General features: G+C 40.0%; 2 protein-coding genes across 5 annotated transcripts in view; one reads left to right on the top strand and one right to left on the bottom strand.

Moving 5' to 3' along the window:
• The window catches only part of Cisd2 (CDGSH iron sulfur domain 2), a 21,440-nt gene extending 20,655 nt beyond the window's left edge, over positions 1 to 785 (bottom strand). The window contains exon 1 of one of the 2 annotated variants that reach the window (XR_004945168.1): positions 576 to 785. Coding sequence is in view for 1 of the 2 variants with exons in the window: in XM_036189502.1 (XP_036045395.1) it covers positions 576 to 678 (103 nt within the window). In the remaining variant the exon portion in view is untranslated. The remainder of the gene's footprint in view (positions 1 to 575) is intronic. The other variant, XM_036189502.1, reaches the window with a different exon arrangement.
• Positions 786 to 17,585: 16,800 nt separating this feature from the next.
• Positions 17,586 to 46,492, top strand: Ube2d3 (ubiquitin conjugating enzyme E2 D3). 3 transcript variants are annotated; one of them, XM_036189826.1, is made up of 8 exons: positions 17,586 to 17,704; positions 19,175 to 19,327; positions 35,016 to 35,079; positions 35,182 to 35,213; positions 39,657 to 39,734; positions 40,754 to 40,859; positions 43,455 to 43,548; positions 45,240 to 46,492. In XM_036189826.1, the coding sequence occupies exons 2-8, from the start codon at positions 19,304 to 19,306 to the stop codon at positions 45,283 to 45,285; spliced, it is 444 nt and encodes a 147-aa protein (XP_036045719.1). In that variant the 5' UTR covers positions 17,586 to 17,704; positions 19,175 to 19,303; the 3' UTR covers positions 45,286 to 46,492. The 3 variants fall into 3 exon arrangements, with proteins under 3 accessions (XP_036045719.1, XP_036045718.1, XP_036045717.1); XM_036189825.1 differs by lacking the exon at positions 17,586 to 17,704 and adding an exon at positions 17,781 to 18,068; XM_036189824.1 differs by lacking the exon at positions 17,586 to 17,704 and adding an exon at positions 18,139 to 18,299.
• Positions 46,493 to 63,000: the final 16,508 nt, after the last annotated feature.

Raw genomic sequence — 63,000 nt, forward strand, 5'->3', positions numbered from 1 at the left:
TGCGAAGTACTGAGTTGTGGGAACCTTTTCATATAGACGGGACCTTAATTCACTAAATTTCATGTTCTGAAATCATACCAGCCTTGGACTACTTCCTGGCTACTTTCTCTCCCCCTCAACTTGCTCCAGAAACTGTAGTTCTGGAGATGACCTCAAATGCCTCCATAGGTGACCTCACGGCTCCACCGGCCACCGAGAACAGAGGTCACTTCTGATTGCCTTTATAAAAGCATCATCCGCGCCTTGCGTGGCGAATGTACTTCTCCCGGGCGCACAGGGCGCCCCGGGACGGGGACATCCAGTGCTTTGCCGTATGCACGCGGCAGTGAGCCTAGGAATGAGACCCGCCGCTCCTAACTCCGCACCTTCTCTTCTGCATTAGCCTGCGGGGCCGCCGGGAACAGCCACCCCTCCCCACGCCCCGGCCGCCCAGCGCCGCACAGGCGCACACGGGACGCGGGTCACGTGCCAGGGCCCGGCGCCCCGTCCCGTCCCGTCCCGCCCCGCGCCGGCTTCTCCCGGCCCCCCAGCCCACGGGGCGGCGCGCGAGCACGGGGCCGGGGCGGGAGGGTTACCTGTGAGGCGGGCGAAGCCCGTAATGCTCTCGGGGACCGGGAGCTGCTTGAGGTAGGCGGGCAGCTGCACCTTCACGATGCGGGCCACGCTGTCCAGAACCATGGTGCCGGCGCCCTCCGCTCGCTGCCCGGCTGCTGCGCTTGCGTGGGAGCGGAAGCGGCCGGCGGGCTCGCGGGCTCGGGCGGGCGGTGGCCAGGCAGGCCGCGATTGGCGCGCGGCGAGTGACGTGCGCGCTGCGGAGCGCCTGCCGAGCCCGGCCTGGCCTCCGCGCACCGCGCCGGCAGGGGCGAGGGGCCCGGCTCGCTCCCCGGAAGGCGCCTTTCCCGAGCGAGCGTCTCCCGGCTGCTCTGCTGCTTGCGGACCCCGCCCCGGCCCCAGCGATGCAAGCTCCGAGAGCACCGCAACCCTGCAGTGCCCAGGCCCGCTGCTTTTAAAGGAAACCCAAAACGAGAACTACCGAGTAATTTTTTTTTTTCTCCGCAACTTTAGTCAGTCCTGCTCAAGTATCCTGACGCTTTTCCCCCGCCACTTTCGGCTGCCGTGACGAGCTATTATAGTCCGTGGTTAGATTTCGTTTTTCAGTTCCTTCTGAGGGTGAGTTAACCAGAACGCTTCAGGGAAGTGTTTTGTTTAAAGGAAGATGAGAGTTTACCTTTTGTTTTGTTTTTGAGACAGGCACGGAACCCAGGCTGACTTCAAGGAAGCTGATTATCTAGAGCTTCCAAATGCTGGGATTCCCGCGCCTGTCTTGTGGAGTTTCTTTGTTACAAGGACTTGCATCTTCTAAAATGAAAAAGTATTTGTGAAGTTTTACTTTTTTCGGCTGAAGTCAGAATAACGAAAGTAATGCATTTGTTGTGAGGTTAAGGGATCCTTTGGATCAAGAAGACTACTGTTGGGTAAACTATAGTTAGACCAGCAGGCTTGAAGGGCACTGAAGATGGACCCCACATTCAATCTGCCCCTTACAATACTAGCAACTGAAACTGCAACTCTGATTTCTGATCACAGAGTGGGATCTGAATCACATCTCTGTCCTTGGTGAAAACATGACATTCTAAACTGACCTACAGATCTTATGTTTGCTACCTGATGCTGAGGTGGAGGGCTTTCTTCTAAGAACAAAGACATAACCATTGTTCCCCTCCCTTAAGAGTCCGTCCAGATGAACTGTCAGGAAAGTAACCCCTAGGAAACTGTTCAAGAAACTTAGAAACTTAAATAGTCCAAAGCCTACTTTTAAAACATGTTGCAGCGCCATAGTTTCTTTAGCTATTGCCCACTGTCACCTCTTGAAAATGTTCCCTTTGGTCGCTGTCCACTTTCACCCTTTGTAAGTGCCCTACTTTACCATTCAATAAAATCTCTCTTCCCCACTACCCTGTGTCTTGTCTAAATTTTTTCAGCTTATCATAAGGACTAGGGAGCTGAGAGACTAGAGCGAGTATCAGAACTTTAGTGTTCTACAGCATTCAGTATTTGGTATGCCAATGAAACATCAGGTAATCAATATTTTATTTTTATTGGTATTTTAAAGTGGGAAATAATAAACTGCCCTTTGAACTGTTTAAGTTTAATCTCTGATCATCTTTCACCAAAATACTAAAAAGTAGCAGGTAATGAAAACCTTGTAAAAAAAAAATGACTTCTGATCATTTTTAACCAGATTAGATTATCCAAGTATAATGGAAATTGCAGGTGTTTGGATATAGATAAGTGTTCATGAGCTATGGTATAGCAATATAAATGATACACAAAAAAGTGATGATTTAAAAAGCCAGTGCATTTTCTTTATTATATTGTCTGAAGGAAAAAAAGGACCGTAAGTTGTTTGTCTTAGAAGGGTGGAATTTAAGCATTCTTGCCCTCTGAACCGTCTATTATTATCTTGACCCTCTGTTGATCAGGTGTACCATCCTTGTGGAAATGATTGAGGTATTGGGTTGAGTTGGAAGTAGAGAGCTAGCCATGTTACTTGTAGCAGTTGTACATTTATTTCACTGTTACTGTTACATATTATTCTATCAATATATCACAATTTATCCATTTTGTTGTTAATGGTTTTTGGATATATTTCCACTATTTGGTTAAGACACGCTGTTAGGAATATTCTTGTACGTATTTTTTAGTGTGCGCCTATGTGCATTTTATCGGTGATTCTGTTAGACCTAATTAACTCACTGGTAGAACTTTTAGGTTCCTGTGACTTTGGAGGTCACTATGAAAGTAGGTCAAATATGAAACGGAGGAATGCTTCCCAGGAAGCATGGCTTCAATGAATGAGACAGATACAACTGTAGTTAGAGTTTTCCTGCCTGGCCCAGTCAGGACAAATCTCTCTCACCCGCCAGTCCCACAGTCGCTCAGACCCAACCAAGAAAGCACACAGAAATTTACATTGTTTACAAACTGTATGGCCGTGGCAGGCTTCTTGTTATCTGCTTCTTCTATCTTAAATTAACCCATTTCTGTTAGTCTATACTTTGCCACATGGCTCGTGGCTTACCAGTGTCTTTACATGTTGCTTCTCATGGCGGCGGTAGGCGGTGTCTCCTCCAGCCTTCTACTTCCCAGAATTCTCTTCTCTCTTGTCCTGCCTATACTTCCTGCCTGGCCACTGGCCAATCAGAACTTTATTTACACAGAGCGATATCCACAGCACTTCCCCTTTTCTTTTTTTTAAAGGAAGGTTTTAACTTTTACACAGTACAATTACATATAACAAAACAATTATCAAGCAAGAATTACAGTTACAATATTAAAGAAGATATCCTATCTATCTTATATTTGTGAGTCTAAGGTTTTATATCTAACTTACCTTGTATCATAACTGAGGAAATTATAACTATCTAGTCTTCAACCACATCAAAGACCTCAGAAGGATATAATATTACCTGAGAACCGGGAGAAGGATGTAAGCATTTTTCAGGAGTCTTGCAAGAGTAGACAGAGACAGCTGGCAGCCTGGACAGTCACCTAATGTTCCTTTGTAAAGTTGGGGCATTTGTCTTCAGCCCACCGGGCTAGGTCTCTCGGTCATTTTTCTCAGTGTCCTGTAGAATGTCTGGCAGTTTCCTCTGTGAAGCAGGAACCTGAAGGACCATTTTGTCAAGCAAGTTCAGTGGTCACCTTTCTATGGGTCCTGCATGTCCAGTCGATCAAGCAGTCCAGGCAAGAACAGTTTGTTGCCAAAATGGCTATTTTTGACAAGGTGAAGATAAGATATGAAGTTGTCTTTAATGCCCATCCTCGTCTCTGAAGTAAATCGGTGTTACCAGGAGCAGACATGTCTCATTGTCCAGAAAGTCTAAATTTTAAAAATATTTTAAATGCCATATTCTGAAGGTCTTTGAAGTATTTGAAGATTACCTATCTATCTGAAATATCTCTATGTATACCTAGAAGACTTAACTAACATGGCTATGAGTATGATTATCACAGATGATTAATTAATCTATTTTTAATTATCCATTACAATTTTAAATGAGCTATATAAACACAATACCTTAAACACGAGTAGAAATATATACATAGTATAACAAAATTAACTTTAAGTTTGTATCAATAGACTAAAATCTATAACAATGTAAAACATTTTAAACAAGTTGTTGCTCTTTAGAAGTAAGTTCCTTTCTTAATCTATCCTTTCATCCTATTATATCTATATTGTATCCCCTTTTCTTTTTTAGAAAGAGATCGCATTTATAATCAACCTGTTTTAAAGAAAAATATTGTTTTTTTCTCTGTCCCACACCAGAGGGCTCTTTTGATTTGGGACATAAGAATCTCTTAACCTTTTCTTTTAGCAATATGTCTGGGTTTAGAGAAGGAGTGAGCCAATTTCATCTCCAAAGCCAGCTTGATAATTTTGGGAATGTGGGCATAGTTTTTTTTACTACTTCCTGCTGGAGGGGGGCGCTGTATCTTATAGGGACACAAAGAAAATTTTAGGATTATAGAGTAGTCCATTAAGGTGAACCTCTGAACCAGTTGCCTTGAAACCATTCTGGATGTCAGATCATCTGGGCCATGGTGTCATCGGAGACCTTTTAGGTGGTCTTGGCTGATCAAAACTGATGTATCTTAATCTGGAACAAATCCATATCCTCTGGCTTTCTGTAGAAACAAAAGCAGAGACTCCTTTCCAAAGCAACATATCCTTATATCCAAATTTTGAAGTCAAGGTACCTTTAAAATTTACATAGTTTAACTCAACAGCTTTTATGATCAAATCTTTTTCTGCAGTTAAAAATCCCAAAGACAAGACAAACCAGATTCTCTGTGTAATATCCATCTTTGTAAGACTGAAACGCTGCTGTGGCTGCTGGCTCCGCCCACCTCTGCTTCCCAACATGGCGGCAGTTACAGTACTGCCAGCTCTGGGTCTGGAGCCATGTGTACCATCAGCTATCAGAAGCAGTTCTATCAAAGTAGTGCATAGCCCAGAAACTTTTTTTTCTTTTTTTAAACTAGCAAAGGCTAAATCTACCACGCAGCAGAGTAAAGTGCCGCTTGTAGACTCCTCATTCCTGCCACACTGCAGGTCAGACGCACACGCCAGGAACCCGCCATAGTAGCTCAAACCGGCAGGCTGCCACTAACTTGAGAGAGACAATTAGGAAGCTGTTTTTAGCTTCGTCTTAGAACCTTTTTTTTCAGGTTTTAGGTGGAAATTCTTGCCAACACGTTGGGCACCATTTGTAGTTAGAGTTTTCCTACCTGGCCCAGAGTCAGGACAAATCTCTCTTACCCGCCAGTCCCACAGTCGCTCAGACCCAACCAAGAAAGCACACAGAGACTTACATTGTTTAGAAACTGTATGGCTGTGGCAGGCTGCTTGTTATCTACTTCTTCTATCTTAAATTAACCCATTTCTGTTAGTCTATACTTTGCCACATGGCTCGTGGCTTACCAGTGTCTTTACATGTTGCTTCTCATGGCGGCGTATTGGTGAAATTATTAAGGCCACTCCTTGTAGTTAAAAGGGAGGTTTATTTTGTGGGGTACTTACAAATGAGGGGGTAGGTTACAGGGTCTGGCAAGGGTATAGCACAATCTGGCGTTGTTCTCTGGAGAACTCTGCTCGGTCTACCTCCAGCGTCCAGAGTCCGGGAACCAAGAGAGTGAGTTCTTCCCGATCCTTCATCTTCAGCTTCCTCCTCTGCCCCGCCTTGTGGGCGTGACCATTACCAAAGCCTCAGAGGGGGTTGGAACTTCCAGGCCAATGCTGGGATGTCTCCCCAGCCTTCTACTTCCCAGAATTCTCTACTCTCTTGTCCTGCCTATACTTCCTGCCTGGCCACTGGCCAATCAGAACTTTATTTACACAGAGCAATATCCATAGCATACAACTTACTGGCAACTTTGGCCTCTGTGTGTGTTGTGTATACATGTTCCTGTGAATATGCATGCATGCATGGGTGTGTATGACAGTGTGTGACATGTAGAGGATAGAGGTCAACTTTGGGTGTCTCCCCTGATTCCTCTTCATTCTATTTTTGAGATAGTCTCTCACTGAACCTAGGGCTCATGGATTTGGATAGGCTGGCTGGGCAATGAGCTTTAGAAATCTGTCTCACACTCTCAGCTCTGGGATTACAGACACATATCCCACACCAGGCTTTTTATGTGGGTCTTTATCAGCTGAGCCATCTCGCCAGTCTCAAGTTTGGGCTTCTTACAACATGAAACCAAAAGGTAGAGAAAGGGAGCATTCTCCTGGTAGGAGTAAGGGATCCCAGTTCACAGAAGGAATTTGGATTGCTGCATTTCGATGGGATAAATAGTATTAGAACATAGGATTTTTCATTGATTCCTCTCTGTGTCCTCTGGCATGGGCTACTAGTCCACTAATATATAGGTGTGTATATGGGTGGGTGGGGGGTGAGAAATGGAGTAATATAAGGGTCTTGGCTAGGACTCAGATCTTACAGCAACACATTTCAGTCACCCTACCTTAGTAAAGAATTCTATTCAACTTACTTGTTAGCAGAGTGAGAGAATTCTAGCATGTGCAGTAAACAAAAGCTGCTATGCCCGGGAATCTAGAAAATATGATCAGCTGAAAAATGGCATCTAGAAAATGGATTATTTTATTTTTCTTCTCTACCATGTGTGAGGCTAGACTAAGGCCATTAGCACACTGAGCCCACCAGAATTTAGTTGGGGCCTAAAATGATTCAAGCTCTACAAATTCTGATCTATTTTTATATCACTTGGGTTCTTAGATTACGTATACAAACTGAAAGCTTGAAGTTGATGAACTCTGAATTTCACATACATACCACTTCTTACTCAGTCCTGTGAACTTGTGGCAAGCTCTCTTTTGTTTTCCAGTTGCTTGTGGAAGAGCCAGATGGCTTTCTGGAAAAAGCTTCAATTATTGGGGCTTAGTTCTGATTCTTCCTGTTTGTAATATGTGAATAGACTCTTGCAGTCTTCACTAATTTGGTAGCTTCCCAATGCCATTAAAACAGGTATGCTTGTTTTATTTTGCCTTAGCTTTTCTCCTTGTTTGCAACAAAAGTACGAGCAGAAAAGTACTATCAGAAGTAGAACCTAAAGAATCCCACCTGTTTTCTGTCTGTCTCTGTCTCTCTCTCTCTCTCTCTCTCACACACACACACACACACACACACACACAGTCTCACTCTAGGTAGCTCGGATTGGCCTCAAACTACAGCACTCCTGCCCCTGCCTCTGGAGTAGTACTGCCATTACACACCATGCTGGTCTCTGATTATTTTCTATACAATAACACAACATTGAACATGCCATTGTACAACACTGTAATGAAAGCAAGCTTTATATGGTGGTGATATGCACAAACAGACGTGAGAAGGAAGAGTAGAGACAGAAGCCCAAGGGGCAGCTGTAGTAATGGATCAAATGAGTTGATGAGAGTCACCACAGAGCATGCAAAGAATGCTGAAGTTGGAGTCACAGGACTGGTCATTACACGGATCCTGTCACCTCTGCTAAGTCATTTAACCTGGCCAATGCTGCTTCCTTATTTACAACTAGTCACCTCATAGGTCCTAAACTATTTGGATGAAACATTAACCACTTCTGTTTAACCTGTGGAATTGTCCTTAGTGGTGAAAAATACATTATAAAATTTAAAATGCAGTGTTCACTGGAGATGAAGGAAAATATGAAAGAGATTAATATGTTGAGTCTTAATGACTAGAAAGATATTCACCCTAAGCAGGTCAGTCAGGATAGGAAATGATTTTTGAAAACCAAGACTAGGGTTAAATAAACAGTGGTTTAATTGAAGAAATGTCCAGCAGGCAGTTAGTTAACAATACATTAGTATATTCTTTGGTATTTTCAATGTGAGATTATCTACTCTCCACAAATTTTTAAAATTCTTAAAAAGATGCTACCTTCAAGAGGATCTATATTCTCTCACTTAAAAACAACAAAAATCCACACACACACTTGACTTACTCTGGCCTACCTCTTCTGTAGAAGTGAACATTTGCCAGGAAAAGATCATGAAGGTGAGGAGGAGATGTGTTGGGGTGTGCATCAACTTACATGCAGGAGTTGTTGAGAAAAAAGATACTCTGGGTCCCTCCCTAGCTGCTATTCTTCATATGTACCATGTTGGCTGTCACCACTATTAGCTTAGGGTGTCTAGAGCTCAGCAGCTGGATCTGGAATTTAGGTGGGGCTCACATGATGACTTCTGTTCTTTGTGTCATTGTTTGAAGCGCTCTAGTGGTACTCAGTGATAGCCTAGGCCTGAGACCCCAAGATGGCTTCATTCACCTGTGTGGTGTGTCAGAAGAGTAATTGCTCCAACATGGTGACACTCCCCTGGCCTTAGTAGGGGCTCATAGCTCTTTAATGTCTGGCCATAGGCATTACAGAGTTTATCCCAACTCAAGGGAAAGACCCCATGAGAACAGAAAAAAAACAAAAACCCTTTTCTTTCATTTTGAGGGAAAGGGCTTCGGAATATCATTGTTTCAACTCGTGTAACTACTTAATGAGGGTGTAACTGTACTCCTGCCTGTAGTGTGACCATGTTCCACCTATGACCTTGAAGCCCCGCCCCCCAGGGTGTGGCCTCGGGACTAGCTTAAACTGATGGGCTTGGAGTGGTCCCTTCTCTCCTGAAGGGGCTTGGATGGTGTACACTGACTCAAGTGACAGCAGCGTGGGACAGGACATCAGCCTTCCAGAACTCTACCACAACTTTGCCTTATCCTGTGTAGTGAGATGTTTCCCCCAATAGAATTTCTAAATAAAATAGTTTATCAGTACCTATGGATTATCTGCAATACTTGCCATCCATGGCTTCTAGGCATAAAGGATCTCCTGAAGGCCAGACCCTGCTTATCTGCATGTTACCTGCTTATTCCCTAGAATCACAACACATAAAGTGTGGGTTCTCTGTGCCTACACATTTGAATGTCTCCAAAGTTCTTATATTGTAAACAATCCCCAATGCAGCAGTCATTGAAAGACAGGGTCTAATGAGACGGTTAGGCTGAGATTTTTGCCTTCAGGAATAGATTAATAGCACCCAGTGAGTGTGTTGGTTCTCAAAAGAGAGGATTTGTAAGTTTGTACTACTCTGGCTTTGTCTCCTGGTCTTACATGTGCTTGCTGGTCTTTCCACCACGTAATGATAAAAAGGAAGATCTTTCACCAGATGTGTCCCATCGATCTTGCATTCCTAGCTTTAGGCATGAACTAAATAAAGTTTATAATTTAAAAAAGTCATATGTACAATGTGTTTCTATTAAATGTCTATGCCTTTAATTGTAGATGAATTGCTAAACGGTCTTATTAAATAAAAGATACAGAGCCAGAAATCGGGGTTAGAATCTGAGAGATCAGAGGAATAGGGAAAGCCACAGCTAACCTCACCTCACCAACTCTGTAGCTTCCAAAGAGAGAGACCTGCTTCCTGTATATCTATGCTTATATTCCTTTGTTCTGTTCTATTGGCTCTCAGCCCAGCTACATCACTTCCTCTTCCTGCCCAGCTCTGTCATTTCCTGTCTGTCTGTACAGACCTCTATGGTTAGTGCTGGGATTAAAGTCGTGTTACCACGCTTGGCTGTGTTCCCCAGTGTGGCCTTGAACTCATAGAGATCCAGACAGATCTCTGCCTCCCAAGTGATAGGATTAAAGGCATGTGCTACCACTGCCTGACTTCTATGTTAATATAGTGGCTAGCTTTTTCCTCTGATCCTCAGGTAAATTTTATTGGGAGACACAGTATATTGGGGAACACAATACATCACCGCATTTCATTTAGACACAGAATGTAAGATAGTTCCTGTTGATCTTTAAAAATTTAGTTTCTCTTGGTGTAGTTCTATCTTTACACTAAGTCTGTGGTTATGTCTAGGCTGGCATAGCATCTCACTAACTGGTCAGTGGTAACTGGGTAGCAGCACTTCATCCATTAAAAAGCAGGCTTGGGGGGGGGGGGATTAGCTCAGTGGTAGAGCGCTTGCCTAGCAAGCGCAAGGCCCTGGGTTCTATCCTCAGCTAAAAAAAAAAAAAAAAAAAAGCAGGATTGGGGGTTGGAACAAACTTGCCTTGTGTATCTTCTGCCTCTTACCATGTGAGTTTGAGATCTCTTGGAGTCCAGGCTAGCTTCAAAGTATGTACCAAAACTAGCTTTGAATTCCTGACCCTCTTTCCTCCACCTCCTAAGTGCTGGGATTGCAGTTATGCATTACCAGGCCTAGCTTAGTCCCTGCCATTTTACTCTAACTCCTCTTAAATGACCTGACTTGTGGTTGTACAGAATTCTGGTTATACAGAGATATTTTATTGGCCTATTTTGTTTTCATGCCCAGCAATAGTTTACAAATAACATCCTTTCTAGTTCTACCTTAAATAAAAGTCTTACGCTTTTACTTGAGTTCCTAGAAATGAGTTAACATTTCCTCTTATCTAGCAGTAAGACATGAGTTTCTCAACCTTAGGGAACCTTGAGATGAGAAGTAAAAGTTGATATTGGAAACTTTATTCTGTAGTAAAAAGTTTTATGAAGTTGAATTCTCCAGTAATTGCAGCTTTAGTTGTTCCTAATAGACATTAAGTCAGTGAAGTTTGGAGGGCTCTGTCATCATGTAAAGCTCAAAACTACACTATGTGAAAAAAGCCAGAAAAGAGGATACACTGTGTACCTCAAAATTCTAGAAAATGCAAAGTAGGCATAACAAGATGACTCAGCAGGTAAAAGTGATGTCACCAAGTCTGACAACCTAAACTCAATCTCCAGGGCCTTACCATGGTAAAGAGAACTGACTCCCAAAAACTTTCCTCTGACCGTGGCACACGTGCCAACAGGCACGAAATAAGTATTTTAAGGCATGAAATAAAATTTTTTTGGTTTTTGTTTTTTTGTTCTTGTTTTTTTTTTTTTTTTGGGGGGGGGGAGACAGGGTTTCTCTGTGTAGCTTTTGTGCCGTTCCTAGAACTCACTCTGTAGCCCAGGCTGGCCTCAAACTCACAGAGATCTGCCTGCCTCTGCCTCCCAAGTGCTGGGATTAAAGGCATTCGGCCACCACTGCCCAGCGACATGAAAGAAATTAAAAAAAAAAAAAGCAAACTAATCTACAGAAAAAAAAAAAGAAAACAGGTCAGTGGCTTCCTTTGAAAGGGAAATGAGAAATAACTTACACACACAAGCACAAAGTAACTTGTGTCAATGCTCATTTTATTTGGTGGTACTTTCATTGGTATATAAAAATATGTTATTAAATTCTATGCGTTAAACATAATGATTTGTACATGTCAGTTGTGTTTCTTTAAAGCTATTAAAAATATAATACTCTAGCTGTGGCCCATTTGGGGAGATAAGGGAAAGGCAATTCCTTTATTCTGAACTAAGTACTTTTTAAAAGATGTTTCCCCTTACTAGAACCTATCAAAGTTTCATTTCTGTTGCTTTAATAAATACCTAGAGAAAAAACAACTTAAAGAAGAAAGTGTTCCTTTGGCTTACAAACCCAGGTTATGTTTAACATTATAAACATAATCCCAGCACTCAGGAGGCAGAGGCAGGTAGATCTCTGAGTTCGAGGACAGCCTGATCTACAAACTAAGTTCTGGGACAGCTGGGCCTGTTACATAGAGAAACCTTGTCTCCAAAAACATAACAAAACAAAGTACTCCTAAGAAAATCACACCTGAAAGCATGGGTGTGGGCTTCTCAAAGTCTCTTCCACCACACTTTGATATATCCTCCACACGGCTATCATAGTGATTTTTTTGAGAATGAAATCCAATCAAGCCTTTTTATGTAAACAATATTCCATCCCATCTACTTCAGAATAAAAGGATGTCAAGATTTAGTCATCTATTTCAATCTTATCTCAGTGGTGCATATACATGTGTGCATGTAAGGGCACACACACAGCCAAAGTACGTGTCGCTTCCCAAAGTTCAATGTTTTTTTCTATTGCCTATGAAGTTTCCTTTTCCCAGCTCTGCCTCACTTTTTCACTTACACTGCTCTGGTTAGAAGACAAATTATTGGGGTTGGGGATTTAACTCAGTGGTAGAGCGCTTGCCTAGCAAGTACAAGGCCCTGGGTTCAGTCCTCAGCTCTGAAAAAAAAAAAAAAAAAGACAACGACGACAAATTATTCTATCAACAGATTTGTACTACGTTAACATTTGGTTTAAGCTAGGCATGGTGATGCATCCCTGCAATCTCAGCATTCCAGAAGCTGAGGCAGAAGAATCACAGCTTTTAGGCCAGCCTGGTTATATGAGTTTAGTTTGAGGTCAGTCTTGAATTATAAGTGGATTCGTGGTGGTGTTTTGTTGTTGGTGGTGGTGGTGGTTTTTAGTGTATATGGGTATTTTCCCTACATGTATATCTAGGTACTACATGCATTCTGGTGCTTGTGGTGATCAGAAGAGGACATTTGATCTCCTGGGTTATATCTGGGGTCACAGATGGTTGTGAGCCACAATGTGGGTGCTGGGAAGAGAACCCAGATCTCTGGAAGAGAGGCCAGTGCTCTTAACTGCTGAACCATTTCTCAAGCATCTGAGCTTGTTTTTAAAAACTGTTACTTGTAAGTAAATGTTTACTGAAAGGCAGAATGCCTTTGAAACATGGAAGAGTTACAGTGACTATTTCAAGCTAACAAACACAAAAAAGCTAACTAAGTTTTGTGAAACTAAGTGACTATAGTAGTATTAAACTAAATTTCTGTGTTCTAAGGCAAAAGCTTCAGCAAAGAGGAATGTATTAATTAGGGTTTCCCAAAGAAACATTGGAATTGGCTCTGACACTATCATGAAGGCCACAAAGTCCCAAAATATGCCATTTTTATATAATGATGAACAAGTAAAGTTAGTGATCTAGTTTAGTCCAAGTATGAAGACCTGGAGGCTAGAGAGGAGAATGCTATAAAAGCTTCATTGTAAATCCAAAGGTCAGAAAACCAGTAGTATTGATACCTATCTGGGGCCAGAGAAGATGGATATAAGCAAGAAGCAAATTTAATTTTATTCAAAATCTCAATGGATTGAAAAATTCTTGTTTGCCTTGAGGGCAGTCTTTGGTCTCAGTCTACTGATTGAAAGGTAATCTCTTCCAATAACATCCCATGGATACAGCAGGAAAAATGTTTTACCAACTATTTGGGCATCCCTCTATCCAGGAAAGCTGACACATAACATGTCAAAGTTAGCCATCACAAGTACTTTCATATAGTTGGGACACTGTCCTTTCCCCAGAAGAGAATGATGTTTTTGAATGATGTTGACTTTTCTTCTAACTTAAATATTATGATATAAAATAGTATTTAAAATACTGATAAAGTATTAATACATATTGTACAATCTGATAGAGTAAGAAAGGTAATTGCTTAATATTTGTGTTTGTAAATATATAAAAAGTATATATGCACACACACATGAATTCATAAAAAATAATTCATGCCAAGCAAAGAAAAAAGCTTTCCTGCTTACTTTTAGTTTATTGGCTTATAACATTTTCCTTCCCACTTATTTCTGCCATACCTCATTTAGCCTGGCCTAGAACTCAGTAGTAGCCCAGGCTGACCTTAACTCATGATCTTCCTGCTTTGCTTCCTAGGTGCTGGGATTACAGGTGTGTGCCACCAGATGCCAGCATTCTGCTCTGTTTAGTGCAATTTTGCTCCACAGATATATGACTGAAATCAACCATTAAGTATCTGGGTTATTTGAGTATCTTGACTAACAGGTACTATGAACATTTGTGTGTATGCTTTCTGCAGGAAAAACAACACCACCACCACACTAATTCTTTTTTACCTCAAAGATTTGTGAATGGCTCATTATAGCCCAAACCCTACCAATTTAAGGTCAAAATGTGTTTTCAACATGAAAACACAGCTTTTATTTCAAAATAGTGTCATTATGTAACCCAGGTTGGCCTCCAATTAATTGGATTTTTTTTGTTTTAAGATTTATTTATTTACCATGTATACAGTATTCCTGTACACCAGAAGGCACCAGATCACATTATATATGGTTGTGAGCCCTCATGTGGATGCTGGGAATTGAACTCAGGACCTCTGGAAGAACAGCCAGTGCTCTTAACCCCCGAGCCATCTCTCCAGCTCCAAATTAATTAGATTTTTATGCAAGTAATATATTTGTTTCACTTGAGCTCCAAATCATGTATTTGCAGAATATGCAAATGAGCTTTGAATATAAAATCTTATACTTTATTGTGTATATGATATGTATTACCTGAGGGCACTTTTAAGACAGGGATGTGGGGGGGTGTCTCATGTTTTAACTCATTCTTGCCCTAAACTTCAAAAAGATGTGCTGGGTGGTGGTAGTGGTAGTGGTGGTGGTGGTGGTGGTGGTGCTGCTGCTGCTGCTGCACACCTTTAATCCCAGCACTCTGGAGGCAGAGGCAGGCAGATTTCTGTGAGTTCCATGAAAGGAGCAAAGCTACAAAGAAACCCTGTTACGAAAAACCAAAAAAAAAAAAAAAAAAAAGTATGAGTGTTTTTGCCTCCATGTATTTATATATTACTTGCATTCCTGGTACCCATGGAGGCCAGAAGGCAACAAATCCACTGGAACTGGAGTACGGATGGTTGTGAGCCACCATGAAGATCTCTGTATTGAACTTGGTCCTCTGGTGAATACCTTTTTTTTTTGAGCTGAGGATCGAACCCAGGGCCTTGTGCTTGCCAGGCAAGTGCTTCTACCACTGAGCTAAATCTCCAACCCGAACTTGGTCCTCTAGAACAGCAACAAGAGCTCTTAACTTCTGACCAATCTCTCCAGCCTCTAGCATCAAACTCTTCATGTAACTGAGTATGACCACAAATTCCTGATCCTTCTGCCTCTACCTCCCAAGGCTGGGATTATAGGCCTTCAATACCATGTCCAGCTAAAACATATCTTTTTCTTAACTAATCAGTAAAGAAAAATTTTGCATTTCTTCAACTAATGATGTAGGAGATAAACACCATAGTGTTGGCCAAACCTACTTTTCAATGTGTGTAACTTTGTATCACCACATTATAATTCTAACAAATACTGGCAGTATCATTCTCTTTATCATTGTTTCAAAGTTTAGTTCTTTATTAACCTATTAGATCCTACTGTATTTATTTTTATTTCTTTTGGGTTAAAAATCTTACATATCCCAAGCAGACCTTGCACTTGATACAAGGTGAGGATAAACTCCACACATCCACTCCTGTTCCAACCCCAAGTGCTGGGTTACAGGAATGCTGCTACCATCCAGTTTATAGGTGCTAGGGAGTTGAACCTAGAGCTCCATGACTGCTAGACACACACTGTACCAACTGTGTGTGTCCCTAGTCCTGTCTTACTGTGTCCATAAAACTTACTCATGTTTGCTTTCTCTTTAAAACTGCTAACTGTACTTCAAATGTCTTTACAGTATGAATTTCAATATATGTATATTTAAATATGTGTACTTACATATGAAACATTATTTTGAGAAGGGTCCACAGCGTTACTGAACCGCCCACACATTTTTAGACACAAGATCTCTGACCTCATATTTGTTCCAGTATGCTGTGCTTTGTTGCACAGCAGTGAAGTTTCAGTGCACTTTTATGTTGAAACTTGTTAGATTAGGGCACAGGAATTGCTTTCTTTGAAACTTCTTCATTGCCCTCCCTATATGTTGAGAGTCCCTGACTGGTAAGTTCCACTGTTTCCCACCAATCATTGCACCTTGGCTTCTGAAAGTACAAAACAAATGGAAGAAAGTCAGTTTCAGATGTCAATTAAAAACACAAATATAAAACATCTTGTTCTATAAAACTGCATTCAGCAAATACTCTGCAGTTCAACACCTGCATTCACATTCCACTTCCACCACTCAATCGTCTGTCCCCTTGGTATAACAACAATCTGTGTGTGTCCTAGTTTCTCCATTTGTAATAAAGTGATTATTTTTGAAAATAATAGTCCCTGGTACATAATTTTCTAAGTATTAAGCTCTCTATATATTTATATTATTACTTCAATATAATTCATATTCACAGTCACTGATTAGTCCAGTTAAATGTCTGAGCTGTGGCTGATAACAGGGAGGAGTAGCAGTGTGTGTAGGGGTAACAAGAACAAAGTCTGACATATATGTATGTGACACTGTCACAGGGAGACCCATTATTTGTATGCTATCATAAAAGAGTAAACACTGATATAACCTGTACAGTGTCCTTTCACATTATGACATTTGAAACACAGCAGGTCTGAGAGAGGGCAGGCATTACTCATCTAGATTGGCGGTGAAGAAACAAAGCTGTAAGATGTGGAACCAGACCAGTATCCTAAATAGAAAAAAGCAGTCAGCAAGAACTCCCATCTGGGTTTCTCCCTCCACCTCCACACGTAATGCTTTGCTTCTACTTTAACTGGTTAGCCTGAAGAGAGAACAATGGGTTGTTTTCAGAGAGGAGGAAGTGTCAGAGGTGGCCAGGAGAGCATGAAGTAAGTACTCAGAAATGGTTCAAATAATCTCTATCACTTGGGAGCTTGTTGTAAATGTATCATCTCGGGCTCCTACTCGGCTTACTAAATCAAAATCAACATTTTAAATTAAACTACAGGTGATTCCTATGGGCACTATTTGAAGCAGCTGTATCCCACTAATTCCTCGTGACATATATATGTGTATATATACACACGATATATACCCTCATTCTTAGATCCTTCATCACTTTTTATCATTTTAATTAGGGACTATTGTCTGCAACAGGTTTTTAAAATTCAACTTTTTTCCATGTAGTCCTTAAGGATTTCCACTTTAAGTGGGGTTATTCATGGGTGTTAGAAAACCCTAAACCGGGTTTATCCGTTCTGCCTTTAAATGCCTTTCAAAAACTTAAAGTCTTAGTTTTTAACCAAAGGATACAGTAGATGACAAACGGCCCTCTACACCTTAAGCACGACAGATTAACAACACTTAGAGCTCTCACCCAGCGAATTTAATCCAGACTCATTCCCTAATGTTTTGCCACTTTGGGGTTCAAAAACTGGGCCAGCAGCGGGAGATAGAAGACTTTGCCTGACGTCGGGGGACCTATGCAATCCGATCACAATTAAGCTGCATTGTTAAGGCTATGCCAACGCGGGCCCCGAGGGTTTGCAACGCACAGCACCCCGCACGTGGCGGTGCTATCGGCACTCAGCCTGGGTCTGTTTTAAATTACCGTTCCTAATTTGAGGGGAGCCTCCTCCCGCTGCTTAAGCCCCTCGGTGGAGCACCGGACGAAATCTCCATCACCTGGGCCACCGGAAACCAGGAACCCGCTCCAGCCGGCGGCCCCTCCCACAGCGCATTCCCGATTGGACGCCCGCCCGAGAGAGGGCAGTGTCGGCGCGCGCCGGGCGGCCTGGGGCATTCCACTTCCTCTCCCGCCCACCAGCACAAGCACTCAGGGGCGGTGCTTTCCGCCCCAAGACCCGCCCAGCGAGAACCTGGGGTGGGTGGGTGGGGGTGGTTCCCGGCGCATCTCGCGATACCTTGCCGATTTGGGGGCGGGCCCCAGCCAGGAAGAGAGCACAAAACTGCCCTGAAGTCATTGCAGACCCGGAGCTCCGGTTAGCCTGCCACGAGGTTCTCGCGAGATCCGCCGCCTCCATCCCAAGTGAGGAAAACCGGGGGCCACTGCGGGGAGGGGCGTGGGGGCCTCCACCGCGCAGCTGCCGCTTCCATTACCTTCCTCCTAAGGTCTCCTTCCGGTTCTCGATGCTTCTCTGAGTCTCAGGGTTTCCGCCACTCGTCTACCCTTCCCCACCCCCCCCACCTCGGCCCATGACCCGCCTCCGTCCCCCGCCCTCCCGGTCCGACCTCCGATCGGTTTAGTAAGACGGTGCTGTTCCGACCCGAGGGGGACGGCGGGGAGGGTGGCGCGTCCGCTCGGCCTGGACCAGGGCAGCAAACCGCTCCCGTCCAACCCCTCGGCTCGCCCCGCGCTCGCGACGGCGGCGTTGGCGGACGGATACGCGGCGGTGAATAGGCGGGCGGGCGGGCGGGCGCGGGGGTAGTGGGGGGGGGGGGGGGGGGGGGGGGGGGGGGGGGGGGGGGGGGGGGGGCGGAGCGTGGCAGCTGGCAGTAGTTCCGTCAGAGCGGACATCTTGTGGCTGTGCCGTGCGCGTGAGCCCCGTCAGGGCCGGGGAGGCACCAGCTGCCGCGCGGGGAGGAGGCCGAGGCCGCAGCTCGAGGGAGGCCCCGGCCCCTCTGTACGCGTGGGTGTGGACAGCTCGGGGAAGGGGAGGGAGGGCGGCCGCCCGCCGGGCCGGGCCGGGGCAGGCCGGGCAAGCCGGGGCCGGGCGGGGGCCAGCGCGGCGCCCCCGGGGGCTGGGGGCGGCCCGAGTGGGCAGCCCTCGGGGCTGGGCTGGGCGGGGTGGGGTGGGGAGGCCGGCGAGGCCGGGGCCCGGCTGGAGGAGGGGGCCGGGGTGGGGTGGGGGGGACATGGGCGCGTCCTCGCGCGGGAGCCCGAGCTCCGCGGCCGCCGGGCGCGTGGTGGAGCGGCGGCCGCGGGAGGAGGAGGAGGAGGAGGCTGGGCGCGCGCACGTAGCAGCGCGCTGCGAGGCGGAGAGGAAGGTGGTGTCCGGGGCGACCCAGCTCCAGCCCCAGCCGCGGGGGACGGCGGCACCCACCGGCCCCGCTCGCCTTCCGCCGGCCCGCCGACCTTTGGAGCAGAAGCCGAGAGGAGCCCGGCGGCGGCCCGGGGCCTCCCTCCCCTCCCCCTCCGCCTTTCTTTGCCCGAGTGACGCCGGCCTAGCGCCGACTAGGCCCCGGCTCCTCCTCTGCCCGGCTCTGGACCCTGCCCCGCACCCACCCCTTTCTCCTCCGCCTCTTCCTCTCCCACCCGGGGCCCTCTTCCTTTCAAGAGGCCGGGAAGTTAAGCGGGTGGCCGCCTCCTCTCGGCTCTTCCCGTCACCCTCGCCCTCTCCGAGAGGGCGACCCGCGGAGAGGAGGAGGAGGAGGAGTTGGTGCGGCTTGGCTACCCCGCCCTGGCCGGATCGCGACGGTTTTTCCGGGCGCTGGAATCGGCAGGGCTTCTCGCCGAGGCCGGGGCGAGTGGCTGACCCTGCCCCGTTCTTTGCACAAGGCGCCTGTGTCTGGCAGAGCCGGTGTGAGAAGAGACAATCCTTCCTCGCCGCCGGGCTGAGCAGGACTTTTGGCCGGACCTTTGGAGTGCACATCGGGAGAGTGAGGAGCCCGGCGAGCAGCACAGACTATGGCGCTGAAACGGATTAATAAGGTAAACGGCTGGGGCTGGATGGTATGGACGGGGTCATGGGAAGAAAGGAGGGCTCCCGGCCCCAGAGAAAAGTGTGGGAGTGGGACACAATTCTGAAGATAGCATTTCTCGGGCTGCCTGCAACGCGGGGTGTTATTTATGAAATGAGCTTTAAGTTGGGGGAACTGAGTGCTTTTGGCAAGCGAAATGTTGGGTTGAATTTTACTAGAATCTGCAGATTATGGGCGAGGGAGCGTGGCTTCTAGGCGCCTCGGTTTTCGGCCTCACGAAGAGTTAGTCCGGTTTGGGAAGTGGAATTGTGTAGAGGCCCTCGGGCAGGTGTCATAGTACTGCTTCCTAGTCTTGGTTCTTCAAAACTTGTTTAGCTGTACTGTGGCTATAGACCTTCTAGGAAGAAAGGAACGAAACAGATGAGAAAGAAAGCGTTTTGTTCCGAACTCTACTGAGGGTCAGGGTATTATAAACAGAACTCGGTTTGCTAAAAGGTAGTGACGAAGTCTGCCCAGAAGTCTAACCCAATCTGGGCAGTTACACAAGACCAAGTGGGGTTGGGAGGAGGTGGCACTGTTGCCACTTCCTGTGTTGTGTGGTCGCAGCAGCTCTCACCCGAAGCTATTTATCTGAAGCACCGGGAACTGATGTAAATGCCTTCAGAAAGATCCCTGGGGCGTGGGGGTGTTTGACAGTGCAGGAAGACAGTGCTTTGCTTAGAACCCTTCCTTACGGAGGCCTGTTCAGGTCAGTATAATTTGATAAGTTGTTGGTTTAAGTTGGGAAGAAGCTAGGGTTTTTCAGAGGTATAGTGTGAGCAGAACCACCACCTTGGGTGGTTTAGTCTCATTTTCTTGCTCTAACTTCTATCCCGCATTTTAAGATGGCGGCTGCTTGAACTGGTTCGAGTTCTTTCTGGCATCTCCTTTTCTATTAATACGAAAATGTTCTCTGTTAAGTGTTAACCGTTTATCTGGTTGTAGGGAGTTCTAAGATCCTATGCCTACAAGGCTTAACCTAAATTGAAACTCTCAGACTGAATTTCTTTCCTTAATTTGTGCCTGTGTGGGGTGTATTTGGTTCTTGCACAATCGAGAGGGTGGAGTATTTACAGCTAACTTGAAAAAAATGTGCAATAAACTCTGTCTTAATAGAAGACAAAATAGGAAGGTTTGGTGTTAGAAACTTGGGCTCTTGTAGGATAGTTTTTAGACTCTGGAAAGAACATCCCGGATCTGGATTGACTACAGTAGATCTATCTGGTGCTACTTTATTTCTAGTTACTTAATATGGATAACTTGCTAGGCTTAATTGGCAAGGCTAGAGTTTCGTGAAAGTTAAAATCTTACCTGAATATACTGATGCTGAAATCTTGGGATTTTTAGGACGTCATGCAAAACTCTAACTGAACTGTGTGTATTCTTGATGATAATGCAAAGGAGAGAAAACCTTAGGACTCAAGACTTTGCATAGATAACTTTAGAATAATCACTTAACTGACAATTTTGGGGAGTGAATCTCACATTAGAGGTGCATAATTGTTCTTTGCAGCATACTTAATACGGAAGACCATAACATTCAGTACTAATGAAAATAATTCAGACCCATAGATTTTTTTTTTTTTTTATAAATGTAAAACACTTTAATGGAAGGCCTTACAGGTTTTTTTTGTTGTTGTTGTTTTACAGGTGATGCCCAGCTGCTCTGGCACCATTTTAATGACTTAAAAGTTCTAGAGGCAGTAGGTTAAGTTGTAAACATTTGTAGTGAAAACACTTGAGTTAGAATCAAGAAGTTTAGCTATGTGCCTGATTGATGCCAGGGATTTTTCTAGATACTGGAATAACAAGAGAACACACATCTTTTAAGTTTGAAGAATGTTGATACTGGATATATAAACTTTCTACATTAGAGAACTATTTGTATGCCACATCACTGATTCAACCTAAAGAATATTTCTAACTTACCTGTTAGATTCCCCCCCAAAACATTGTCAGAATCGTGAGACTTCTTCTAAAATGTCACTCAGATGCAGCCATAGTTTTTGAAAGTTCAGAAAGAGGATGCTTTTTTTTCCCCTTAAGGCATCATTTCTCTAAAATTAAGGAGCCAGTTAGTTAGCCATTATCTTGAGTTTTTATTGCTCCCTGTTTTGAATTCTTGTGATTTCCTCCAACAAGTGTTAACATGCCTGTAGTTCTCTGTATTTTATTAAATTTTGTATACCACTGTAAGCTTTAGTGATCAATTGGAGCAAGTTGTTGTTTTTAATTTTCCATAGATAATTATTAATGTTTTTTAGTCCAGATAACCTTACACTTACTCTCGTGTTGTATTTGTTATTTGAACCAAATTCTACTGTGGTCCTGTTATTCACAGGCATTTTAAAAGCTGAATTCCAAATCTGTTCTGGGAGCTTTAAGAAATTCTACTACTCTAAAAGCAAAAATAACTGTTAGATATTTGGGGAACTTGAGAACTTATATTAAAGATCTAAACATAATCCAAGCCAAAAATTTTGTTTTATAGTATTTGCACTGTTTCATAACTTTTAAACAATAATTTGTAAGTAATTTTTTTTTGCAACAAATGTGGAAAATTAGCTGCAGTTGACATCTTCATTATGAAGTAAGAATTAAGTCACTGTTAAATTTAAAAAAGAAACAAAAACTTCATCCAGCTGTTGATGTAGCAGAGTTGAGACTAGAACCCAGGCCTTCTAATTCTAGATTGCTCTGGTAACCACTGCATTTTTATACCATTCAGGTTTCTGTGGTAGCTAAGACCTAGCATGGGGTCTCTTGTGTAGTAGACCTCAAAACAGCCATGTGAGATACTCACTCCATTTTGTGGATGAGGTAACAGGCACAGAAGTTGACTTTTGACTTGTTCAGTCACACAACTAGTGAGTAATGGGTTTCTAATAAGGTATTTCATCTCCAAAAACACTAAAAAAAGACGTATCTTTTGGACCATTTCAATTCTTACTAAACGAATGGTTTTTTTTTTCCTGAAATATGCTGATTTCTACCTCATAGAAATAATGAGGATTTAGTCTGATTTTTATGTTAAAGCTAATTTGTAAATTAAGACTGGAATGTATTTAATTCTTAAGTAGTTTCCATTATGGGCTAGAAACTGCTGTGTGTTGGTGGTTAAGTGCTGGAATTGTCTTAAAGTACACAAATTACTGGGTCAAGCTTTGAAGGCCGATAGGTTTGATTCCATTTTTGTTATGCTCATAAAGGTTAAGTTGAATTATTCTTCAAAGCACTGGAGAAAGCTAGCTATCTGTGTAACTACATTGTCAATCAAGCTTTACATTTTTGTTGCTTCCTGGGTTCAAGTGCCTGTTAACATTCAAATCAGTTTTCAGGTTTTTCTTTTTGTTGGTTGGTTGGTTGGTTTGCTTTTAATTGAGTTCTTGGGATGCTATTGGTAAGGGGGAGCACTTGGTATGGTGTGGAAGTCATAAGTACTTCTGGGGTTACCTCCCACCTTTACCATGGGTTCTGGAGATTGAACTCAGATTGTTTGCATTCTAAGCAAGCGCCTTTATGCGCTGTGAGCCATCTTAACCAGCCTCAGCTTCCTGATGTTGATTAAAAATGTTTCAGCTTAAATTTTGAGACAGGATGTCACACAAAGGTTGGTCTGGAATAAGGAAGGCACTTCCGTCTCAGCCTTCTGAGTGCTGGATTATGATGATTAGAGGACTGGGCCAGTATGCCCAGTTTTTTGATTGATTGTGCAAATTTTATTCGTGTTTTTATTTTTACATTTTGAAGTTGAGTTTGACTTACAGCTATTGTGTAGGTAGGTTTTGACAGGACATTTTTATTTCAGAAAATCCTGGCCTTTTTGGTTTTTCGAGACAGGGTTTCTCTGTAGCTTTGGAGCCTGTCCTGGACTAGTTTTGTAGACCAGGCTAGCCTGGAACTCAGAGATCCACCTGCCTCTGCCTCCCGAGTGCTGGGACTAAAGGCATGTGCCACTACTGCCAGGCAAATTCTGGCTTTTTTAAGAATACCCCAGTGTGAGATCTTACTAAATCAACTTTTAGAAAGATATAATTTTGAAAACATTAAGGGATTCTAAACTTGCTCTTAGTTAGAAACCTCTGGGGGTTAATTTCATCAGTGCTTCATTGGGGTTGTAATTGTATAATGTGTTACCAGAGGATAAAAACTCAGGAAGGCCATCATCATTCATGAGAATCCGCTTTGGTTGGGGGGGGGGGGAGCATTAAACACATTCATGTGTTTATCTCCTTTGTATAACTTATTTTCCAAGGTTTATCAAAATTCTTTACTATTCTGTATCATAATGGGGGTTTTAGGAGCTTGCTACTATGACAGTGATCTTAATTCAAACTTCAGTAATGTTGAGTACATTTAATATCTTGGTTTATAACCAGTTTGCCTTGAAACATGTATTCTTAAAATTCCTCGGGCAGCTAAGGTAGTACATGCCTGTAGTCTACATTCTGGGGACTAAAGTATTGGCAATCAATACAAATTGGAGGTGGCTTTGGCAATGTAGCTATAAATCCTGTCTCAATACAAAACAAATGGTCCTCAGGCTTGTTATGTGGGATGGGGAAGGGGAAAATTTTGTATTTTTATACCTTGTTTATCTTCTAGGGACCTTTTGGGTAACTTTGTGGCGGTTTTGTTCTATTTAAGTTCTCAGTTGTGATTCAGTACTTTTGGTTAGATGTTTCAGGATGGAAATGCTTATTCACATTAACTTTAATCCTAACCACTAAGTATTTACTACCGCTGGGTTGCTGCTAACTTTATTTTTCATATCTGCAAAATGCCTGATTTGCTTTCATGGATAAAAGCTTTCTTTTGGTGTACTCCAATACTACTTAGAAAAAGATTTTTCTCTTTCTGAGATAGAGCCTTACTAGGGCTACATTTGCGTGTAGCCTGGGCCTAGCTTTGAATAATCTTAAGTGACTTACCTTCAAGGATGATCTAAGGAAGGAAAATTGTAGTATTATTCACTCAAGCCATTCTTAGTACCTTGTCTAATAAACAAGCATACTTGTGCCACCTATAATTAGAACTAAACAGGAAGCTAATTCCTTGTTAGTGATGTAAGGCAGCATAGTGTACAGAACCCACCTTGTAATCCCCACCTTGTAATCCTTAGGATAAAGGAAACTAAGATTCCTTGGGAAAGGTTACAAACCTGAGTTTAAAAGGGGTGGGTTTTGTTGTGGTGCTTTGAGTTTGGGCTTTTTGAAATAGTCTGATGTGTCTGGGCTTTCTCAAACTTCATCCTCCTACCTGAACTATGCCAGCTAAATTGATGATTCCTTTTGATTCTTTATGTCTACAGTTCTGTGAAGTTTGTTCAGATCATAATCTTTTGCCAAGTATCTTCTGGAAATAATTGTAGTAACCATAAATTTCTGAGAATCTTGTTTCTTTGACATTTTTTGTTAAATAAGAAATTGAAGTTGCAGCAGTTGTTGTAATGAGCAGTTGGGATAAGATTTTTAATCTCAACACTTTAGAGGTTTTTCTATTCCTGCTTCCTGCCTTGTATCATCTCAGAAATGTTATTCAGAATAGGTGTGCAGCAAGGGCTATTTTGATTCCATTGTAAGTCAAGTCAGATTGAGTTTTGGAAAAGTGGGCTCCCAAGTAAAATACAGGAAATTAACTTTGAAAAATAGTAAAAATTCTGATAGGAAATCTGTTACTACCTTTTGTTATGTACTAAAATACAAGAGAGTCAGATTAGGACAACTGATACTATCACCTGGAGGTGTAGTAGTAATGTACTGTATTTAGGGATGTAATTCATGAACTTGGCCTTGCCTCTGTATTGAATAAAAATTTGACAGGCCTTTCAGATTATAACAGAACTCTGCAAAGTTGAATGGGTTTATGGAGTTAGGCCTTAATATTAGAGTTAATAGTAGAAACTTGACTTTCATAGTACTGTGTTGATGTGACAGGTAATGTTTCTCGTGAAAAATAAGTTAATAGGTCTGAGGTAAACTATGATAGAGACATATATTATTATTCACAATCTCTTTTTGAGCTGAGGATCGAACCCAGGGCCTTGCGCTTGCTAGGCAAGCACTCTACCACTGAGCTAAATCCCCAACCCCATTGTTCACAATCTTATATTTCCATGGTTTTTTCCCAGTATTGTTTCTTTAGGTCTTTGAGCGTTTTTAATACATTTGCCATCTACTAGTGTAGTCTTTTGTTACTTTACTACTGTAAAGTACAGTAGTAAAGCCCATTACCAGCCAAAATAGACAATAGAGGTACAAACGTGCCCCCCCCCCCAAAAAAATAACCCACAATATTACAATATTGTTTAGGTGTAGGTCTTGCTGTCAGCCATTTTAAGTTTTCAGTAGCGAACTGTCAGAGATCCTCCATCCCATAATTGTTGGAGTAAGGATCCTCTTAAACTCTGTGGGCTTTCTCTTAGCAATATCTCAGAAATTTACCAGAATAAAAACTTGGGGACTGGAGAGATGGATCAGCACTTAAGAACACTGGCTGCTCTTTAGAAGAAGAGGATTCAGTTCCCGGCACCCACAAGGCAGCTCCTAACTCTCTTTAGCACCAGTTCCAGGGTATCCGATCTCCTCTTCTGGCTTCCTTGGATAAACATATGCATGTGCATTCAGGCAAACACTCATACACAAAAACTAAAAATAATTTTAAAAAATGTATTGGTCATGCCTGTTGCCCTCCCCAGTTTTCTAACCACTGGTTGCTAGGATTTTGCTTAGTGTACAAATAATTTTGCTGCCTAAAAAGACTTCAGGAAATAGGTTGGGTATGTGGTGTTTATTGCAGTCCTTCTGTGAGATTTTAACCTAATGAAGTGAACTAGACCTTGTGAGAGCTTTCAGGATCTTTTCTGGATTAGAAAAAGGTAGAGTGGCCTCTTCAGCTTCTTAGATCTTCCAGGTTTTTAAAGAAAAATAGCTTGTCAGTAGGAAATGGGTTTAGCTCTCCCTGTTAACACATGTGTGCGCCAAGTTTCAAGAGAAGCATTTCAGGGGAAGGTAATTCTTTCTAAATAGGTAGTACAGCTTCTTACTGATATTTTATGTTCTTATTTGCCCTTCAAGGAACGTGGAGCCTTTATTTAGCAACTCCTAATATCGGCCAGTCTCTTCAATAGCTGTCTTCTGATTTCATTAGTCTACATAATAACTGGCAAAAAACACAAGGGGAATGTTCCCCTTGGCATAAAACAAGTCATTGTCTCAATTAGCTTTCACTTAAGACCATGTAGGTTAGGACATGTAGGCATGTCTGTTCTTGGAGAGGATTGAGCTCCCAGTATCCATATAGTGGCATCCTAGTACCAGGCACACATGCAATACAGACATACGTGGAGGCAAAAACATACAAATAAAACCTTTTTAAAGAAGACCATATAACTTCAAAAAGATTTATCCCTATACTCAGTAAATTCACAGTCAGGTGTGATGTAGACTTAACAGTGAATAGCTTCAGGGAACTGATCTTGTGAACATTGTTGTCTATATTTTGTTTGATCTATAGTAAAAAAAAATATCAGTTTGTAGATCAAACTAATGCACATGATTAAGACTATCACTTCTAATACTGTACTTCCAGTGTATTTCAACAAATCCAGATTTAGTTCATTGTGCTTAAAAACTCCAGTATCTTAATACTTTTGGGATATGTTTCTTAAAGCATAATCAACTTTTTTCTTACCTGATCCTTTGTTCTATCAAACTATATTTTAGTACTAGGTTTTCTAGGAAACTTTCTAAGCTGTGTACTTTGACAACCCCTACCATTACGTGGGTTTTTCTGTTTAATAACTACCTGGCAAACATAATGATTGCCTTTTCAAGATGTATAGGACATTTGAATACCTTTCAATTTAAGATTAAATGATTTGTGGTGTTGTTGGGGTTTTTGTTTTGTTTAGTTTTTTTGTCTGTCTTGTGCCTACTTGTGCTTAGTTTTATTTTTCTTAGCATTTTGAGATCTAGCATATTTGGTAGCTTGCAAAGTCAGCTCTGGTTTTACTGCCCTATGTGTTCCTTCTGGTCTGCTCATTCTTTGTTCCTGTCATGAACACAATTTGTTAATTTAAAAGCATTATTTGATTTTCATTGGTTGAATACTACATAAAACTCTGAGTGGAAAGATTATTTGAGGCATATATCCCAGAATGAATGTAGTCCTCCAGTCTCTGCCTCCCAAATGCTAGAACTAGAGACATGCTGCTGCTTTTCTTTGTTATTATTAAAACCCTTGACCTAAATTTGTGTTGACTATAGAGTAAGATTTTAGTGTATGAACTTACTATGTCTTCTTTGATTATTGCTGCAGAGGTGTCTTGGAAATGGAAATTTGGCAAATAGTCACTTAGAAATTATTTGAAGGGGGAAGAAGAAAATTATTTGAGTAGTAAGAAGGAAATAAAAAAGCTGAAACTTTCTGAAATTATGCCTTTGTTCTAAAGAAATGGTAATGCAGGCTGCCTTTGGGGGGGGGGGGGCTTTTCGAGACAGTTTGTGTAGTTCTGGCTGTCTTGGAATTCACTCTGTAGATCAGGCTGGCCTCAAACTCAGATTTGCTTGCCTCTGCCTTCCAAGTGCTTGGATTAAAGGCATGTGCCACCACCGCCTAGCTAGTAATAATACTAGCTTTTAAAGGCTTACTGATCCATAAATAGCAGCATATAGAAAACTAGTTTTCTTGTATTTATTCAGATAGTACCTTGATGTATATTATGTAGTTATTAGATATATTATAGTTCAACCATACTGTTTTCTGATCTTTATTTATAATAAGTGAAATAATTTTAAAACTATTTGGTAGATATTTTTTTTTGTTTAGGCCAACCATCATTGAACTTGTGTGTGTGTGTGTGTGTGTGTGTGTGTGTGTGTGAGAGAGAGAGAGAGAGAGAGAGAGAGAGAGAGAGAGAGAGAGTTTACATGTGGATGCATACCTGTTAGAGACCAGAGGCCAACATCTGGTAATCTCTCTCCATCTTATATTTTGAGACAGGTCTTCAGTAGAACTTGGATCTCATTGATTGTTTAGATGGGCTGATCAGCAAGGTCTGGAAATATTTGCCCTATCATAAAACTAGGGTTACCACCAACTTTCGATTCCAGGGGTGTTAATTGAGGTCCTCCTCATGCTTGAGTCAGGCAGTTGATCAGCTGAGCCATTTCCCCAGTCCAAACGTCATTGAATTTAAGACTTTTTAGATGCTTAAAGGATATTTCAGACTGCTAAACAAAAATTGATCATGTAGTCTGGAGATTTAAATGACATTCACATTAAAATAGACATTCCTATTTTAGAATTAAAACAGGATGGGGAATACTAGGTTTGGGTAGTTTAAAAGATTCCAAACTCATAACATCAGAGAAAGCACATATTCCATCTTTTAAATGATTTTTGCTATTTGTATTGCATAGGTAAGATGTATAGATTTTAAATGAATATTTTAAAATTTAAATCTTTATTTTATGGGATGGAGCATAGAGTTTGGAGGTGAATATTTTTTACCTTAAAATAGATCCTCCCCACTCCTTAAGAAAATTATACTGCAAAAGTCCAGTTAAATGAGTATACACACACAGACACAAATTTGTTTTTACTGTTTTGATTCTTGTATATAATGAAGTAGTGGTAATGAAGATTGTCATTATAACTAATGAAAGTGGGTTTTCCTGGGATTAGCAGGTCATTTCTGTGAGACTTGATAACTTGAGACACAGTCTCTCTCTCTACTTTGTAGCCCTGACTGTCGTGGGACTCACCATATAGACTAGGCTTGCCTGGAACTCAGATTTCTGCCTGCCTTTGCCTGGGACTAAAGGTGTGCACCACCACACCCGGCTTGAAACCATGCATTTTAAAAAGTCATTTAATACTGGATTGGTTGGTTGATTTTTTTTTTTTTTTTTTAAACAAAAAACCCTCAGTTTTTGAAAAGAGCCTATCTAAAAATTCAAGGCTTCTTAGGAACACCATAAAGCTTTAAGTGGAAAGTTATACACTCAATGTCCTGTAACGGGTTTCACTAAAAGTAAAATGCCTTTGGCATAGCTGGTACATATGACTAAATTCTGTGCTTGGTTGGACTTAGCCCCCACGATATCTTCTGCATATGCAGTTGTTATAGAATTTCACATGTATGTTTGAAATCTGAGACACTTCTTGTTTCAAACATTCCTATAAAATAATTGACTTGCCTGAGATAAGCAACATGTTACTTAGTATGAATATCGTTTCTTTGACTTGGTATGATGATTTTGTGAGGTTTCAGTGTGTATGTGTGTGTGCCACATACAGTGCCTTTCAAGGTTAGAAAAGGGCATAGTGGGTCATAGGAACTACTGGGCCACCTTTCCACCACCTAGTTTTGTTTGTTTTTCTATACAGTATTTCAGTAAAACTGATCAGAGGTTTTAGTGTTAAAGGTGAATTTTATCCTATTGGATATGTTGAAAATAGGGTGGTATGTGCTCCTGGCAAAGCATATAAAGGGTTGATCAATATTGTAGATTGAGGGATCTTTTGCTCTTTTGGTATTTCTTTTCAGTCTTTCTTTTTTTTCCTTCCTTGAAGTTCTTAGTCACTTTCAGGGTATCTGATCCCTTCTTAATTTTGAATTATTTTGGAATGCATTCTTAGAACTTTATCAGGATATACAAAACCAATCCTAACGTCTGTAAATATTTGATAATTTGTTTCTAGGCTGTCCTCTCCAACTCAGAATTTTCATATGTTGACTAAATGAACTGGGTGGGATCTATTTTTCTGCATGATTCTTACCTTACATGTTAACCAGTTTGCTTAATTGATTTCTTGCTTTGTTTCTTTTTAATATTGTCTTTTGTTTTTGAGACAGGGTTTCTTTGTGTAGCTTTGGAGCCTGTCCTAGAACTTGCTCTGTACTGTAGGCTGTCTTCAAACTCAGAGATCCACCTGCCTCTGTCTTCTGAGTGCTGGGAAAAGGAGTGCATCACCACTGCCTGGCTAGTATTATCTTTACTTCACACATTGTCGGTCCACAAAGATTGTTGAATTCTACATGTATGAACCAAATCTTGATAAAGTCTCGTGCTTGCTTTCAACTTCCAGTGATATTCCTGCTTCAACCTTCTTAATACTGAGATCGCAGGTGTCTGCCACCATACCCAACTGTTGCTTAGTATTATAATTTTTTAAGGGGCATTTATTAAACAAATTGGAGACATTTTAGTGGCATTATTTAAAAGCTGAATTTAAAACTTGGTGTAACTGAATTTTTTCTGTGCCCCACCTGGTCCACAGCTGCTCAGACCCAAGTAAACACACAGAGACTTAATTAAAACTGCTTGGTCATTAGCTCAGGCCTACCACTGACTAGCTTTTACACTTAAACTCATCCCATTTCTGTTAATCTATATATTGCCACGTGTTCTGTAGCTTTACTTGTGTGCCATTACATGCTGCTACCTGGATGGTGGGCTGGCGTCTCCTGACTCAGCCTTCCTCTTCCCATAATTCTCCTTATCTGCTTATCCTGCCTATACTTCCTGCCTGGCTACTATTGGCCAATCAGCTTTTTATTTATCAACCAGAGTGACATAGGTTCATAGCATACAGAACATCCCACAGCAACCTAGTTCTTAATTGAGCTCACAACTATAGTTGTGGCTATTCAGGATGCTGACATAAAGGATTAGTTGAACCCATGATGAGACCAATCTGGGTAATACAGGAAAGACTTTTGTTGTTGCTTTTCCAAAACACATTAGAGCAGTTAAGTTACTGCTGTGGGAGCTAATGAGATGCTCAGTGGTTAAAAGAGCACTTATTGCTCATGTAGAACTTTATTTACCTCCCAGCATCCACATGGTAGCTTTACAAACCCAGGTCTGCATGCCCATGAGCACACATGCAAAAATGATTTCATTTTATTCAAAACTGAATGATTTTTTACAATTGAGTGACTTTTAAAGATTTCCAGTGGATTCTGAACAAAAACAAAATTTAGAGGGCTCAAGTCCATGTCAGAATGGAACTTTGTCACTTTATACATAAGTTCTTGAAACACTGAAACATTAAACAAAAAAAAAATTAGTTGAGTTTGGTAGGATATTTTGTATTTTACCCAGGATTAGGATGGAGAAGACATGTATCATGCTGCATTGCTCAGTCTTTTTTTTTTTTTTGTAAATTTTTGACAGCCATTTTTTGTTTTTAAGAATTGTGCATGTGTGAGCACCATATGTGTAGGTGCCCACAGAGGCCAGAAGAGGATGTCAGGTGCTAGAACTGAACTGATGCCAGTGCTCTTAACTGCTAAGCCATCTCTCCAGCCCTTTTACATTTTTGTTAGAATAGACCACAACAGTTTGAAAGCATACTTCTGAAGTTCCTTCATTTGAAAGAATATTGTTGGGAGCTAGAGATGGCTTAGCTGTTAAGATCACTTACAAAGTAGCCTATAACTGCAATTCCGGAGAATCTGATGCCCTCTGACTTCTGTGGACACCTAGAAGAATGGTGTATACACATAAATAAATGCACAGAAGTAGTCAGGTGTTTAGTACTCTGCTAAATTGTCCCGGGAAAGACTTGTGTTTGGAATGGGAATATAACCCATGGTAAAGTGCTAAAGAGCTTGCCTTGGGTGTCTGAGGCAGTAGTGGGTTCTGTTTCCAGGACTACAAGGGGAAAAAAGAAAAAAAGCCTTGTTTTCAATCCTTTCAACAGACTAGAATTAAACTACTTGTATTTGTAAAGTATAATCGCAAAAAAATCTTTTTTTTTTTCTTTCCTCAGAGCTGAGGACCAAACCCAGGGCCTTGTGCTTGCTAAGCAAACACTCTACCACTGAGCTAAATCCCCAACCCCTCGCAAAAAATCTTTAAAGATAAATATAGAACCACTGGTATTTTGAAAAGGGATGAAATTGTGCCATCATGTCATCTAGGAGCTTTGATGCTTTAAGCCTTACTACCACTCCTGGTGTACACATCACATTGCTAATTTTTTAGTTCAGAAGCCATTGCCATAGCATATCAAGTAGGTACATGCTATGTAGCCAGCAGAAACAAATTTTCATTCACATGGGTTGGAGGAGTTGGTTAGTAAGGCTCTCGTCTACTTGTGTATTTGAGCCTTGTATGTAGTCCTTTAAAAGGAGGAGGTGTTTATCTGAAAAGGACCAGGAAATGAGGCTTGCTAATCTTAGTTAATCATATGTTAAGGAGAGAATTCTATTCACTTCATAGGCTTTTTAATAGATGAAACCAAAGCAGCATCTGCTGAGTATGCAAAGTAAAGGTCCTTTATACCCATTTCTGATAGTCTTGTGTTTTGTAAGAGTCTTTTGTGTATCCCAGACTGGCTTCAAACTCTGAGATCTGCCTGCTTCTGCCTCCTGAGTGCTAGGCTTAAAGGTGTGTACCACTGTGCCTGTTGATTCTGGTGTATTTAATGTAGTTAATACCTTAACAAGTAGGAGGAAGTCTAAACTTGGGGTCATGTTTTATACAATAGGGAAGATACACAGGACTTGAATAGGCAAACAATCCCTAGTGGTCATTTAGAAATTTGAATTCACTGAAGTTTACATTTTCTTTTAATGGTACATGACATAAATGAGTTGTGTAGTTACTTTCAATAAAAGGGTGTGTGTGCATGCAACTGGGAGTGATGGCACACAACCTTTAATCCCAGCACTTGGGAAACAGAGGCAAGGAGATATCTGAGTTTAAAGCCAAAGAGCTTCAGGCCAGCCAGGACTACATGATGAAACCCTGTCTCAAACAAAACAGCTGTGTATGGTTTTATGCTTAAAGTGTTTAAATATAGCACATGGTAGAATATCCATACTTGAGATACTGGAATTTTTCATTCTTGTACACCATATATATTAAATCTTATATCCAAAATAAAATGAAGTTAGTAATATAAGCTATTAAAAGTCTCTGGATTTCTAGAACACTGAGTAGAATGATGTATTCTAGATAGTGTGTTGCTCCTCTGTGGTGATCATATAGCTTATTTATGTAGGAAGTAGGATATATTTTCAGTATGAAGTACACTTCACTAGTTGCAGAGGAGTCTGTTTAGTCCATTCCTCCCCTTGCTGGCAGCTGCTGCCTGCTTATCTTAAAACTGTGAGAGATGGAAAGCTACAGGCAGTCTGTTCTGTGAGTGAAGCTGTAGTCAGAAATGGGGGTAGTCTCAAGCACAAACTTATTCATTATTAAAAAAATTTGCTTCCTAAACCAGTAGAATGGGGGTGGGTGGGGAGGTGGGAGGGTAATTTGCTGGATTGTGAATCTCCAGACTATGATAAAAAGAGGGCAGGAATTTAAAAAAAACATTATCTTGTGTCAGATCAGCAGTATAGCCATTTTTCCCTCCTCTCTGCTGGCATCCCTTTCTACAAAATACATTACTAAAACTGCATTGTTTTTACTAATTTCTTGAATTGGTTACTGTATGGTGGTATTTTCCATGTTTATATGCTCTCAATAAGAGCTGTTATGGTTTTTTGTGTTCTTTGGCCAAGGCATTTGATTTTTCTGGAATTTAAATTGGAAATTTCTCTTCTATGAGTTCTTGAGGGAGGTGTGCTTATTCAGAATATTCTACACTTTATGAATTGTTTAGTAAATTTCATTGAGAGGAGAGATTAATGTGTTCAGTTAAATGAATTGATGTGATATGTTGTTATAAGCCAAGATGATTCTTTGTGTTTTAAAATCAGAAATGGAGCAAAACATATTAGTTGGGCCACTTGGAAGGAGAGAGGATCTGATGACTAGCTAATGTTAGATTGAGCCCAGAGCAAGCAAATAGCTTTTTTGGTGGTGGTGAGGGGGGGCGTTGTGTGGAAATCTGTTTATGGACTACTTCCATATTTAGATGTGGTAGGTATAAAGAACTTAAGCTACCCCTGTATTCATTGGGGAGGGTATTGAAGGGAAGTGGCTCTTAACTGACTTGGGCCATAGAGATAAATGTAAGTGTTGAAGGCAGCAGTACATTAACATTGGGTTGAGTATATGTACTTAACATTTTTTGATGATAAAACACTAGTAAGGCAGAATCATTACTGGTTTTTATGAATCTAATAAAGGAAACTACTTTTTTAATACAACGTGCTAGCTATCATGTACATGCCGGTCATTGAAGAACAGCTAAAAATGAGCACTGAGTTAATAGGCTACATTAATCAGGAAAGGGCATGTAACCCTAGATAAGAGGTGTTTCGGGTGGAAAATGGAGTCAGATTTTGGGCGAAAAGGGTTTTATGACAGGTAACAGGGAGCATCTAAGATGGTCTGGAAAGTTAGTTCATCAAATACGTTGATCTCGGCCTTGCCTACGTTTTTAAACTTTTGGTGGCATTTGCTACTACTATACTTTGTCCAGAGGTTAACTTTTGTTCCTATAATAAAAATTTAATGGTGTATATATGTTACTATAACTCTTAGCATGCATCTGATTAAGCATTGCATTAAGCTTTGTATTCTAGGAGCTGGATTTAAAATTACTTAAGATTTCTTTCTCCGCTAATGGGATCTTTTTTTTTTTTTTCAACCATGAATGCATGTCCCTTTAAGGATGTAAGTTTACTATTTAACTGCATATCTTTTCTTAAATTTAGACTACATAACCTACCATCTTCTGTCTTGGTTTAGGAACTTAGTGATTTGGCCCGTGACCCTCCAGCACAATGTTCTGCAGGTCCAGTTGGAGATGACAGTAAGTAACTTGGTTTTCTTTTTAATGACCAGCTTTAGAAAGGGTTGTATGTTTTTGGAATAATGAAGTTTTTGTTTTGTTTTTCCTTCGTCCCCTTTCTAGTGTTTCATTGGCAAGCCACAATTATGGGACCTGTAAGTATTTCAATTTTGCTTTTCATTGAAAATATTTACTTTATCAAATTTTATTTTAGACTTTTGACCTTAATACATTAGTGTTACTGTATTTCTGGTATATCATAGCTAACATGGCTTTTAAAAAAATAAGAAATGTCATTCCTTAAATGTTTATGTCTGTAATGTTATTCTGTAGTACACCATCTCTGAACCCTCCAAATCCTTTTTATTGACTCTGTTTTTGTTTTTTATGTGGCAATGAAAAGCAGTCATTAGCTTCCCTTTAAGGAAGCAGTTCATTCTACCATAGGTTGTTCCTCTGGCCCTGTGGTCCTGCAGCTGCTTATGAAATAATCACTCAGACTTATAATTAATTACAAACTGTATGGCCTATGGCTTCAGCTTCTGGCTAGCTAGCTCTTTTATCTTAAATTAACCCATTCCTATTAATTAATCTATGTTGCCACGTGGCCATGGTGTTACCTGTCTGCTGGCATCTTGTCATTCCTTTGGCTGCTGCTGGCATCTCTCTCGACTCTGCCCCTCTTCTCTCTGTATCTCCACTTGGATTTCCCGCCTGGCTGTAAGCTTTCTTGCCATAGGCCACTGGGAGCCACGCATACAGCATATAGAAAGCCATCCCACAAGCACTTCTCCTTTTCTGTCTAATCAAGAAGGAAGGTTTTAACTTTAACATAATAAAATTATATATAACTAAACAGTTATCAATCAAGAATTAGTTATAATATCTAGTCTATTTGTATTTGGCAAAATTAAAGAAAATATTCTTATCTATTCCATTTCTGAGTCTAAAAGTTTCATATCTAATTTCTCTTTTATCATGACAAAGGAAAATTATTACTACCTAAACCTCAATTCTGTCAAAGACCCCATAAGGATATAATATTAGCTAAGTAAACAAGGAGTGCATTATAAGCAACTTCCAAAGTTCTAGAAATGTCAGAGACATCTGTCTGGCTGCCTGCACAGTCACCCAAAGTTCCTTTGCAACATTGGGGCATCCATTTTCAGCCTACAGGCCTAGAGTCTGGCTGACGTTTTAGTGAAGCAGGAAATTTGAAGGATTGTCTCACCTATTGGCAAAGTTTATCAGTCGCTTTTCCCTATGTCCTGCAGAATGTCTGCCAGTCACCTCTGAGGCAGGAACCTGAAGGACCATCTCGCCTTGTTTAGGCAAAGTTCAGTGGTCACTTTCCTGTGTGTCCTGTGTATCCCATCTATATAACATTAAAGTCTTGAAGATTACCTACTCAATTGAAATAGATGTATATGAAAAAACTATCATGACTACAAGTTTGATTATCATAGATGACTGATTATTAATCTGTATTTCTCAACTATACACTACAATTTGAAATGAGGTACACAAACATAATACCACAAATGGGAATAAAAATATATACAGTATAACAAAATCAACTTCAAATTTGTGTCAGTAAACCAAAATCCATAGAAACATTTTAAACAAGTTGTTGCTCTTTAAAAGTAGATTGAATAGGGGTTGGGGATTTAGCTCAGTGGTAGAGTGCTTGCAAGCACAAGGCCCTGGGTTCAGTCCTAAGCTCGGGGCGTGGGGAGGTGGGGGGTCTAGATTCAATATTCTACCCTTTTATCCTATCATATCTATATCCTCTTTTCCTCTTTAGAGATTGCATTTATAATTAACCCCCTTTAAATAAAAATAAACATTTATAAACAATATTTTGGGAATTTGGGCATAGGTTCTCATACAAGTTCCTGCTGGTTGGGGGTGCTGGCAATCTTATGGGGATCCTGAGAAAATTAAGAATTATATTAAATCTTGGCTGTAGTAGTCTGTGAGGCTATTTTGACCTTTTAGGAGTCTTGGTTGATCAAACCATATTAGCCTGGAAGCAATGCACAGGTTCTCATCTAATGTGAAAACAAAAGCAGAACCTCTTTTTCCAGAGTAACATACCCTTAGACCGGAATTTTGAAGTCAGGATACCTTTAAAATACACATATTGGTTTAACTCAGCAGCAAAGACGACACATTCCAGACTCTTATGTAATTTCCATGTTTGCATGGCTTAACTTTTACAGAGGTTGTGGGCAGGAGCCACAGGGAGTGTAGGGTCTTTTTGTCATGTGGGCATCACTAAGATCAATCCACATAGTCTATTTAATGGGTAGTAGGGATTTATTAAGATACAAATTGAGGAAATATATTCACGAATACAGAATAGAGTAGACAGCTGAAGTTGTCCTCTGATCTGTCCGGAAGCAAATTCACCTCCCAGGCAGCAGAGAGAAGAGGCATGTGAGTGACCCTTCTCCCTTTCCTTTTAATGGGTCACTTAAAACAGCAAGAAGTACTGCCTCCTTCAGGCCCTATAGCCCAAGGACATGGGTGGAGCAAATACCACTACAGTAAGAAGACAGGATATTCCAAGTAGAAAAAAGGAAGGAGTGTGGGAGTTGTACTACCTTCATGACACTGTACTGTAGAGTATACTTAAAGGCTATGGTAAATTTAAAAGCAGAGAGTACATGGTAGTATCTAAGAATTCATTTTGACAAGAGAGTATAGGAAAAGCGAAAGGAAAAATGCATTCATAAGCCATTGCCATAACATACAGACAAAAGATAGTAACACTTTTGAGCTATAAAACAGCAGCATTGGCCAAAAAGAAGCAGCTAATTCAAGAAATAAGTTCTTTTTTGGTGGAAGACAGGGTTTTGCTCTATGTAACCAAGCCTGACCTAGAACTTGAAAACCTTCTTTCTCAAGCTGCCTTCAAACTCATAGCAATTCTCCTGCTTCAACCTTCCAAGTACAGAGATGACATGCAAAAGCCCCACTATACCTGACAATCTTCAAGTTCTTTAGGATTCAATCAAATGAGAGTGTAAGAATTACCTAGTTTTCTGCCTTGTCTTGTTTAGGAAGGCATAGAAGTATTGAGATTAGAATGCATGTCATAAAGTAGATAACAATATTTTAATAGGCTTGAAAATGTGCCCGGGGTGAATGAATACACTATAGAGGAAAATTGAGACTGTAAAATACAAGGTCAGAGATTAGAAGCAAAAAAATGGATCTGTAGACACCATTTCAAGAATGCCATAGAGAACAAATACTTGAAGGGAGCAAAAGAAACAGGAATAAAACTAAAGTAGAAAGATTCTAAAGAATCTGTTAATTCTCGGTTTCAAAGGTTGAAGTCAATCAGTTGCTCAAAATTATGATATTTTGTTTGTACTAAAATGTGATTTTATTTGTATGTTAATAAAGTAGCCTGGGTGGGTCAGAGCTAATAGCAAGCCATAGCAGAAGCCAGCGGTGGTGGTGCACACCTTTAATCCCGATTACATGACAGGCAGATCTGTGTGTTCAAGGATACAGCCAGCTTGGAGACACATGCCTTTAATCTCAATACCAACCATAGAAGACCTGGAGGTCATGTGGTTAGGTTTACAACCAATGAGAAGGCAGAACAGAAAGTCAAAGACACAGGAAGTAGGTCTCTTGCTGAGGGGAAGGACTGCAGCAGCAGGAATGGCGGTTTTAAGTCTCAGCTCTTAGCTACTGCTCTGACCTCTTGGGCCTTTAGCTCTGCATTTGGCTCTGTGTTTCTTATTTAATAAGACTGTTACATCTACCTTTAGCGCCTAACATGGGGCTCAAACCCACAACCCTGAGATTAGGAGTCTCATGCTCTATGGACTGAACTAGCTGGGCCCACTGAGGCAGGGAGCTGGACTGGGCCGCCAAGCCCAGCCGAGCAGTTTTTAATGAATTCTTACCACGTTGGGTGCCAAATAATTTTTTGTTCCTTTGGTTTGGGTTTTGTCTTGATTGGGTGGAATTTTAGTGTATCATTGAAATACTTTAACCCCTTAAAGTTGCTTAATATTTGGCTTTGCCTAAATTTCAGCAATCGCTCTTTTTATTGAATTAATTTTTATTCAACATATTGTGTGAGTGTGCACACATGTGGATGTGCTATCCTATGTGAAAGTAGAGGACAGCTATGAAAGTCAGCTCTATTTGAACCATTCCTTGCCTGAGATTCCAGGGATTGAACTCGGGTCATCTAATGTGGTGGTAGGCAACCTTTACCAACTGAAGCATCTCACCCACCAGCCCCATAGATTTAGTCTCACTAACTCACGTAATGCCACCGATTGGTTCCCTTAATTTTTTTATTTTTATCAGTTTTTATGCGTTTTGCAGTCTGAGGTGGGTTTTGTTTTTTAGTGAGCATTTTGCAGAGAGCTCTGGTGGCATCTAGCTATAATCCTGTGCTTGAGGAGGATGAGGTAGATCAGCGTGGGGAAACAAGATGTTGGCTGAGAAAACAAAAGTAGTATGAGGGCTGGGATTTTAATTTCTTCTTTGCAGTGTAAACAGCAGGTAATTCTGGTCATAGAAAAATGGACGTTTTAAACATATGAAGTCTATTTTTCTCTTTACAGAATGACAGCCCATATCAAGGTGGTGTATTCTTTTTGACAATTCATTTTCCTACAGACTACCCCTTCAAACCACCTAAGGCAAGTATTATCCCTCCAAAACTTGTTAGTAATTTATGGATTGTTTCAGAAGAATCGAGTGTTCATAGAAATTTAGGTTTCCGTATAATTGAGGCTTAAGCTTTGTGTATTGAATAAAAATAATACATAGAGAATTAAGTTGTGGTTACATTATGACTCCTGTTAGGCTTTTCTGGAATTTTTCTGTCCACTTTCAAAGGCTAAGGTTGAGTGTGCTACCATACTGAGCTATTACCGATTCTTCTAATTAAGAATTAGACACAGATTTTAATTCTGTAAATGTAGGTAAGATTTGCCTTTTTGAAGTGGCAAGGCTCAAGTGTTTGTGCTCAAGTGCAGTGCAGTGTTAGAATCTAGCAAACTGTAGAATCATTTTGCCTTGAGATATGTTACCAAAATGTTACGGTTGCTTAATACACTTAGGTGACTGGTTTATAGTATTAAACACTGGATTAATCACAATACCCGTAGTCCTGGTATTTTGTAGCCTGAAGCAGGAGAGTAATGAGTTCAGAGCATATGGTCATTGACTTTTTGGAACTATTAAATTCATGATATATGGATAACTATAAAATAATGTGTATTAAATTACATTTTTTAGCCACCTTTATTCATGTTAAAGATGCATTGTAATTGTTCCTTTGAGTTATAAAGCTTATACTCTTTAATTTGTTGTATTTGTAGTGGAAGTACAATCAGAATATGATGTACCTGTGTAATTTGAGTATCCTAAATGCCCTTTCACAGATTGCCTTTAGATAGTTACTATAGTACCAGAGTTAGCCTTCTATATCTAAATTAATGACTTTCCCTGCCTCTCTCGGGGTTTATGCTAACTTTAAAATTAGCTTTTATTATCTAAGATAATTGGTTTTGTTAAGAGATTTTCATATATATATAGTGTCACTTCTCCTTTCCACTGGTATGACTTAAAATTTACGCCTTCATTTTTAAATTCTAAGGTACTTGTTTTATTTGGAAAAGCTATCTAAAGGTTGTGTTGTGTTTTGTTTTTTCAGGTTGCATTTACAACAAGAATTTATCATCCAAATATTAACAGTAATGGCAGCATTTGTCTTGATATTCTAAGATCACAGTGGTCTCCTGCTTTAACTATTTCTAAAGGTAAAATAGTAATTTCAGTGGAATAGTTTTCAGCTACTGATTTTTTTTTTTTTAAATAGTTAAGGGGTATTATCTTTGAATCTGCTTGGATAATGTGCCAACATTTTAATAAAAGTTGCTTGCAAGGCTGGGGATATAGCTCAGTTGATACAGAGTGTTTGCCTAGCATGCACAAATAATAATTTGTGTCTACCTGTCTCCACCCAACAATGCTGGGGTACAAGAAGACATAATTCGCTATTTCCAGCTTTTTACATGAATGCTGGGAATTTGAAATCAGGTCTTTATGTTTGTATAGCCAGAGCTCTTACCTACTGAGCTATTGCCTTAGCTTTCAAATTAATTTTAACAAACTTTGTTCTTCCGTTACTAAACTAATTGTGGGTGTGTAGGTGGTACTGTGCAGTAAATGCAGGTGCCAGATCCCAGCAGCTGTAGTTAACAGGCAGCTGTGAGACATCAAGAATAGGTGTTGGGGAACCCAAATTGTTATCCCTAAGAACAGTATGTGCTCTTAATTGCTTGGGCCATCTCTTTAGCCTCTACTAGCCACCTTTTTATCAAGGACAGGATAATATATCCAGACATGATACAGCTTTAAAGTCTTTAAACTTTCTACTCTAGCAGACATCTGGTTTGGATTTTCTGTATCTGTTTTTGAAAATATGTTTAGTTGGGTGTTACTTAGCTATGATAGTTGCTTTGTGTCTAATAATTCTCTATAATTAGGGAACTTGGGGAAGATTGCTATATAAAGTCTGATCTACTTTAAATAGAAATGTTATGCTTAACAAGTTCTCAGATCTCTGGGGATACCCCAGATGGAGATAGTTTCTCCACTTCAGATGCTGGTTTCTAAATGACAAGTGGTTTTTGACATTCCACTCTGCAAATTAAACTGTACACAGAACATTTTAATGATTAGACTCTACCTTTTAGTGATTTATGGGCTTGGGTATTAGCTTAATATTTCTTATGTTAGAGTCAAGTTTTTAATACTGATAATTATAATCTGATGTCAGCACCTCTGTATTAACCATTATTCTTTTCAGGCTCCATGCTGAAATGCATCATTCTTAAAACTTGGACTAATTGTTAGTTTTTACCAAAATGTTTTGTGAATAGATGCAGAGTGAAGCAGGAGTGTTTTGTTTACAGGCAGCACATCACACAGACATTTCTTCACATGCCTGTTAAAATGCTTTTGACTCTCTAGAGGTACTTTGCAGTATTTCCCAATTTTTAAGTCTTGCTTTATTTGGTTTTGGTTTTTCGAGACAGGGTTTTTCTGTGTAACAGTCCTAGAACTTGCTTTGTAGACCAGACTGGCCTCAAACTCAGATTTCCTCAATGCAGTTTTTATTCCTTTAGTCTAATTTTTTAACCTAAATTTTAAATCTCTTTTCAAATAGTGTTCCTTTCATAATCTAAGTGCCAGGTTCCTGGTTGGTTTTTTTGTTTGTTTTTGTTTTTATTTTTGTTTTTTTTAACTGCTGGGATGTACCATGATTCTGAATTGTATTTCTACAGTTGCAGACTGAGTTGATGGGTCTATGTTCTTAAAAGTTACTTGGTTTTTTGACATTAAGCTAACAAGTCAGAATTAGAAGCTGGCCTTGTTCTGAGTTAACTGTATTTTATAATTTTATGTCCACTCATTTGAATTTGAGATTGTATTTTCTGCTGTACACACACACACACACACACACACACACACACACAAAAATTTGGCTTATGTGATTGTTAACTGTCTTATGCTGTTTGGTTTCATCCAGTGGTTTATTCAAACCACTTAAGGGCATTTTTATATAATAGCTTGTGTTGATATGTATGACTAGAACATAAGTACTCAAAAAAAAAAAAAAAAAACCAAAAAACTATTCTGTGACACTTGGCATTTTCTAAGTCTATGTAGAGCAGACCAGATTAAGAGAACCAAAGGCTCACTATAATACAGAAGTACACTTCATTTTCACCAGTCTCTAGGGACACTGGTTTCTACTTCAGATTCAAGAAAATAAAGCATTGAGTGGAGCAACTCTTGTAGTTTTTGTGAGAAACCTTTTCTACAATAGGCCAAAGTATGGATCTCTTGGGATTTTTGGTGTTTTTGTTTTGTTTTGTTTGTTTTTGGTTTTTTTTGTTTTGTTTTGTTTTTGGTCCTGCCTTGACACTAAAAAATAATAGGACATGGTATTAACTATTAAAATACTAAGAGTTTTGTATTCCATCAAAGTACCCAGAAAATCTTTAAATATTGATGCCAATTACATAGGGCGATTTTTGTTGTTGTTGTTGTTGTTGTTGTTGTTGTTGTTTGGTTGGTTTGGGTTTTTTGCTTTGTTTTTGACAACTACCTTTAAAAACATTTGGTCTAATTGTTACTGGCTTTCATGCCAACAGAGTTTTCATTTCTAATAGTTGTATTTTATATATAAGTTCTTATTTATAGAAACTTGTTTTCTGTAGAATACTTTTGAGAATGGTGCATACTAATAAAGTATGACTTGAGGTCTAGAATACGTTTGTAAGTTCTAAATTTGGTGCTTATCCACATGTTTGAAACTGCATAACTTTATTTTATTTATTTTGTAGTTCTTTTATCCATTTGTTCACTGCTATGTGATCCAAACCCAGATGACCCCCTAGTGCCAGAGATTGCACGGATCTATAAAACAGACAGAGATAAGTAAGTATGAAGTTCAACAGATGACTGTAAACAGTGGTTTTATTTAACAATTTGGGCTTATTTCTGCTGAAATTTGTGACAGTACTTTTTTATGTTTGTTTCTGGAAAGGTAGTTACTAAAACACAATTAAGAAAAGCAGTAAGGGCCAGTGTAATGGCTGAGACTGGAGCATTTAGAAGTTTGAAGCTGGCCTGGGCTACCTAATGAGACCCTGCCAAATAAATAAACGGTCTTAGTGTATATGACAGTGAGTAGCTCCTTTGAAATGTTTCTTTTCTAATGTTTTAAACACTTGCATATACTGAGTTTGGGGAAATAATGCACTTTTCTTCAATGTTTCTCAAAAAAAAAATCGTACTAATGTAAAATTTTTGGTCTGTATTAAATATTTGAATTATATGTTCAGCTTAACCATTTAACTTTCGTATGTTATAATTAATGCTAAGTGTGCTTGTTCAATTAGGTACAATAGGTTAGCAAGAGAGTGGACAGAGAAATACGCTATGTTGTAGGGTAAGAGGATCTGCACTCTACTGTGCGCTTATTTATGGTACTGCCAGCACTTGAGTGCTGCATGCTTTAAAGCACTGTATTAACTAACAAAGGTAACAGGTATGGCAGTTTTCTGAAAACTACTTTAACTGCTTGATCTCTCTTAGCGTGGAAGTATATACTTAGTCTTCATTACTGCGTGAGATTATTCTTGCATGGCAAAGCAGTTATATAGCTGAAATGTGTATATAGTGTATGTGTGTGTATATATATAAAGGTTACATAGTAGAAATGTAAGAGTATCTTTATACTTATTAAATAACCATGGTGTTTATAAGCCTTGTGTCAATACTATGGAATGTGGTGGTTTTACTCAGATTTTACCAGGAAGGTAGTAGTAATATAAGGGAAAACACTGAAACCTCGGCTTCCAAACTAAATGTTCATTACTGACAAGCATGAATTAATGTTAGCTGTTTTTTGTGGTTTTTTGTATGCTAAACCATTTGTTTTAAAGTGTTGGCTGTTTGAAGAGGGTTTTCTAAATACTATAACTGAATTGCTAGAAAAACGTTTTTTATATGTTGAATATGTTGAGCTGTAGAAAAAATAGTTGAACTGTATACACTTGGTTTGAGATGAAACTAGTAATATTGTTAAAAGTTGTCTACTATGCTCTGCTATGTACTCAGTTCTTAAGCTTTTGTCACTTTGTGGAGTGGGGGGTGTGAGTCAATCTAGGTTTCAGATTCAATTCTCAGTAAGGGTGTGTATATGCATAGTTCTGACCCCGTCCAAAATTTCTATCGATATGCAACATGTGTATACAGAATATTCTGACAATAGTAGACTGTAGGTTTTGTTTTTTTTTTTTTTTTTTTTTTAATGTAAAAATCTGTCGGACTGTACAACCAACTTGAAAGTTTGATAGAATACTACCTCATGGATGGGGAGGTCCTTAAGCCTCCCAATCTCGCACTGCTTTTATTAAGAGAACACTAATTTTGTGTCTCTCATCTTCCACACTGCTTTGAATACTGGTGCTGCTATTTCTGTCTCTTGTTGTCTATTCTTCTGTTATAGCCATTACAGGTAACATAAATACACAAGTAACATAGAAATGTTCTCTTTGCCTTTACAATACTAATAATTTTCTATTTCAGTTTTATTTTTTAATAGCTTATTTGTTTATTTACAGGTACAACAGAATATCTCGGGAATGGACTCAGAAGTATGCCATGTGATGCTACCTTAAAGTCAGAATAACCTGCATTATAGCTGGAATAAACTTTAAATTACTGTTCCTTTTTTGATTTTCTTATCCGGCTGCTCCCCTATCAGACCTCATCTTTTTTAATTTTATTTTTTGTTTACCTCCCTCCATTCATTCACATGCTCATCTGAGAAGACTTAAGTTCTTCCAGCTTTGGACAATAACTGCTTTTAGAAACTGTAAAGTAGTTAACAAGAGAACAGTTGCCCAAGATTCAGAAATTTTTTTAAAACTGGAGCATGTGTATTATGTGGCCAATGTCTTCACTCTAACTTGGTTATGAGACTAAACCAATCCTCACTGCTCTAACATGCTGAAGAAACCATCTGAGGGGGAGGGAGATGGATGCTCAGCTGTCACATCAAAGGAAGCATTATTCTAGCGCATCCATACTTGTTTAAGCCTTCCACTGTTAGAGATTTGAGGTTACATGATATACTTTATGCTCATAACTGATGTGGCTGGAGAATTGGTATTGAATTATAGCATCAGCAGAACAGAAAATGTGATGTATTTTATGCATGTCAATAAAGGAATGACCTGTTCTTGTTCTACAGAGAATGGAAATTGGAAGTCAAACACCCTTTGTATTCCAAAATAGGGTCTCAAAACATTTTGTAATTTTCATTTAAATTGTTAGGAGGCTTGGAGCTATTAGTTAATCTATCTTCCAATACTGTTTAATATAGCACTGAATAAATGATGCGAGTTGTCAATGGATGAGTGATCAACTAATAGCTCTCCTAGTAATTGATTTATTTTTCTTCAATAAAGTTGCATAAACCAATGAGTTAGCTGCCTGGATTAATCAGTATGGGAAACAATCCTTTGTAAATGCAAAGCTGTTTTTGTATATACTGTTGGGATTTGCTTCATTGTTTGACATCAAATGATGATGTAAAGTTCAAAAGAGTGAATATATTGCCATGTTCAGTTAAAGTGCACAGTCTGTTACAGGTTGACACATTGCTTGACCTGATTTATGCAGAATTAATAAGCTATTCAGATAGTGTAGCTTTAATACGCTGCACATGATTCTGGCAGCCCTAGAGTCCTGCTGGGACTCAGCAGTTTTGAAACGTATATATGGAGTTTTAAGAAATTTATTTTCCAGGTGCATCCCCTTCTAACTAAAATTTCTTCATCTTGTACACTTAACAGCTGAAAAAAAAAAAAAATATATATATATATATATAAAAAACTTGGGAGTAATAATGGGTCAAAATTTACAAAATAAAGTACTGTTTTGGTGTGGGAGTTGTCATGAGGCTGTGTTGAAGTGACTTAACTGTGGGATATTGACTATCCATTGAGATGGATTTGTTCAGCCATTTACATTAATGAGCATTTAAATGCAACAGATAACCATTTCAGGTGACTTAACATGAGTGAATAAAAGTCAATGCTATTGGATTGTTTGTTTGACAAGTGCTATCTGTGCCACTAAATCTTCTGTAGTAATAAGGGCATTATCATTCTTCACCCTAATTCAGAACCCGTAGTTTCAGTTTTTTTCTAGCTTTGATTTTATCCATTGCTCTATTTCTTGGTCTTGTATTTTATTTCTAGCACATGTGATGTCTCCACTTCCACATTTTTGCACTGCTTATATTCACGTGCAATCTTACTCCTTGTCTGCACACAGATGTGGAAAGCTAGAAATAAATGTAAAAGCTTAATTTTTTTATAAACATTTAAATAATGTAATTTGGACATGATTTGTTGACTTAAGGTTCTGTAAACTGGAAGTGAAGTGCATGCCTTCTGAAGATGTTCTGGCTTTATTCTGTAATACGTATTTGCATTGGGAAATAACCAATTCAGTTATTCACTTTTTCCAGTGAGCTCTCCATCCCCAATTTTACCTTTTGTTTAAATTGTGGGTTCTACGGGGTGTAGGTGTTATGCTAATTAAAACTTTTGGGTTCAAATCATGAAAAAGTGTTCCCACAAGGGTAAGAATAGTATTCTTTGGATCTGTTACAAAAATGGTCCTTTCCTGAGACTCTTGTACTCAAAACAGCTTTAGTAGGCCTATGTTTTGAAAGCCAAATATGACAAAAACATTTTTATAAAGCAGTGGATCCCTGATTGGCTTTCAAACTGATGCTTTTTTTTCCCCCTTTGCCTTTGGTATTTACAGAGGTGAATTCTTTAAACTGATTGTTAGAACTAATGGGTACGTCCAGTTCTCTTTATCTTTGACTTGATGCTTTATACAACATTTCATATATCGCTTCTAAGGGAAAAAGCCATAGAGGCTTCTCCAGGTTTAAGAGAACAGAGTACCTGGAAAACCAACATTCTGAATGTATGGACACTGGACTTTTGGGATCACCCATGATGAAATTTTCAAAAGAATTGAAGAATTTACTCTCTACCCTACCCAGTAGTGTTTGGCATCACTAGTGCCAAGTATAGGACTAAAGTGAGTATATTAGGTCAAATATTGGTGTAGACTATTTGTGTGTCCTATACTTTTAATGCATAAATTTTTAAGAATTTAAATTTGTCTTTGGAGTCCAGTTGGCCTGTTAATGGTAAATTTTGTTTTGACTGTTCTTTCTTGGGCAGGTTTGCAATGTGATAATCAGATTTTTTTTAACTGATTAGTTTGTTTCCTTGTGTGGGTGTACTCACATTTAAAAGTATGAACCACAGTTAACTAGTGGTCTCAGGGGTAGTGAAACACTCACTTTTTATTTTAATGGGTTAGTTGAAGTATACTTCAGACACTGATCATGCTGTGTTCGTGATTTTGGGGGTGGGTGGGGAGTACTAAAATTAGTCATGTTTTGTGTTGACATAAAAAAACTGTTCAATGACTGTTGGTTACACTTTTAAGTGAATTTGTCTTCTATTTTATGAGGAACCCAGTGCAAGTCACTAAATGTTGTCTAATAGTGACATCTGCATAAGACTTGTAATAGCTAAAGTTAATTGAGCTTAAAGGAATTGTTACCATTAAAGTCTGTGTTTAAACACACTTCAGTCTTATTCAGTAATTCCAGCTAACATGAAGTCTACACTTGGATTTAAAATTGTATGAGCTTGAGTTTTGAACATATACTGAAGTAGCCATTATAAAGAAACTGGTGTAGGAAGTATTGGTACAGGATTGGGTTTCAAAATGATTCAGAACCAGAGTCGTTTGGGATATTTTAAAATGCAAGTCAATGGGTCCTGCTCCCACTTCTGATTGAAAACTGAAATGTGGAGCTACTAGCTCCACATGTAAAGACCAAATGATTCAAAGACTGGCCTGAAAGGTCTAGGTACTTGGCAGCTGTAGAGGACGTGTTGATCTATTCCTAATTATTAGGTGGTTACCTGACTTCTCACAGTGGAAGTTAAGGTTTGAGGAATGCTTGTAGAATCTGAGCTTATGGGTTAATTGTAGTGTAAGGCAGATAATAAAATGTTAGTTTTCTCTATGCATTGTGAAAATAAACAGTAAACATCTAGACATGGCTTTTGGCACCTGCAAGTGCTCTAGAGTGCAGTGTTTCTTAGACAAAATGGGAATCTAGCCACCACTTGAGCTGTTGCTACTTGGACCTTAGCCTTGCTATTAAAGAGTATTTAATGATTAACTTAGGCACATGATTTCTGCTAGGGTTTCTTATACAGTCTTCAACTTTCTAAAATTTCTAATTTACCATAACCAAATTGTAACAAGCACAAAGGTCATGGATCAAGCAAATGGCTGTTCATATCACTGAGTATTCTGTCATACACCTGGCTATATAGAGGACATCTTTAGAATGTTTAAAATTCTCTGGAGACAGACTCTGCCTCTTAGCCTCTGAGTATTCAGTGTACTGGCAGGCAAAAGGCACCTTTCAAACCAAAATGATTCATCTAGGCTTTGCCATTCTGACTGTGCTATAAACTGCCATTTACAAATTTTGTATTGCAGTCTCCCTGCTTCTCAACATAGGAGCACCCTATTCCATGTACAATTTTGACCAAAAAGCGTTAGAGGTACCGTGCCATGGTTTTGTTTGGAGGCTGTAGCCTGGAGTTCACTTAATGTAGATCAGACTGGCCTCGAACTCCAGGCTACATCCCTGATGTAGAGACCTCTACATGGTAAAATTTACCTGCCTCTGCCTAGGGTTAAAGGCATGCACTTCTATACTCAGCCTGATTTTCAATCCGAGTGAAAGTCAAATGTTGGAGTCTGTAACATTCTATGATTTTTAACTTAGCTTTGCTCCACCTCCATTACAGTTCTTGTTTACCCAAGTGCTTACAGACACATGACTACAACTGGTTTTCTCCATGTGCAGAAAGATTTTTTTCTTTTATTTTTATTTAATGTGCATTGGTGTTTTGCCATGGGTGTCATGTCCCCTGAAGTTGGAGTTAGACAGTTGTGAGTTGCCATGTGGGTGTTGGGAATTGAACCCGGGTCCTCTGGAAGAGCAGTCAGTGCTCTCAGCCACTAAGCCATCTCTCCAGCCCAAAAGATGAGTTTTATACCATATTGTATGGCTTCTTCCCTTGTGTATCTCTAGTGTCACTTAGAGTGGCATTTCTTGAGCAGTTCATTTCACACAATTTTATCAACTATATAGAGTGCATATTGGAGCTGTCACCTGTGTGTAATTCATACTTAATCTTGTTTGAATCTGCCCTGGAAGGTGAGCTTCAATGGAACAAATTTTGTCTTATTATATTGGATGACTAGATAACTTGGATTTTGTAAGTAAGTGTTTAGCAAACATTTCTAATCTTTGCCTTCTAGAACGGCTTATTTTCACCCCCAAATTCAATTCTGGGTATATAGTTGTACAAATCAAACATCTTCATTTTAAATGTTCTTGGAAGATGAGTCATATTGAAGTGGGAATGTTTATTTTGCATAAATCCTGATTAGGTATTGCCATTATATCTCCAGTGTTGCATCAGAATTAAAACAATTTTTCAGATTGTCAGTGATGAGGATAGTACCCGTAAATAAAAAATAAAAATGACATATTTAGAATCATTTCAGAACTTGGAAGTTTTACCCTAATCTTAAGCCGAATATAACAGGTTTTAAACAAATGAAGTAAATGCAGTTAATAAAAGCCAAACATTCCAGCTCAAAACCAAAATGAATTGTTGATGTTTACAAGTTGAGTGGTGGTAGAAAAATGCGGAGTCCTATTTTCTATGGTACTGTTTGAGATGGAGGTCGACTACATAACCTGGCCTGGAGCTTCATATTGACTTCAGTTGGTCTCTCAAACTTGGAATGCTTTTCTTGCCTCTGCTTCCTGAGTGCTGGGATTACATGCAGATGTACTACTGTGCCAAACTAAAACTAGATTCTGTAAGTGGAAAACTAAAATGTATAATACAAGCATCGTTTGCTGGTTGTGGATTATTGCTATGTTCATGTTCTAGAGAATCCATGTGAAGTATGACGTGAGTCAGCAGAGCACTGCCAGAAATACCTGGATTTATTGCAGGCTTGACTCTGGATCGCTTATTTTGGTTGCTGCATTTTGTACATGTTTACTGTTGACCTTGTTTGTGGTTCCCATATTTGCTTACCATATGGGCTTGTGATTCATTTAAGAGTCATAGCTCTAAAGTACTGTAGATGAAGTCACAGTAGACGACATTTGTATGAATGATTACAAACTGGACAATTCTATAAAACATGTTTGGGAAGAACTTCAGAATGTCAGTCATTAGAGAAATGTCAACTGTGCACACTTGCTGAGCAGTTGGGAGGCTGAAGGGGGAGCATCACAAATTGGAAGCCAGTCTTGTTTACATAGCAACACCCCATGGGGCAAAGGAAGTATTCTCAAGCCAAAATCAAATTGAAAATAAACTCTAAACAGGAAACCTATCCAGAGACTAGTTGCATAAGCCCTTTCAAGTGCCAGGTAAGTGTATTAATTTTCATGGTCTTCACACCAAAGTGGCATCATTCTCCTGTAAACTCTCATTCTTGATGATAATAGTCCATTACGTTCAACTTTGCAGTTTTGCTCAAAACTGCAAGACAAGAATTAGAAGTAAGGCTTAGGTGAAGATTTGTAGCCAAAATAAATGGCCTTAGAAAACCAAGTATTTAAAGTGGTCTAAAGTCAGTGGAACATCCAAAATAAAGAGCACCTTGCAGGAATTTTGGTGGCCAACAGTCTGAAAAGAGTAGCCTATAAGTAAGAAAAGTACAACTTTTCAAACAAATATTAAAAGCTGGAAAGATGGCTCAGCATTTAAGAGCACGTGTTCTTCTAGAGAATCCAACTGTTCCCAGCGACCATACCTGGGCAGTTCACAACCAGCTTTGAGGGCTCTGACCCTTTCTTGTCTCTGGTATATGAACAAGTGTGGCATAATACAACATACATCGACATGTTTAATTGCTCAAATGGGAATAGGTTAAGCTTTGTAAGTGAAATGTATGTGGAAGCTCCTAGAGATTTCACATACAAACCATTTAAAGCAGTTACAGGGTACAAATGAAATACTAGGAATTACAATGGCTTCAAAAAATATTTGAGAATAAGCTATCACAGGCGTGCAAACTTACATGCTGAAAATGAAAATTTTTCTGAGGTCTGGGAAGTCCAAGGGTGAAGAAGTTTGTGCATTAGATTTATGCTGTTGAGGTCATATGCTCAAAGCAATTTAGATTCAGTGCTCTTGCTTTCAAACTTCTAGTTCTATGTAGTATATTTTAACTTCTACATGAAGTTACAAAGAAAGGCAAAAGATTCCAACTTTGCACTTTCTAGACTTAGTACAAGCTAACAAAGCTACACTAACCAAAATGCCATGATACTGGGGGGAGGGTAGGTCCTTGAAATAGAAATGAGCTGTGCATTTCTGGTCAATTCAGTTTCACATAGTAAAACCATTCAACTACGAAAGTCTCAGCTAAAATGCTGAGACGGCCAGATAAATATTCTTGGACCCCTGCCTCAAATAAAGTTGGCTTTCAATAGATTGAAGTCCAAACCAGGCAAGGTGACCCTAGTATTTAATAGGCACAAGCAGAAGGGTCATAACAAGTTGTCCAAGGCCAGCAGTTGTGCTGGATATTGGAATAGTAAATGTACAGAATGAAAAACACTTCCAAATTTTAAGGATCTAGAATCCAAAAACATGAATTAGTTTAAAAAAAAATCCCTTATTAAACAATGGTCAAAAAATAGAAATTTCTCCAAAGAAAATGTGCAAATGACCAGAAAGCACATGAAAAAAATGTTTATTTCCAGTAATATGGAAATAAAAATCACAAAGAGGTTTTACTAAGATGACTAATTTGTGGGGTTGAAGAGATTCCTCGGCAGTTAAAGAGCCTTGGCTGCTCTTGTAGATGAATCAGGTTAGAGTCCCAGTACTCACATGGCAACACACAAGGGCTCTAACTCCAGTCCCAAGGGGTCTGATGCGCGCTGTACTAACCCTAACCCCTTGTGCTACACAGACATGACATTCAGACAAAACATCCATATTCTGCGCTTTTAAAATGGAGAATGTTGCTGAAGATTTGGAGAAGCAAACTTTTGGGCTTTGCTGGTAGAAAGAGGTACCAGCACCTATGTAAAAAGTTCAGCAATTCCTCAGAAAGCTGTCTGGCTCAGGATGCAGCTTCAGTAGCACAGCACTTGCCATATATACACCAGGTCCTGGGGTCAGTCTCCAGCCCTGGGTGACTCAGGAATCCATTCCTAAAGATGTAAGAGTAATGAAAACTAGCATTTAAACAAATGGGAATAAATGCTCATTTGTACATTTCTCATAACTACTGACAGGTGGAAATGAATGGACAAATTTAGGTTTCATATTTTTGAATAATTTTATGTTCAGTCATAAAATACACACTAGAATGTGGCTGGATCTTAAAATCAATAAGAACAAAACCAAAGACACCATATTATATGATTGTTTATATGAACAACCAGAACAGTTAAATCTACAGAAACAGAAATCGTGTCCAGTACCAAGAAGAAAGACTGAGAAGTGATTGCCTATTGAGAATACGGTCACCTTTGTGTGTAATGAAAATGTCCTCAGTGTTAGCTATGGAGTATTTTAAATACACTATAATATAATAACCCATACACTCTTGAATGGTTAATTTTATTTTATATCAATCTCCCTTTTAAAATGTATCAGCACAGCTAGGGGGTGGCACATGCCGGAAACAGAGGCAAGCAGATCTCTGTGTTCAAGGCCAGCCTGGTCTACAAAAGAGTTCCAGGATAGCCAAAGCTGTTAAACAGAAACCCTGACTTGCGGGGTAGGGGGAGTGTCAGCACAAAGGATAATAGATAACACGATAATATTTTAGTTGCCAGGTTCTATTAGTTTTTTACACGTTAACATTTTAAAATTTTTTAGATTTTATGAGTGTTTGCATATATGTATATGCACCACACATGTGCTTAGTGGCCAGATCAAAAAAGGGCATCAGATTCTCTGGAACTGAAATAGGTTAGTTGTGAGCCCACCACATGGATGCTTGGAACTGAAGCTAGCTAGGTCTTCTGCAACAAATGCTCTTAACCACTGAGCCATCTCTCCAGCCCTATAAATCAAGTTCTCATAACTTGTACACATTATTTATGTGGCTATATCGCTGTCTGTCCCTACACTTCAGATGTAAAACTTGAGGGTAAAGAGGTTATGCTCATCTAATGTCAGACATTCAGATTTAAATAGAGATACTCACCTAGAATCTTACCACCTAGCCATTTTCGTATATATGAGAGAAACTTGAATTATAACCAGAGGATTGGGGAGATAACTCAGTCAAGTGCTTGCCATACAACAGGAAAATCTGAGTTCAATTCCTAGCACACATGTAAAAAGCCTAGTGTGGTACATTCTTATAATCTTGGTGCTGGGGAATTGGAGACTGGTGGGTCCCTGGGGCTTGATAACCATAAGTCAGCCAGTGCCAGGATTTTAAAGCAAGCAGACAAAAACTAGTAAATTATCTACAGAAAAGGGGGGGGGGGCGTTCACTTAAGAGCAAAACCGAACGATTATGGGGATGGTTTAGCAACATGCAAAGGCACCGCAAGCACCTAAGTTAGATCCTAAGTGAAGGAGAAATTTGTGTAATCAAAACCGAGGGCTGGAGAGATGACTCAGCAGTTAAGAATACTGGCTGCTCTTCCAAAGATCCAGGTTTGATTTCTAGCACCCACATGGCAGCTAACGGCCATCTGTAACTCCAATTTCAGGTGATTCTGTCTTCTGAATTCAGAGGGCAATACATGTGGCACACAGACATACACATGCAGGCAAAACACTGTGTGTGTGTGTGTGTGTGTGTGTGTGTGTGTGTGTGTGTGTGTGTGTGTAACTTCTCAAGGGCTCTTCAAACAGCTGAGGGTGATGTGGAACTGTGCCTCTGCTTCTCACCAATTACAAAAGTAGAAACCTGAAAAGACCCCCAAATAAAGTGAGAAATACAAAACTAACTATGAAACAATATTTTCTGGGATTAAAAACACCAAGTAGCTCGGTACTTGTCTTAAAACAACAACAACAACAAAAAAAAAAAAAAAAAAAAAAAACACACACACATTAGAACTAAACAAAAAGGTATGAACTTAGAAGAGGCATAAGACAGCAATTGTTTTATTTAATTGTTTTAAGGCCATTTGGGAGGGGGTAAAGATGATACATTTTAGAACCCAGTAAGGTAGGTAGGCATGTTCCAATGCATTGTGTGGAAACTACGAGTGTAGTTTGGTGATAGACACTTAACTGCCAGCGGTGCGCCCTAGCAGTCAGAAGGAGACAATAGTTCAGGGACAGACTCCACATTCTTTGGGAATTCCAATGAGTAAGTATAGGAAGGATGAAGGACATGGCAGACTATCTCCAAAGCAACCATGACTGCAGGAAGGTCCACTGATAAAAGTTAAGTTCATGGGTGGATGTCTAACAGGACCAGCATGTTCATACAGGCTAAAACTCTCACCTCCTACCCAATGTTTGTTAATTGCAAGAAAGAAAACTGCAGCTTCCTTCTGGAGAAACCTGGCAAATACTACCTTAAACACCCAAGCAAGGTTCTTGTGACTGATACACAACAGCTCCGTGGTATTTTGTATTGAGAAGGGCATCTCAGCACTTGTGGTGTGTCCTTTCTATTCACACACATGCTCAGTCTCATGTAAATCTTAGACAAGCCCAGCTTGGAAGGACATTCTGCAAAATAATTCACAGTATTCTTCAAAATGTTGAGTTATAAATGGAAATCTCACAGATCAGAGGAGACAGGACTGTGATAACTAGATGGAATACAGAATTCTGGATTGAATGTCCCACCCCAAAAAATGTTGATGGAAAATTAAAATCCAAGTGTAAATTATTTGATGTACTATGTCAATATTAACTTTTTAGATTTAATTGTATTCTGTGGCTATATAGCAGTGAAGTATTAAAGGAAACTGGTTAACAGACACAGAGAAGATCTTTGCACTAATTTTGTGATACTTCTATAAAATTCAAAACATCTAAAAATAAAAAGCTTCTTTTATAGAGAGGGAGAGGGAGGGAGAGCTTGTGTGTGAGTTCAGGCATACCTACATCTCCATGTATATGCAGAGGTCATAGGACAATCTCCAGAAGTTGATTCTCCCTTCTGCTTTTACGTGGCTTTCTTTACCCACTGAGCCATCTCCAGGCCTCCAAAAAGCTTCTTTTTTTTTTTTTTTTTTTCTTTTGAAACTAAAAAAGGAAAAAAAAATCAAGAGAATACCCATGTTATTAGAAAAGAAAAACCAACAGAAGGAGCTTGGGAGGTCTGGAGGAAATCAGGAAGTCTTTCTCTTTCGGTTTGGAGGGATATTTTGCAAGGCATAGAATTGTCTTGGTGTGTTTCCTGTTCAACACTTGAGATATCTCACTCCATGCCATTTTGCTTGCATGACACCCCAAGAAGTTGGGTATCAGATAAAGATGACTGTTTTGTAGTTCTAGCAAGATTTTTCCTCCTCTTGCCCTATTGTGGTTTTCAGGACTTCCCTTTACCTTTGATTGTTTACAATTAGATTAAGATAGGCCTAAATATTGATGCCTGGAGCAGGAGGGTGGAGACAGCCTCCAGCCATACAGGGCTCAGAGGAAATCTAGACAGTCAGCTGTAGTTAGAGTTTCCCTGCCTGGCCCAGTCAGGACAAATCTCTCTCACCCACCAGTCCCACAGTCGCTCAGACCCAACCAAGATAGCATACAGAAACTTATATTGTTTACAAACTGTATGGCCGTGGCAGGCTGCTTGTTATCTATCTTTTTTATCTTAAATTAACCCATTTTTGTTTATCTATATTTTGCCATATGGCTTGTGGTTTACCAGTGTCTTTACATGTTGCTTCTCATGGCGGCGGCTGGCGGTCTCTCTAGTCTTTTATTTCCCTGAATTCTCTTTTCTCTTGTCCCACCTATACTTCTTGCCTGGCCACTGGCCAATCAGCATTTTATTTGTACAGAGCGATATCCATAACAGTCAGCTCATACTAAGACTTTTGTATCTGAGTGGGTAGGGCAAAAGACACTCCCACTCTCTTGGTGGTTTCGTTCTTTCTGTATTCTTCTTTTGCATTCTCTATTCTGTATTCTTATCTCTATCCAGAAATGTCCCTTTTGTCTCTCTTGACGTTTTCCTTCTCCTTGATCTGTATTCTTGATGTTTTCCTTCTAATTCCTTCTAACTATCTCATTCTTGATCTTTTCCTTCTAACTCATTTTAACTCTATCTTTATTCTTTCCCTTACAGCTTACATACCCCAGCAAAATCTTTCAGGCAATATAAAAATTACAATGTGGTTACATTCCATTTTTCAAGTGAATGATTACAATGAATACCAGTAAAAAACCAGCATATTTTCCATATCCCTTAAATGATTAAACATTTTACATATTACAAGTGAAAAACAAATTATCCCCCAAACCCATGTACATTTATACCCAAGCAGCTTGTTATAGATTAACTATGTAGGCAAGCAAGACAATGCAGTCTGCTTGTTGTGGTTACAAAGAAAGGACCAATCACTTTATCACTGACCTTGAAAGGTAATCTTATAAAGATTCTTAAAGGAATCACAAATCTAAACTTTTATATATGAAAAAGAACCATTCAGCTCTACTTTAAATCTTTAGGGTACATACCCACTCATCAATAGTTTTTTTTATATCAGGAGATTGAGGGTAAAACTGGGAATATAAGGAATCAATCATCACCTTTGATCATCAACCAAAACTAGCAAGAGAAGTACATCAGCTAATAATAATTGGACTGCTTTCTATCTGTTACCTGACCTTAATGAGTTCTTCACTCAATTATATGCCTTTCTAAAACTTTAGGTTGTCTTCTTGGGTTTTTCACCTTAAAGCTATTTGGCAAAGACATCTAGTCTAACCGTTTCTTTTCAAAGCTTTGTTTCAGCTATGATGCACTCCTAAACCTCTGAACACATCTCCCAATATTAAGGTTAACAGAATTTAAGCTAGCTGGGCTACTGGAACTCAATTGTTTTTTTTTTTAATTGTTTTTCTTAATCATTAACCTACACCACAGTCTATATGGCTCCTCAATAGTAGCTTATGTTTTCTAACTGTGTGACACTTCCTTGTTTTATTTTTTATCATCAGAACTCTATTTAAACTAACATTATTATTACCAAGTAGACAGTACAGCTTAAGAAGAAATCATTTCATAGTAATAATACACAGGTAAAAATGCCCAGTAGAATGAGATGTTTCCATAAGATAAGCACATTATTGGGCGGGAAGGGGGAGGACTGGGGACTCCATGGCTGATATGTAAAATTAAATTAAATTATAAAAAAAAGATAAGCACATTACATTACAGGCAGTAGGGATCTCCTCACACCTATTTACACCATGCCAGATAAAGAGAGAGAAAGATAACCATGGCAAACATGTAAAGGCACAGCAGAAGCAAACGACATTCTGGAGTGTGTGGTCTCAGGACCTTGTCCATCCCATATTTACTCATCAGGGATTTTCCTCCTGGTGGGCTAACACCTGAACTTCAATTGCCACCTGCTGCTCCCCTGACAGGGCCACCAGCACCTAGATATATTTGTTTATTCATTATCACTTATTTTACTCAGTGTTCTCTGAGCTTTCTGCATCTGTGGTGTGATGTGACCTTAATTTAGGTGAAGTTCTGTGTTTCCTCACTGTATCCTGTGCTCCGTTCTGTCTTTTCCCAATGGCATCACTAATTCATGTCTGTAGAGCTTTCAGGATCACTAATTCATGTCTTTTACAGCCCCCATAGCTGCCTCACCACTCTTGGATATTCTAATTCTTTTCAGCCTATTTATTTTGCTTTAATTTTTGCTTTGGAAAATTTCTGTTGACATTTTCAAGCTCAGAAGTTTTTCTCTCAGCCATATTATATTTACTTACTGATGATTGTACTCAAAGACAGCTTCTAAAGTGGTGGCAGTGGTGTATATGTATATATTTGTGTGTGTGTGTGTGTGTGTGTGTGTGTGTGTGTGTGTGTGTGTATGTATGTTTATACACATACACACTGGCTTGTGTGTACCACAATACACATAAGAGGTCAGAGAACAGCGTTTGGAATTGGTTCTCACCTTCCATCCTGTGGGTCAGGAAGCAAATTCAAGTTATCAGGCTTGGTGGCAAGTGTTTTTACCCACTGAGTCATCTTACTGGCCTTTGACTGGATTTAGAGTCACCTGGGAGACATGGCTCTGCACAGTCTCTGAGTATTTCCCAAGAAGTTTGAGAGAAGGACCATTCTGAATATGAATGCTACTGTCCCAAAGGGCCAAAGTCCTAAACTGAATAAAAAGAAAACCAGAAGCCAGGGAGCAGCAGCTTTCCTTGCTCTCTGCTTTCTTGTTTTGTTTACTTTTCAGTGTATGGGTGTTTTGTCTGCAGGTCTGCCTGTCTATGTACTGTGATCATGCCTAGTGCCTGAGGAGGCAAGAGGGGGGCATTGGATCCCCTGGAACAGGACATTCAGACAGGTCCAAGTCCCTCCCTCTGCATCGAGGCTGTGCAAGGTGTCCCACCACAGGCAATCAGCTCCAAAAAGCCAGCTCATGCACCAGGGATAGATCCTGATCCTACTGTCAGGGGCCCCTCCTCATTCTTTATGGGTTTAGGGATTTCTACAGTTGCAGCTTTTGGCTGGGGAATGAGTTGCCAAACTCTTTTCTATGTTCCTAATCTCTATGAGAAGTTTTATTGGAGCATTCCCCACCTAGACCTACAGACTTAATCTTCCTTGCTATTATTAAAGTTTTATTTTATTATTTCATGTGAATTTATGTCTTGCCTGTATGTATTTATGTATGTGCAGATCATGTGTGTCTAGTGCCCTTAGGGATCTTAAGAGGATCTTGGATCTCCTGGGACTGGAGTTACAGGTGGTTGTGAGCACCCATGTGGGTGCTGGGAATTGAACACAGGTCCTCTGCAAGAACAGGTGCTCTTAACCACAGAGACAACTCTCCAGCCCAGCTATTATTAATTTTTGGAGATAGGTCTCATGTAGCACAGGGTAGCCTCAAGATTCCTATGTAGACAAGGAAGGTGTTGAGCTCCTGATCCTCCTACTTCTGTCTCCCAAGTGCTGAGAGCACAGGTTACAGCCAGCCACAATGAACCTTCTGATTGTTGAAGACTTCATGGCCCGGTGAGAGTTGAGCACAAGCACCAGTATGGCCACTCCCTGAGAAATAAAAACCGTGAGTGAGGGCCAGCAGTGTAGCTTAGTAGTAAAGTACCTGTGTGGTAGATTGAAGACCGTACGTTCAATCCCCAGTACAGAAAACTAGAAACAATCTTTGAGAGAAACATCTGTGGCCTACTGGAGAGAAAGCAGACACTGGATCTAAAGGAGAATGTCCACTCGATCGATATATCATTATATTTTTACTTTCTTATTTTTCATATAACTTAAAGTGTGTGTGTGTGTGTGTGTGTGTGTGTGTGTGTGTGTGTGTGTGTGTGTAGGGGGCATTGTCACAGTGCACAGGTGGAAAAAATCAGTGGACAAGCTGTGGGTGCTGGGACTCTCCTTTCACTATGTGGGTCCCAGGAATTGAACTCAGGTCATCAGGTTTGGCAGTAGGCACCTTTACCTGCTGAGCCATCTCACCAGTCACCCTTTTCTTGTTACTTTTATAATTGTCACATGAAATTAGAATATCTTTGTCCTTGTTATACCACAAAGTTCTGTTTTTAGTAATTTAATGTATTTAGACATGAAGGATATGCCTTTACACAACAAAGGGCCTTTATTCCATGGTCCTTCAGGATGTCGACCATGAATTTCACCTCCAGAAAACTTATCTCTTTAAATCAGGGACTATTGTTTGTCTCACATAACTGAAAACGTGGAAGGCATCAGACGAGAAGATGAAAATGGAATCTGTCCATGTCATGTACATGTACAAACACTCATGACTATTAAAGTTAAAACTGCATTTGGTATCCCAACTTTAAATTGCATTGTCAAGAAGCTTTATGGTCAAATAAGGTTTATTTCTCGAGGTAATTGTGAAAAAAAGAAATGAGTCTATAAGAAACTAAAGCCCAGCATGTCCTGGGTGCCAATCCCAGTTTTAGAAAGGACATATTTGATGGTGTTGGTCATGGACATATGTGATCCAAGTGTCATGTCCTAAGTGTGCCATGTGGGAAGGCTGGGATGGGAGGAAGAAGGATGTCTCTCTTTTCATTTTCCAAGCAAACGATTCCTCTTAAACATGTAACAGAAAGGAGATTCAACCCACAGGTTGGCTCGGGTGAATTTCCCTTAGATTTGGATTCCTGGTATATTCAGGGTTTATACAAAAATTTCTTTACCAATCTGGTTGCCAAAAACTCTGTTATCAAGTGTTGTACCACAGCTGGCCATTTAATGCCATGAAACATGGCATCTTATTTGTACTGGGAGTTCACTCATGTCAAAGGGAAGTTTGCCCTGGAGATTAGGAAGGTTTGAAGCAGCTAGAGCCTTTACCATGGAATAAGAGCTAAGAGCGGATCTGCTTAAAGTAGGAGCCAGGAGAGCAGAGAGGGCTTTGGTCTTGCCTGCTATGGTGTGACAGGTAAGCCAGCTGACCTCTTTGGATTCAAATCTCTCAACTGAGTTCCATGGGGTGGGGCTGGAAAACTCAGGGCTCCTACGTCAAAATACCAAGGTTTTAAAAATGTCAATGCTATGCTAGCAGATTCAGATGATACCAGAGTGGTGAGGTGGGGGAATGAAGACTTATTATTATTATTATTATTATTATTATTATTATTATTTTTTTTTTTTGAGAGAAGAGCTCCCAATAACACGAACAATGTAAAAATACTGTGCACAGTATGGAATTCTCTCTGAACTCTCAGAGTTCAGTGTAATAACAAATCTGCTGGGAAAAGGGGACGGGGAGAAGAGGGAGGTCAGGTAGAATATGTGACTATCAAACCCAAGAGTAAGGCAGGATATAATGGACAGGGGAAGCTAAGGGGGCATGGAAGGCGGAGGAGCCCTTTAACCACGAGTGTAGTTTAAGTTACCTTGTGGTCCCAGGGACTGCGCCATAACCCACTGAGCCATCTCCTGGGCCCTGTTTTATAAGCCTGTAACCCTGAACACAACATTCCAACAACCTTATAACCTCATTCATTGAAGAAAAATTCTTTAGATAAAAATAAGCATACCAATGTATTTTCTTTTCAGTTTTTTGAGGCAACGTTTGGCTCAAGCCCAGGGCGACCTGGAACTTCCTCTGTATCCCAGGCTAGCCTCAAACTAAAGGCTTCCAGCTCAGTTTATCAATTGTTGGAGTTACAGGTGTGAGCCACTACCCACACCTGCATCTCCCTTAATCTTTCTTTTAGACAGTGTAACTTCATTCTTTTTTGGTTCTGTTTTTGTTTTGTTTTGTTTTTCGAGACAGGGTTTTTCCCCCGCGTAGTTTTGGTGCCTCTCCTAGAACTCACTTGGTAGCCCAGGCTGGCCTCGAACTCACAGAGATCCACCTGCCTCTGCCTCCCGAGTGCTGGGATTAAAGGCGTGTGCCACCACTGCCAGGTGACAGTGTAACTTCAAAACCACATGAAACCCCAACTTCAAAACCCAGGCTTGCCTTCTGTCTTGAGAAGTCTGAACCTCCTCGACTGGGCATTGTCCTGCTTTCTTAGGCTTCTCTCAACGCCCTTGCTCAAGCTAGAGAAGATATTTTCTTGATAACTAAGTTTTGCTTCACATGGACTTTCTGAAATTCTTTTCTGTGGCCTAAGATCCTGGCTTCACCTAAGTGGAGATCTCTGAGAAGAACTCAGGGGTTGATGAGATGGCTCAGCAGTTAAAGGAGAGTGCCTCCAAGCCTGACACCGAGTTCCGTCCCTGGGATCCACGCGGTGGAAGATGAGCACTCCAGTAACTTCCTCTAACAGTTTGTCTTCTGACCTCCATGCTGTGGCAGGAATCCCCTCCAACCATGAAATTAATAAGAAAACAAATATGGGATGTTTTTTTTTTTTCCTTAAAAGAGGAAGAACCCGGGCTGTGCATCCAAAACAAGTGTCTGCATTTTTTAAATTCAAGAGGTGGGAGTTCCGTTGCTTGCCCAATCCTACTGCAGCGAGGGAGGGGATTTCAGGCTCACCAGTAGCACTAAGGCAAGTTCCTGGGAACCCCAGAAATAACTCC

This window comes from Onychomys torridus, chromosome 6 (assembly GCF_903995425.1).
Source record: "Onychomys torridus chromosome 6, mOncTor1.1, whole genome shotgun sequence".
Classification (NCBI taxonomy): domain Eukaryota; kingdom Metazoa; phylum Chordata; class Mammalia; order Rodentia; family Cricetidae; genus Onychomys; species Onychomys torridus.

Excerpts from the sequence above, each read along its gene's own strand:
- Ube2d3 (XM_036189826.1), top strand. The coding sequence starts at position 19,304 with ATGGCGCTGAAACGGATTAATAAG. Across the intron at positions 19,328-35,015 it reads CGCTGAAACGGATTAATAAG|GAACTTAGTGATTTGGCCCG; the intron begins GTAAACGGCTGG and ends GTCTTGGTTTAG. Across the intron at positions 35,080-35,181 it reads AGGTCCAGTTGGAGATGACA|TGTTTCATTGGCAAGCCACA; the intron begins GTAAGTAACTTG and ends TCCCCTTTCTAG.